The 62,824-nt window shown below is 35.0% G+C and overlaps 8 protein-coding genes, 1 long non-coding RNA gene and 1 pseudogene across 10 annotated transcripts; 3 read left to right on the forward strand and 7 right to left on the reverse strand.

Moving 5' to 3' along the window:
- LOC104733865 lies at positions 10,559–12,902 on the reverse strand. The gene is made up of 4 exons (XM_010453400.1): positions 11,867–12,902; positions 11,439–11,789; positions 11,285–11,357; positions 10,559–11,192 (listed from the first exon to the last, which is right to left on the reverse strand). Exons 1-4 carry the CDS (start codon positions 12,900–12,902, stop codon positions 10,559–10,561), a joined length of 2,094 nt encoding a protein of 697 aa, XP_010451702.1.
- LOC104732645 lies at positions 16,067–17,273 on the reverse strand. Its single transcript, XM_010452212.2, has one exon. The coding sequence runs from the start codon at positions 16,960–16,962 to the stop codon at positions 16,279–16,281; it is 684 nt and encodes a 227-aa protein (XP_010450514.1). The 5' UTR covers positions 16,963–17,273; the 3' UTR covers positions 16,067–16,278.
- On the forward strand, positions 24,487–29,014 carry LOC104733866 (annotated as a pseudogene).
- Positions 29,021–31,131, reverse strand: LOC104732646 (putative pentatricopeptide repeat-containing protein At5g37570). The gene has a single exon (XM_010452213.2). The coding sequence runs from the start codon at positions 30,952–30,954 to the stop codon at positions 29,302–29,304; it is 1,653 nt and encodes a 550-aa protein (XP_010450515.1). The 5' UTR covers positions 30,955–31,131; the 3' UTR covers positions 29,021–29,301.
- LOC104732647 (kinesin light chain-like) lies at positions 31,429–36,714 on the reverse strand. Its single transcript, XM_010452214.2, has 18 exons — positions 36,488–36,714; positions 36,200–36,298; positions 35,944–36,095; positions 35,749–35,853; positions 35,309–35,409; positions 34,782–34,860; positions 34,300–34,311; positions 34,141–34,206; positions 33,841–33,909; positions 33,684–33,740; positions 33,390–33,467; positions 32,934–33,031; positions 32,804–32,849; positions 32,591–32,718; positions 32,363–32,474; positions 32,209–32,271; positions 31,959–32,018; positions 31,429–31,766 (listed from the first exon to the last, which is right to left on the reverse strand). The coding sequence occupies exons 1-18, from the start codon at positions 36,600–36,602 to the stop codon at positions 31,572–31,574; spliced, it is 1,635 nt and encodes a 544-aa protein (XP_010450516.1). The 5' UTR covers positions 36,603–36,714; the 3' UTR covers positions 31,429–31,571.
- LOC104732648 (glutamine synthetase cytosolic isozyme 1-1-like) lies at positions 37,476–40,165 on the reverse strand. 2 transcript variants are annotated; one of them, XM_010452216.2, is made up of 10 exons: positions 39,924–40,160; positions 39,473–39,512; positions 39,249–39,352; positions 39,098–39,146; positions 38,818–39,012; positions 38,602–38,730; positions 38,331–38,405; positions 38,147–38,238; positions 37,908–38,067; positions 37,476–37,809 (listed from the first exon to the last, which is right to left on the reverse strand). In XM_010452216.2, exons 1-10 carry the CDS (start codon positions 39,995–39,997, stop codon positions 37,657–37,659), a joined length of 1,071 nt encoding a protein of 356 aa, XP_010450518.1. In that variant the 5' UTR covers positions 39,998–40,160; the 3' UTR covers positions 37,476–37,656. The 2 variants fall into 2 exon arrangements, with proteins under 2 accessions (XP_010450518.1, XP_010450519.1); XM_010452217.2 differs by lacking the exon at positions 37,908–38,067 and having other exon boundaries at positions 37,689–37,761; positions 39,924–40,165.
- LOC104733867 lies at positions 44,025–45,417 on the forward strand. The gene is made up of 3 exons (XM_010453401.1): positions 44,025–44,461; positions 44,941–45,297; positions 45,401–45,417. The coding sequence occupies exons 1-3, from the start codon at positions 44,131–44,133 to the stop codon at positions 45,415–45,417; spliced, it is 705 nt and encodes a 234-aa protein (XP_010451703.1). The 5' UTR covers positions 44,025–44,130.
- Positions 45,887–46,322, forward strand: LOC104732649. Its single transcript, XR_758939.1, has 3 exons — positions 45,887–45,930; positions 46,017–46,070; positions 46,262–46,322. It is a non-coding gene; the product is annotated as an uncharacterized LOC104732649 (long non-coding RNA).
- On the reverse strand, positions 48,284–48,939 carry LOC104733868 (ubiquitin-conjugating enzyme E2 2-like). Its single transcript, XM_010453402.1, has 3 exons — positions 48,858–48,939; positions 48,653–48,780; positions 48,284–48,544 (listed from the first exon to the last, which is right to left on the reverse strand). The coding sequence occupies exons 1-3, from the start codon at positions 48,937–48,939 to the stop codon at positions 48,284–48,286; spliced, it is 471 nt and encodes a 156-aa protein (XP_010451704.1).
- On the reverse strand, positions 49,798–51,855 carry LOC104733869. The gene is made up of 2 exons (XM_010453403.1): positions 50,324–51,855; positions 49,798–50,110 (listed from the first exon to the last, which is right to left on the reverse strand). The coding sequence occupies exons 1-2, from the start codon at positions 51,853–51,855 to the stop codon at positions 49,798–49,800; spliced, it is 1,845 nt and encodes a 614-aa protein (XP_010451705.1).

Below are 62,824 nucleotides of genomic sequence, written 5' to 3' on the forward strand. Positions count from 1 at the left end.
ATTTGTCAATACAACAGGAGGACAATCAACTTTAACCTCTGTGGGTAGATAACTGAATTCCACATCAAACATATTTTGCTATATTTCATAGTCTTCTGAAACCATAACCTTCAACTCTTCAAGAGATGTAGTGGGTTGCAAAGTCAGTAATCTAGCACGTTTTTCTTCATCATCAATAAATCTCCACTCCTTCTTGGCATCCAGTGTCCATACACCACAAGTAACATAGATTTGCATCATAAACAGGTAAGTGAAAGCTTTTGTGGAAGGTGGAAGAGATGGTGACCGATCACGTTAAGGTATAATGTCGATTTTTCTTAATTTGTTTATCTTCTAAATAATTTAGAATACGCATTCTAAAATGTATTAGAACAAATCTAAACAATAATTACGAAATCTTAACCATAAATTAAGAATATTTAAAAAATATTTAAAAATATTCACTTTCCTTATTTAATTTATTTTCTTTCTATTTTTAGGGTATTCTAAGGTTTACAGATTACAAATTCTAAAAATTTCTATGATATATCTTCTACTTGTTTTAGTATATAGGGTAAAACGTAGAAAATGAATTCTGAATTGATGTAGAATGAAGAAAAACGTAGAATACATATTCTTAATTTTGTAGAACATACAAAATTCAGATTCTCAAATTTTTAGAACAAATTTTCCGTCTAAACTTCGTAGAACATTTACAAACTGTAGAATGAACAATCTAAATGTTTCAGAAAGAGAAAAATCGTAGAAAGTCTTTTCTAAACAATTTAGACCATAAATCAACAATTTACAAACTGATTTTTAACACCCAAAACATTTTTTTTTCAAATTTTTTTTTTTCACAGTTGTATACTAACATGGGTTTTCTATTTGTTTATTGGTTCAAACTCCTAAAAATTTCACTATTTCTATTAGTAGGGGTATTTTCGTCACAATTGACAATCTTCAAAAAAAGTGTAGATGGCCAAATTTTTAGAAAAAGATCCTTTATTTATAATTTTCCCTATATTTAACCACAGATTCTATTGTGTTTTGAATCTGAATCATTCTCAAACAAAAAAACAAAAATTTGATTTCCATTTCGTTTTCCAAACCCCATGAGCTTTGATTCTTAACGTAAGAAAAACTTCGATTGATATTTATTTAAATATTATAATTAACATATATATAAACTTAATAAAATTTTTAGTTATTACGAATATGTAAAATTAAAAAAAAAAAATACTATATAATGGGGTTATATAGTAGATGAGTTATAAAGAGGACATATTGGAATCAATAAAATATTACTCCCTATGTTTCACAAAGAGTGTCATTCTAGTCTGATTTTTTTGTTTCAAAATAAGTGTCATTTTAGATTTTCAATGTAAAATTAAGTATAAATTTCCAATTTTAACCAGATATTCATTGAAGAATATCAAGAATAAATTTCAATTTTAAGGGTATAAGAGATATTTTAATATGTTTTCTTAATTTATGTGCAAAGTGCCAAAATGACACTTATTATGAAACAGATGGAGTATTAAATTTGTTTTAATACGGGTTAAATCCTCATTTAATTATTTGTCAACACTACTAATATTAGACTATTTGACATAAAATCAAGTTGATTTAACTACGATTGTGTTAAATAATTAAATCATTAGGAAAAATGAGACTTAATCACAACATATAAATTACTTATTATGTATTTAGATCCCTTATTTTTTGTTATAATAATTAAAAATAAAAAAGAATCTCAAACACTAAACAAAAAAAAATTAAATATAACAAACAAATGGTCATGAGGTGTATTGCGGGTTAAAATATAGTTTCCAAAACTAACATTACTTCAGATTTGTTTCCTAAATATTTTAAATTTTATTCCAACTACAAAGATAGTAGCAATCAATATAGAAATAAAAACTATCATATATTTAACCACAAATTCTATTGTGTTTTGAATCTGAATCATTCTCAAACAAAAAAAAAACAAAAATTTGATTTCCATTTCGTTTTCCAAACCCCATGAGCTTTGATTCTTAACATAAGAAAAACTTTGATTGATATTTATTTAAATATTATAATTAACATATATATATATATATAAACTTAATAAAATTTTTAATTATTACAAATATGTAAAATTTTTTTAAAAAAATACTATATAATGGGGTTATATAGTAGATGAGTTATAAAGAAGACATATTGGAATCAATAAAATATTACTCCCTATGTCTCACAAAGAGTGTCATTCTAGCCTGATTTTTTTGTTTCAAAATAAGTGTCATTTTAGATTTTCAATGTAAAATTAAGTATAAATTTCCAATTTTAACCAGATATTCATTGAAGAATATCAAGAATAAATTTCAATTTTAAGGGTATAAGAGATATTTTAATATGTTTTCTTAATTTATGTGCAAAGTGCCAAAATGACACTTATTATGTAACATATGAGTATTAAATTTGTTTTAATACGGGTTAAATCTTCATTTAATTATTTGTCAACACTACTAATATTAGAATATTTGACATAAAATCAAGTTGATTTAACTACGATTGTGTTAAATAATTAAATCATTAGGAAAAATGAGACTTAATCACAACATATAAATTACTTATTATGTATTTAAATCCCTTATTTTTTGTTATAATAATTAAAAATAAAAAAGAATCTCAAACACTAAACAAAAAAATTAAATATAACAAACAAATGGTCATGAGGTGTATTGCGGGTTAAAAAATAATATAAACATTTAGCCGTAAAATAACTGGAAAATTTAGTTATTCTTCAATTTACAAAACATCTAATACTTAACAAATAAACACAACATAAAATATAAATTATCATAAAACTTATATGTCTGCGGTACACCGCGGATTAAAATCTAGTATATATATAAATTTATTTAATCTGAATTTTGTTTTGTAGTGAAATCATGTGCGGACCTGAGAAGAGTCGGATGAAAATTTGCCTTAGCCCCAAAATTTAGGTTGATACAATAAAATTCTCCCAAATTGATACAAAATTATATACCATCTAAAAGTGTAATAGTTTATAGCCCTACATATCGTTTAATTTGATCGGTTTTGAGTGAATGTGTTTTGTTATCTCCATATAAAGCATAAACATATAAAGTATTAAGGCTATTGTAACCAGTACAATTTATTTTCATTAATGAAAATTCACATTTTACAAAAAAAAAAAAAAAGCATAAACACGAAAGATACGAAAAGTAGATATAGGGATTATATACAATATAATAACCATACATTCAAGTTTACAGATATCTTTTGAGTGGTGGTATATTTTTCTTTTTAATGATCACCTATGCCAATTTGATTATGACAATAAGTCGGTAAAACACATGAAGAACATTAACGAATACTGTTAGGATATTGTAGGATATGATTTGGTAATCAAATCATATCTCTTATCTTAGGAATCAAGGAGAAATCTTAGCACTTAATAGATGATTTGATTGAATATATTTAGGAAGATTTACATATGTCATTTATTGATATATCTTTGTGTATATATAGAGCCTTATAGCCATTCATAATAAACAAGAAAACCTTTTCCAAATTATGTTTTCTTGACATGGTAGCAGAGCGAGTCAATCCTTGTGGATCGATACGTTCGAACGTCAAAGACGACGGTGATGAAGATGACAACGATGAAGACAGTGCCTAGATTCGATGATGAAAAGATGCGACAGTGGAAAGCAAGAAGATGAACATGAAGAAGTTTTTGCCATCTTACGTTCTTCTAGCAGAACGATGAACCCGACGAATCCGACAAACCCAATTAATCCGACGAACCAACGACCACGACGAACCCGATGAATCCGACAAACCCGACGAATCCGACGAACCAACGAACCCGACAAATCCGACAAACCTGACAAACAAAAACGCGACTTGAAGGATTTAAATGAATCCTTGTGTCACACACAATTCTTGTGTTGTGACATCGACAAATCAGATCTTCGCAAGAAAAAAAACCAAGATGACTCAACGGTGGAGTATAACACTGTGATGAATACCGAAACCGAGATGTGAAGATGAGGACATGATTATGTTCAAGTTAGGCATTTGCAAGCGGCATGCTCCAACTTGAGGGAGGGTGTTAGGATATTGTAGGATATGATTTGGTAATCAAATCATATCTCTTACCTTGGGAATCAAGGAGAAATCTTAGCACTTAATAGATGATTTGATTGAATATATTTAGGAAGATTTACATATATCATTTATTGATATATCTTTGTGTATATATAGAGCCTTATAGCCATTCATAATAAACAAGAAAACCTTTTCCAAATTATGTTTTCTTGACAAATACAATTTCTTTCAAGATAAAATCCTATGTGGAAAATTGACCACACTCTCATTTCCACTCACATTCAATTGGCGAAAACCTTGACCAAAGCACTACCAAAGCACTCGATATGTATTCTTTCACGAACTCGACAATACATGCATGCACTAATATGAAGGTGGATGGGTGGGATATTGAGAAATATGGCCAACTCATCATTTTGTTAAGTATGGACTTAACAAGGAAGATTAAAAGAGTGAGAAGAGAGTAGAAGAAGATAAGGAACAGATAAGAGAGAAGACAACAAGATGGAAATAGAAGTTCTTATTAATTCATTTGATACCCCAAAACCTTAGCAACACATTCAGCTTATATAGTTTAACTATTGAACGAGAAATCGTTCTTCTTAAACAACTTAAAACGACAAGTACTTAAATATAAAACCACACGTAGTTCATTATTTATTAGATAAGGGAAATAAGAGACTCTCAATGCCACAAAGTCTTTCCTTAACGTCTCTTTCCTGCTCTTCTCAGCCACTTTCGTTAAACTCCACCCTCGCTCTCCTTCCTACAGTCCTGGTCCTCTTCTTTACACAAGCAAGTCATAAAGTGGCATTGCATCGATCGACACAACAGGTGTATCGGTCGATGCAAGGATCAGTGCTCTTAATGGATCGAAGACTAAACGGGCTGATGGGTTTGAAATAATCGAATTGGTGGTGGGCCGGACTGAGCCCAGTTGCATCGACCCAACAGTTTCATCGACCGATGCAACCCCAGCATCGATCGATGCAACATAACCTAAAATCGCGACTTAAGCTTCACGACTTCGTCTTCTTCGCCACATTCATCTGAAATCGAAACCGAAAGAACACAACTTTGATTGATCGTATCTCACACGTTTCTTGCTCAAATCCGATGATTCCAAGCACCATTCCACTCGATTTTGTCTCCTCTACTCGATTCCCTTCTCAGATTTGCGATTCGAGCCAATGTCGACCAGCCAGAGATCGAAGCAACTTCACCGCTCCAATTCCAGCGTCGCTCCACCGCGCCAGACCGATAATCCACCGCCGGTGGTTCCTCCTCCGGTTCAACTGAGACCAATCCGACCACTTCTAGCTCTTGATGCACCATTTCTAGCTAATTGTCATGACCCATGGCCAAGAAGAAAAGGACAAAGGATTCCACCACAGTATGTTTGGCCAGGACGTCCAGTTGAAGAAGTTAAGAAGCTTGAGTACATCAACAGACCGCTACTTGATGCTTGGGGAGAGTATGAGACTCTATTCTACAATGCTTGGCTGAAGGTTGAGATTCTGCCAACTCGGTTCGTTGATCTTGTTACTATACCGAGGCTTGGGATTCATGATGAGGTACTGAGACTTCTGGAGAAGATTGGACTTGGGACCATGTGCACTCGCCACTATGACTTATTTCCGGAGCAGGTCCAGCAATTCATGGCTTCAGTCCGCCTTCTGTACCAGAACGAGCAGGTCCCGAAAGCTAGTGAAGGAAGGCTGTCTTTCTTCATTAGAGGAGTTCGGTATGAGATTTCTTTACCTGATCTTTGTGACATTTACGGTTTTAGGAGAGAGCCAGAGGGAGTTTCACTTCCAGGAGAGTTTGTAGATGTCTCGCATCTCTGGTCTTACTTTGGTACTGGTGATTATGATTCCCGACGTTCTACTATGACTGATGTGAGGCATCCAGTGATCAGGTACATTTTTAGAGCCATAGCCAACACTATTTTGTGTATGATGGAACCTGGGAAGATGAGAGTGATTGAGTTGCACATGATGGCATCTGGGATTTATGATTTGATTGCCGAGGATGATAGATGGGTTGATCCTGAGAGGGTTAACTATGGTGCAGTGTTTGCCGACCATTTGATCTCTCTGAAGGTCAAGGCTTTTGGGCGTGGGAAGAAAGAGCATGTTTGGAGTCTACTTACTCCTATCTTTCAGAGATTGTGTATTGCTACAGATTCTGTCTCCATTTGTACTGAGAGGAGGGTTATTGATGAGGAGCATATGAGGAACTCTACTTGGATGAAGAGGGAGATGCTATGGCATTTTTGTGATTCTACTGGTACTCATCTGATCAGATTGCCGCGACCAGACCTCACCACTATTGGAGAGGATGCAGAGCAGTTGCGTTTTCTTCCTCCTGCCTCTGATTTTGTTATACCATCACCTTCTCGTCATCAGAGCACTGCTGCTGCTGATGAGCCACCTGCTGATGGTTTTGCTAATGATCACCCTGCTGGGGGTTTTGAGATTGGTTCTTCATCTGGCACTGCAGCATTTGAGTTTCCTGCTTTTCCTGAGCCACCACAACCTTCTCGTACTATGAGTCAGGGAGACTACCAGGAGTACCAGACATCCACCATGCGTACCTTCTGGAACGCGATTTCTCGATTTGCTTGCTTCCGTCCCACTAGGCGCAGATCCCATTCTCCTCCCCTTGCTGGAGCTAGTGGTAGCGATGCTGACGCTGCTGGTGGTGATGCTGGTTCTGAGGGTTGATCCTACTTCTGTTTACAGTTTCTTTTATCCTTTTTCTCTTTCACTTTGAGTCATTTTGTTTTTCCTTGAGTCAGTTTGTCATTTGTTTCAGATTGAACTTGTATTGCATTATGAACCATTATCTATCATGTTGCATTTAATGTTGTGTTTGAGTGATTCTTAACAGTGCTGACATCCATGAGAGAAACACAACTAACATGCAACTAACAGGATACGTCAGACTCTCGCACGATTTGCCTCTGCATCGATCGATGCAACCTTTGCATCGGTCGACACAGAGGCTATCAATTGGTAACACGAATCTGGTTCATTTGTTTACTACTTTTTCAATTTGATTTTGCTTTCTTAGTCAATTTTAGGCTTGATAAAACTGGGGACAATGTTGTTTAAGTCTGGGGGAGGCTAGTTACTAACTAATTACTTTTTCTTTCTTAGTTTCAGTTGTGTCAGTCAAAACCATATTTTTGAGTCAAATTTTTCAAATTTTTCTTTTTGGAATTAGGATCTCTAACTAATAGTTTATGTTCTTTGGCTAACACTCTTATGAATCTTGATTAAGCTTGATCTCAGAACTGAAGTTTGGAAAAGCTATGAGCTGTATCAACAATCCTGAAAGCCTTTATTCAAAAGATATCTAGTTAAACTAACGTTGTCTCAACTTTTATCAGAATTTTAACCGGAATTAATCTCTTACTTTGGAGTTGGAAATCAGTGGACTAGACTTCTTCTTCGGGCCATACAAGACAGTGCAAGTTTTCAAAGTATATCTCCCCTCTCTCTTCCCTTCAGTACTTAAAAAAAAAAGAATGATCAAAAAAAAAAAAGAGGAGAATAAAATAAAAGATGAAATGATTTTGATCAGTTTAGAGGGGGTAGGTAAATTACCTGTGACCCCATTATTCTACTCTTGAGTCAAATGATCACACAAAGCTTGGAAGCGAGGGGTAGGTAAATTACCGATAACCCCGGTATTCGCTTACACCTTTGATATAAAAAAAAAAAGAAAAGAAAAAAATTGGAAGTGAGAAAAAGGAGAGGAAAGGAGATGTATGAAGAATGTCTTGGCCTGAAGAGAGTCCATATTCCACTGATTGATACACCAAGCTAATAACTCACCTGTACTTGCTTTAATTTATTTAATGAGATGACAATGGTGAGACTAGAGATTCCAGAGGATTGTGGGATTTGAGTAAGGAATGTTGATGCTTTTCAATTGACAAAGTATATGAAGTAAGTTTTGAAGATCAAGGCGATGAAGAGTGCGAACAACAGTTACCTGCAGTTGAGTGAATTCCATGTTTTCAAACCTCTTTCACAGGCCTAAGTTTCTGTTTTGCTTGAGGGCAAGCAAAAGCTAAATCTGGGGGAGTTGATATATCATGATTTTTGTGGTTTTTAACCATGGTATAAGTGTGTTTTTGAGTCTTTTGATTTGTTTTCTAGGTTGTTTTTGAATCTTTATAGGTTTAGGTACTCATTGGAACGGATGGAACACAAAGGAGCTAAAAAGGACGATTTGGAGCATAATCAAAGCATGAAGGCTGATCAACGAAGCTGGGAGACGAGATCAAGACTATGTATCGACCGATGCAATCTCAGCATCGATCGATGCAACTGACACAAAGCCAAACGGAAGTTGTCTCCACAAGCTTTAGAAGATTTACAAAATTTGCCCAAGTTTTCCTTATTTGCAATTAAGGCCCAAGATGTGTTTTAGAGTATTTATAGGATTTTTATGGTCATTGTTTAGACCTAAGTTTTATTCTGCAACCTATTTGAGAGAAGAGATATTGAGAGCTTTGGAGAGACAGATCTGATTTCATCTGTAGAGAGAAGATTTTTGAACTCCTTTCTTATTTCTTAATATCAATTGCTTATTATTCAGAAAGATGTTTTGTGCTTTATTGAACATATCTGAGTAGTTTGTTTGTTAGGTTCAGGGTTTTTCATAGGGTTTTTATGGTTTATTAGATCTATTATTTTTAGGGTTCATTATCTTCTGTGATCTTCATGTTAGGTTGTTTTTCATATTGATTCTTGATTGATCACCTAGAATTAATAACTTAGGAAAATAAATTGATAAGAGAATATAATTGATTTTCCTGATAAAACTTTTTGATGAGCAAAATTACTTTCTGCAAAGAGATTTGATTTGGTGATTTTGTGAGCAATCTAAACTTGTTTTTAAAGCTGATTTATTACCTAGAATTTTGCAAAGAGATTTGGATTTTCTGGTTTTAAATTTAGATAATATTTGCAGTGAGAACTGATTTATTTTACAAAAAAGTTTAGAGTTCTAGATCTGATTTTTAATTGCTTGAACCATAGTAATTTATTGATTTAATATTCTTTAATTTCCTGAAAAATTCCCTAGACCTAGCTCTTTGATTCTTTGAATTTACAATACTTTTAATTATGTTTTTGCATTGTCTTTAATTTAATATTTTGATTTAGCATAATTAAAAGAATAATAAGTCTATTGTGTGAACTAGAGTCTCTGTGGATTCGACCCCTAGAGTATTACAACTGCAAGGCTGTTAGTACCATTAGGGTATTACAATTTGAGCATATCAAAACTCCTCCACATCCTTCCGTTGTCCTTTCCACCAGACTTCATTAGATAATCGCTTGTAGGTCTTAAGGACCCCTTCGTGCCCACCAATTGCACTTGAGTGGAACTGAGCTAGCAAGCTTGGAATGAAGAGAGATCCCACCGGTATGACAATCCTTCCCGATTTGTACAAATTCTCGTGTAGCAAACTGTAGCCATCACCAGTTGTCACTCCACGCCTATCTGAGAGCAAATGCCTTGAAGCTCTGAATCCGCCTGCACCTGACGACGTAGTTCTGCGCGTTCCAATGTAGCAGGAGCCAGTAACAATATGTGCAGTAACTGTTCTTGTGCAGGACGACGAGACAATGCGTCTGCTACACTGTTCTCCTTGCCTGGCTTGTACTCAATCTCATAATCCAGACTGACAAACTTTGCTGCCCAGCCCTGCTGTATAGCAGACACCACCTTCTGATTGAGCAAGTGTTTAAGGCTGCGCTGGTCTGTCCTGATGATAACCTTTTTCCCTGTCAGGTAATGTTTCCACTTGTCAACTGCGAAGACAATGGCCAAAAGTTCTCGCTCATACACCGACTTAATTCTTTCCTTGTTAGAGAACCCTTGACTGATGAAGGCTATGGGACGTTTGCCTTGTGATAGGACAGCTCCAATACCCGTGCCCGAAGCATCTGTCTCAATGATAAAAGGCTGATCAAAATCAGGCAAGGCAAGAGTGGGAAGTTTGGTGACAGCATTCTTCAAGGATGTAAAGGCCTCTGAAGCATCAGGATTCCATTCAAATTTACCCTTCTTCAATAATTCAGTCAAAGGCTTGGCTATCTTGCCATAGCCATCAACAAACCTGCGACATCAACAAACCTGCGACATCAACAAACCTGCGATAGTAACCCGTGAGGCCCAGGAACCCGCGAAGCTCTGTAATATTCATAGGTTGTGGCCACTGCAGCATAGCCTCCACTTTGGCAGGATCAGCCGAAACCCCTTTGGCTGAGATGATATGGCCTAGATAGGCAATTGATATGCTCCCAAAACAACATTTCTTCTCATTAGTGTAGAATTGATGTTGAACCAAAAGTCGCAATACCATCTCTAAATGTTGTGCGTGAGCTGCAACCGATGGACTATATACCAATATGTCGTCAAAGAACACCAAAATGAATTATTGCAAGAAGGGACGATAAACCTCATTCATGACTGATTGGAATGTGGCTAGTGCATTGGTGAGGCCGAATGGCATCACTAAAAATTCATAGTGTCCTTCGTGTGTGCGGAACGCTGTATTTTCAACATCAGCAGCCTTCATTCGTATCTCGTGATACCCTGACTTAAGATCAAGTTTAGAGAAAATCTCTGCTCCTCGTAGCTCGTCCAACAACTCCTCTATGATGGGAATAGGATAGCAATCTGGGATCGTTGCCTTATTCTGTGCGCGGTAGTCAACGCAGAAACTCCAGCCACCATCCTTCTTCTTAACTAAGAGTACAGGGCTTGAGTAAGGACTGATGCTTTGGCGAATTATCTCAGCTTCCAACATTTCCCTTATCAATTTCTCCATCTCATTTTTCTGAGTAAAAGAGTAGCGGTATGGTCTAGCCTTAATGGGTGCGGTGCCTTGCTGTAAGGTAATAGCATGTTCACGCTCTATGGATGGTGGTAAGCCTTGAGGAAGTTGAAAAACCTTCTTGTACCTGTGCAGCAACTTTTGGATCACGGGTTCCATAGGTTGGTCCTTGGTGCCGTTAGGACCCGAAAACAACTCAGACAATTCAAGCATGTAAGCCATGTCTCCTTGTCTGATGATTCTCACCAAAGAGTTAAGAGAAATCTCCTGACATAGCAATGCCGGGTCTCCCAACAAGGTAATCCACTGTTCACCAACCAAAACCTCAATGTATGCAGTCCCCAGTTAACCCGTGTTTCGCCCAGGGTTTCTAGCCATGAGTAGCCAAGCATTACATCTGTACTACCCAACCCAAACAAGAAGAAGTCCTCTGAGATTTTCACTCCCTAAATAGACAATGGCACACTCATACACTTACTTTGGCCAGTAATGACTTGTCCATCACCAACAGCTACTACAAATCCCCTCGTAGGTGTGATGGTCAAGGAACATCTGTTCGCTGTCTCTTCGGAGATGAAGTTGCTAGTAGCCCCAAAATTGATAAGGACGATCACCTCTTGATCGCCTATTCTGCCTAGCATCCGCATAGACTTCTCTGTGGTTAATCCCACCATCGATCGCAAGGATAAGTGCATCAGAGTCTGAGCTTCACCCTTGAGATCCGGTTCCTCATCACTGGCATACTCTTCTTCATCCTCAGGAGTTGGACTGCTACCGCTGGTCTCCCCTAGCTCCAAGCATTTGAGCTTTTGATTCTTACAACGATGGTCTGGGAAGTATCAATCACCATAAGTGTAACAAGCGTTGGACCCCCTTTTGCTGGTTCTACCTTCCTGGTATTGCGACCTCCTTCAAAAGACTTCCTCGCAGGAGTGAACTCCCCACCAGTACCAGGATTCGTGTTTGACTGACGGTGTAACGTCGGTGCAGAATTAGTACGAACCACACCTCTAGAGTTGTGGTTAGCCTGAGCAAAAGTGCAATCCGCTTCCTGTTCTTCAATGAGTCGAGCCATGTCAACGATCTCATCAATACCCACTGGTATAGTTCGCATAACCTGGTGTCGAATGTTCCTATGCATTCCCTTGAGAAAGATGCCCTCCAATAAATCATCCGTCACGTGTGGTACCTCCACAATCAACTCTTCGAATCGCTCTCTGTACTCTTCAGTGGATCCTATCTGCCTGATGCTCAGCAACTGCCACACCATAGATCCACCATGACTTGGTATGAATCGTTTCCTAAACTTATGTTTAAAGTCCGGCCAATCTCGAAATGATCCCCTCACCTGTATCCCGCGCAACCAAGTAACCAGTGCGCCTACTGCCATACACTCCATCGCCTCGTTCACCTTCATGTGTTCGATGATTTGACGTTGCAGGAAAAACTTTTCCATGCGAAAAATCCAGTCGTCTGGGGTTTGACCCTCAAAAACCGGTGGATCTAACCGCCTTCCTGGAGAACCAAGAGATCTGCCAGGCAAATCAAGCAGAGCTAAGTGTTGGTACTTGCTGGAACTCTGAGTAGTTGCCATCAACTGCATTGGAACCGCTAAAGGGGGAAGCGGTAAGAGTCCTTCACCCTTGTTTTTAACCGGCGTAGAAGGAGTAACGTATACCGTAGGCGGTACCGTCTGTGACGGTGCGGTGGATCCTGTGACTTCCGTTGAAACCCCTGAACCTGCATCGGTGGATGGTCTCATCCCTTTCATATCAAGGCAGATCTGGTCCAGTGCTTCGAAGATCCGTTGCATCGCATCATCATGAGACGTCGACTTCTCTTGAAGACCCTGAACGGCGGTATCGAGCTTCGAGGAAAGCGCTGAAACCTTCGCTTCAACCTCCGAAACTAACTGAGCAACTTGAGTAGAAGACGGAGCCATAGCTCTCAATGAAAAGCACCAATTTGTTAAGTATGGACTTAACAAGGAAGATTAAAAGAGTGAGAAGAGAATAGAAGGAGATAATGAACATATAAGAGAGAAGACAACAAGACAGAAATAGAAATTCTTCTTAATTCATTTGATACCCCAAAACCCTAGCAACACATTCAGCTTATATAGTTTAACTACTGAACGACACACCATTCTTCTTAAACAACTTAAAACGACAAGTACTTAAATATAAAACCACACGTAGTTCATTATTTATTAGATAAGGGAAATAAGAGACTTTCAATGCCACAAAGTCTTTCCTTAACGTCTCTTTCCTGCTCTTCTCAGCCACTTTCGTTAAACTCCACCCTCGCTGTCCTTCCTGCAGTCCTGATCCTCTTCTTAACACAAGCAAGTGGTACTGCTAGCTTATCACATTTACACATGCAAATTCAATGAGCTCAAATAACTCAAATCAGTTAAGTCCATTATGAATTGAGTTTTAATAACTTTTTATTTGAAAACGTTTATATATATGTACTAGTGAAAGAAAAAAAAATACTTGCAAGATAGTATGTATATATATGCTATGTTAGTATGTTACCATGCAGGCCCAGCTCTATACATGTGCTGGGGGTGTAAATGCACATGGTCCATTTAATTTTTAGACTTTTTCCTTTAATTTTAGGGTCCAAATTTTTTTTTTTTAGTATGAGGAATAGGGTCCAAATATTTTTTAAAATCAGGGTCCAAAAAATAATTGAGCAGGCCCTGTTATCATGAGGCTCGACGCTTCATGGTCTATTTTATTATATATATATATATATATATATACTAGAATTTGTACCCGCGCACGCGCGGGATTTCAATTTTAAATATTTCTTATCAATAGAAATTGTTAAGCTCAAATATAATCTTTCCAACTTTTGAGTATAAATTTATATAAATACTAAACTTACTTTACTCAGTGATATACAACATATATATTTTTGACAATTTGTTAGAAATACCTTTTTTGGCATATCCATTTTCAAAAATGTCCATTATTTTATACATTTTCATTTTTGCCCTTTTTTACACAATTACACCATGTTAAATTAATTTTTAGAATTTTTTTTTAGGTTTGGGTTCTCAATTTACATTTAGGGTATAGTTTTTAAGGGATAGAGTTTAGTATTTGGGGTTTAGGATTTATAATTTTGTCATTTTATATATTGAAAAGGGGTATTTTTGAAAATAGACATCATGAAATGGTATTTTTGAAAAGTGACATAGAAAAAGGGGTATTTTTGAAAATCCCCCTTTTTGAAGATAATATTTCTTTGCTATATCTATTTGCGATTTTACGTGGGATTTCAGTTAAAATTTATATCAGTAAGAATCATTAAATATGAATATAATTTGAAGATTAAAAGATAAATATATATAAGTGCCGTACTTATTTTACTAATCTATATATAACATATATTGTCTACTTTCGCAATAATATTGTCGACAATCTTGTGACCTTTTATCTTTAAAAGAATTCATTCCATATTCATATCTCATGAAAACATAATTTTAAAAGTTCTAACATCAATGTCGATCGTTGACCTAATTATAGAGACCATTTCAACATATCGATATCCTACATTAAATGCGAATATACAAAGTTTCAGGAACAATTTTAATGTTATGTCGCTACAATGAGGTTGTCCAAATGCATCATCTGCCATAATAGAATTTCTGACTAAGTCAAGAATGCTTAAATGATGAAATGTTTAAACCCTACAATGAATATCTATTCACTAATCCAAGTTACATATTTTTCTAAAATCTCATATGTTATTTGCAGATGTTAATTTTGTGATGCAACCCCAGCTTCGTCTTCTAAAAAAAACATAGTGTACTTTAAATATGTTATTTTTGCCAATGTTTTGGGTTAAAAGCATTTGATAATATATATATATATATGTTATATTTGTTATATATGTTTTATATCATGTTATAAAATTGTATACAATTACATAACTTGTTTTTTTACTCCACCATGCATTAAATTCTTACGTACATTCTAAAACTCATTAACCCATTCTAAATTTTGGAATATAATCATTTTTGGTTATAATTTTAATAATAACATTATTACTAAAACAAATTTATAGTTTTATTTTTAATATTTTAAAATTTTCATTTATTTTACTTAATTCATTTTTAGATAATTATTAATTTTATTATTTACTAAAATATTATATTATTATTTAAACTATTTTAAATTTAATTAATTTTAGTTAATTCATCTTTATTTATTTTTTACTATTATTAATTATAAATAATAAATATGCAATGAATGAATATTAAAAATAATATTTTTTATACAAAAAAAAAAATGATTAGGTGGAAGCTGATGTGGAGGAAGGAGAAGTGAGCAAAGTTAACTTTATATATATAGATTTTTTTGTCAATCAACCGATTCAGAGGGAACAGGCTATCCTTTGTTCCAAAAATATACGACACTCTGTAAACATTATAAATTTGTTTCAATTCCAAAAAGTGTTGGCTCGTCACTCTCCGCTTAAAATTGCATTTAAACTTAGTTTTTGGTCTAGACTTTTTGATAAGAAGATAAAAGATGAACAATTTACTTCTTATCAAAAAGTATTTCACATCTTCACTTTCTTTCCCTTGTTAGAGTTGTTATTGTCGGAGACTAATGGTTTGTGGAAATCTATTCTAATATATTTTTACAAGACGAGGTTGGATATGTGTTTAACGGATATATGCACTTGAGTTGTTTGTTGAGGCAAATAAATTTACTTTCAACATTTTATAACCTCTAAATCTTTAAAAAAAAAAAAAAAGAGCCAACCAATTAACCTCTAAATCATTATTTTCTGAAATTTCTTATGTCAATTATTTTCCTCATAATTGAGCCAACCAATTAAGGAGTAAACATAATGTATGGTTAGAAATAGAAATTTGGGCCTAAAACCAACTAAAGGCCCACTGGGTTTCCTAATCTTTATTTTGGTTACTTTGTGTATGTAGGATTGGAGGTCAATCCATTCTATATTCCTTATTTTGTATTCTCTTCTTTGAACAAAGACTTCTCTTCTATGTCTCATATATATATTTTTCTTTTAATCGATTATTTTGTAGAAATTAAGCAGAGGATGAGATTCCAACGAAAAAGAAAAAAAAGAAAAGAAATTAAATTGAACAATATTTCAAAAGATTATAAGTATTGCATAACTACAATTCCACATTTCGTTAGAATGAGCAATAAATTTTTAAAAAGATACACAAACTTGTTAAAATCCTTAAATGTTATAGAAAAAGAAGTCCCTTTAGCATTAATAATGTCCAAACACATAGTTTAGCTCCTCAATAACTAGAGACTATGGAGTTAGCTACCGATGGTTCGCGTATTGACACTCGTCCTCCGTACAACCTTTTCTGTTCTTGGGACAGCCCGATAAGCACTAAGATCCACATCATTACTTCTGCCACAAACCGTCCTCGGAGCCATCAGATTCATTCCTTTCCACAAATTTCGAATGCTCACTTTATTTACCAACCCATTCTCCTTCTTACTATCATATTCAAACTTCTTCTCCAATATAACATGATCATGCCGGAGTCCATTACCCCGATTGGCAGGTAAAGAACCCTCATCGATCCTTTTAGAGATACTCTTAATCTCATAAGGGTCAAGAAGACTAGAGAACTTGGTTTCTTGATCTCCACGCGATAAATGATTAGTGTGTGGTTTAGAAACCCTTTTCTCGGAGAGGATCTTGTTCTTGTTGGCCTCGAGCTTGTACCGTGAAGGTCGAGGTGTTCTTTTGGCTTTTGTAGTGAGATCAAACTCTCTCATCATCGGTTTGCCTTCGTGTCTTTGGTACCAAGCCCACGCAGCAGCTTTCACCGTCGCCAGCTCATCATCTCCTCCTCCTCCTCCTCCACCTCCCCCTCCGGTGAAGAGTGTATGTGACCATCTCTTCTTTCTTCTGTTGCTAATGGTTCTGATGATGTTTTTCTTCTCGGACATAATTGGTGTTGAAATGTAGTAGTTGGCGAACGGAAGCATAGCTCATTGGTTATATTTTCTTTTTGGGTTTGTGGAATTTGGATGGGACACGTTAATAGGGGTTGAAGGGAACGGCTAAGAAAAAAACAACATGAATTATTCATATATAAATAATAAATACGCGTATGTGAAAATGATTGATAAAAATGAGAAAAGAGTAGTATAGTATAGTAGTTGTTGCTTTTGGGTCCATTAGTGGATACACAATTATTCCGTAGGTAAAGTGTTTGTAATTTTCTAGTTGGACTCACATTCTCCATTTCCTATATTCCTTTTTGTATTGGCATTTATTTTTGTTTCCCAAAGAAATTATTAATATATATGTACGTACCTACTACCTTGTTGTGTTGAAGAGGAATTAAAATCGAAAATTTTGATTCGAACAAGACAAAGATTGATATCACAATCAAAACACGTTTAGTAGTCATCCGACATACTCCCTCGAGAATCTTGAGAAAATTTGGAAAGCTGCATTGGAAGAAAAGCATTGTTGTATGAAACATGCGAGGCTTTGGAACAAGAAAGAGAATCTGAAAAATCCGATTCCAAAACTGAATCAAAACCAAACCGAACATCAGTTACTAGCCTTTTTCAACCGATCAATTTTTTAAAAAACTTTTCTATTTTAAAATTTTGAAAATTCTGAATGCTTTTGTTTCTCTTTAGTTGTTTGTTATATTCTGAAAAGAAACTACGGAAGTGATTGGTAAGGAATTTAAATTTAGATTTTTACTACACAAAATTGTTGTAAAAAATTAACTTTATTAATGGTTTTTGACTGAAAGCTTGGATAAAACCAAAATATGAAATAGAAACTTTATTGAATATTTTTGCTTAAAGATTACAATGACATGAGAGAGGTTTATATAGGATGATACAACAGATGGAACCTAGGACACACGTCATTACACACGTTCTCGCTGGGGAACAAGGAGTATCAGATCTGTTATAAATAAGGATTTGTTGAGCTTTAAATCTTGTGCGTTGATGAGATGGTAGCACACAGTTTGAGTGAGAAGACTCTTTGTTACCGTTGCAGAGCAGAGGTGTGGTGATACTTGTGAGCTTTGTAGTGTGGTTGTGGTCCAAATTGCTTGAAGCTTTGAGAAATCCAAATGCAGAAAGAAGACTCTTTGTTTGAACTGTGGTGTCTTGGTTAATACACCCCCTCAAACTTGGAGTAAGAGGTAAGACAACTCCAAGTTTGTAGCATAGATCATAGAACAGCTCCTGAGCAAGACTCTTTGTGAAGACGTCAGTCAGTTGATAGTCATCAAGAACATGTTTGACTACCAACTCACCTAAAACCACTCTTTCTCTGACAAAATGAAAATCCACATTATATCAAAAGACTTGGAGCGATTGTGCATTGCAGAATTTGCAGTCAGATAAACTGTAAAAAGATTATCACAATATAACTCTGGCGTTGCAGCTTGAGACACACTAGTTTCTCGAAGAAGTAAAGAAATTCACTTTAGTTCATAAGCAGCAATAGATAGAGTTATGTATTCTGTTTCCCTAGAGGATCTTGATACAATAGGATGGCATTTAACATACCAACTTTTGATGTTTGAACCAAGAAAAATACAGAAACTGCAACCAGACCTCCTCGTTTCTTTGCAATTAGCTCAGTCGGCAATAACTATCACTATATGCTCGAAGTGTAGAATCAGTATTGGAGTAAATGTTGAGCCCCATATTAATTGTACTTTTTAGATAGCATAGGACTCTCTTAAGTTGATAAAAATCAGTCATGGAATGTGAATGCATCTTCTGACATACAAGATTCACAGCAAATCTAATGTATGGTCTTGTCAATGTGAGATACTACAGTTTGACGGCCAAACTTCAAAAATAAGTTGGATCAGAAAAGGAAATTTGTTTTCCATGGACCTTGTCTAGTTGTAGAAGTAGAGGAGTTGGCATAGGTGCACAATCTACCATTCCTGCTGCGACCAATAGATCAACTGCATACTTTTCCTGATTAAGAAACAACCCCTCTGAATGAGAATGAGCATGTATCCCAAGAAGTATTGAAGACCACCCAAATCCTTCATCCAAAACTCCTTGTTGTGATTGTCAAACAACTTTTGAACAAGCTCGGTATTGTTACATGTCAGAAGCATATCATCAACATATAGTAAAAGAACCATCTTATCATCACCTTTATGATATGTGAACAAGGAAGCATCAACATAGTTGCAAGTGAAACCATAGTCAATGAGAAAAGTGCTGAACTTATCAAACCAAGCTCTAGGAGCCTGTTTTAAACCATAGATTTCCATGTTGAGTTTGCAAATGTAGTCTGACTTGTCTTTATCTTCAAAGTCTGGAGGTTGATGCATGTAAACTGTTTCTTTCAAGTCTCCATGTAGAAAGACATTTTTAACATCAAGTTGCTTTTATAGCCTATTTTTGAACTGTTGTGTGTTTAACATAGAGCGTACTGTAGTTGTGCGTATTACTGGACTATAAGTCTCCATGTAGTCAACACCTTCTTCTTGTTCATAGCCCTTTGCTACCAACCACGCTTTTAGTCTATCAAGAGATCCATCAGCTTTCAATTTTGTCTTCAACACCCATTTGCAGTCAAGAGGATCTAGACATTCTTCTGGTGGAGCCAAATCCCACGTATGAGTCTCATGAAAGGATCCTACCTCATCTCCAATGGCATTAGTCAAACCCGGATCTTTGAGAGCTGTTTTCACAATTTTTGGTTTTGGATAACTGTTCTTGATTGTAAATAAAGCATATTTAGGATTTGGCATGACAACACCCGCTTTTGCTTTTGTAACCATAGGATGAACTGGATTCGTGTTTGAACTGCTTGGTTCAAGGTCTACAGACGTAGAAACAACAGTTGCTGGTTCAGCAGTTGCAGGCTCTTCGACCATGAATTCGTTGAAACTGTCGGAATGAGATGAAGAAAACTTGGTGAAACAATGTGAGTACTTGTATGTGATGGAGAAGAAAAGTTGTTGCCTATAGGAATCGAATCTAAGTCCGTCGTACACTCAGTACTTATTTCTCCAACACATTACAAGGCTCATGATTCTCCAAACAAACATTAACTGTAGGTCGACAATCAAATACTTCTGGAGCTTTCGGAGCAAAGCTTACCTGCCAGGCTCAAAGCAGAGGTGTATCAACATAAGATAACTTCTGTTTATAAACATCTGCAAAAGGAAACTTAGACTCAACAAACAAGACATGTCTGTCGATGAAGACCTTCCCTGTAGGTGGATGGTAACACCGATAACCTTTATATTTTTATTTTAGCCAATGAAAGCACATAGAAGAGGCTTAGGATCAAACTTATTACGTGAATAGGGTCTTAGATAAGGATAGCATGCACAACCGAAAACACGAAGATAAGTGTACAGTGGAGGTTTGCCCATAAGCATCTTATTATGACTCTTGTGATCAAACAAGACAGAAGAAGGAAGAAGATTCCCAAGAAAATTTGATGTAAAGAATGTTGCCTTGAAACAACATTGACAGTCCAAGTTATGTAATGTGCTTGTGCTTCCTCTCTACAATTTTGTTTGCTACGGAGTTGTAACATCCGCGAACCAAGTTTTGTGGTTTTGGTGTGGGTGTCGATCGACACCCTTGGTGTATTGATCGACACCATGATTTTCGGTTTGGTCGGGTTTGTTTTAATTGCTGTTTGGTTTGGGTTGGTTCAATTGGAATCCCTAAATCGCATTTATAAGTGTTAAGCGACGAATTAAGGGTTTTTGGGAGTTTCATTTGTCGCCGTTGAGTGAGAAAAAGGGAGAAAAGGAGAGAAAACGTTTCTGTGAGTTTCTGGGCTTCTTCTTGGTGTTTTGGAGAGATCTGTGTCTGTAGAAGGGATAGTTGTAGCTGGGAACGAAGGAGAAGCTCCTGGAGGTGTTGATTCCATCGATTTCTCAACCCAATCTTTCTGTTTTGAGGTGAGTGCTTGACCATGGTTGATCTAAGCATGAGATCTCTTTTGTTTGGGTATTTCTTTGTTGTTTGTGGTGTTTGCTTGCTTGGGTTCGTTGTTTTCGTGTTTACCAGAGATTCCCGAGGTATTTGGGTGAGTTTGAGACGGTTTTGAGGTGGATTGAAACAGAAGTTTGACGTTCGGGTTCGCGCAGATCGTGTCTGCAGAAGAGGCATCGATCAACACTCTAGGAGCATCGGTCGACACCAGTTGGTGGAGCATCGGTCGACACTCTAGTGGCATCGGTCGACACCATTTGGTGGAGCATCGGTCGACACTCTCTTGTAGCATCGGTCGACACCAGTCTCAACCGAGACTTGTTTTCCTGGTTTGATGTATTGCTTGTGTTTTGTTTGCTTGCTTAAACATGAGAGTCTCATATGCTTGTGTGTATAACCTAGTAGATGGGAGCATGGCCTCACTAAGTATTTATGATAATACTTATGCATCTCAATTGTTGTTTGTGGTGTGCAGGTAAAAGGCAAAGTGTGATCGTGGAATCATGGCGATGAGGAGGAGGATGATCTAGGGTCTCATTTGTGTGTTATTGGATTTATTGGTTATGTTGTTGGAACCTTGGTTAGTATTATGTTAGGTTGCTGGATTGAATGGTTAGAAATGTTATTGTGTTGGTTTTGTATTATTGTTATGTTCCGCTGTGCATGTTATTGGATGTCGGTTTATCATTGGTTGGTTTTGTGTGTGTGGGTTGGTTTGTTTAATTAAGTAGTATGTGATGCTTAATTATATATTGTATTTAATTATTGAAAAAAAAAAGTTGGGTTGTTTCAGGAGTGTAAGGACAAAAATTCAATTGTTGAATACCACTGTTACTTAAGTGAGCAATGAACTGGTTACTCATGAATTCACCCTCTCCATCACACTGAAACATAGCTATCCTCTGTTGAGATTGGTTTTCAACCATCTTTTAAAATTGCAAAGACACAGAATAGAAGTCTGACTTGAGATGCAAAGGATAGAAGTAGAACCAAGTAAATCTCCAATAATTATCAATGAAGATTACATAGTATCGAAATTCTTGTGTATAATGACTGGAGACAGTCCCCATAAGTTGCAGTGGATACATTCTAGTGGACTACTTGAAACAAAAACAGAGGAAGCAAAAGGGAAGTTTGCAAAACTTTCCCATTTGACAAGCATCACATAACGAAGAACTCAACTTATTTATAACGATGGCCTTATTCCTTGAAAGCTACTGGAGAATATCTTGATGAGGATGACCTAGCCTCATGTGCCACAACTCATCACTTGTAGCTTGTTGCCTTGAATAGTAACACACCATGAACTGCAGATTATCCAACAGATACAAATCATTATGTATGCGTCCTTTGGTGAAGAGCTGTTTTGTCCATTTGTCCTTAACAATTACACCATCAGAATCAAACTCAATAGAACAAGGATAATCAGAGGTGAGTTTAGAAACAGATAACATCGACTTTGTAATACTAGGACAGACTAAAACATCATATAAAGGTAAGTTACCATGAAGACTTGGCAAACTGAGGATCCAATGTGAGTGATCGGCAAGAAAGCTCCATTAATGACAACAACAGGGTCCTCTCCATCGTATATTTGAACTGTGTGAAACTGAGTAGTGGAGTTTGTAATATGCGATGTTGCAGCAGAGTCAGAAAATCATTCCTGGCCAGGATGAGTGTTTGGACTAGAGACATGCATTTAAGTAAAGGTCTGGTTTAAGTCTTCACTCTGGTACGCATGATCAAAACGTTTGTACTATTTGACATCAGAGTGCCCATACTTGTTACAGATCTCACAGGTAGGACAAGTGTCTGAATTTGAATTAGAGCTAGTGGAGATTTGTTGACGGAAACCTCTACCTCTGGTTGAGTAATTGCCACGACCTCGAGAATCACTTGACCGACCATGCCCACAACCACGGTTTGAGAAATTTGTATCAGTGGCGAAAGCCAGATGAGGAGAAACCGACGATGCAACATACTTCTGAATCTTATCATCAAAATTTGTCAGCTTGAGCACAACATCATCATAAGGCAAAGGAAAAGTATCCATTTGACTCTCGATAATAGTGACAATAGACTCATATTCTTGACCTAGCCCATGTAAAACACCAAAGAGTGCAGCTAATCACAGATTTGCTTAACCATGGTAAGATACTCAACCAAAATTTTCCCTTCCTTTTCTAGAGTGTATAAACCACGTTGAAGATCACTTTTCCTAGAAGCAAAGATGTGATTATACTTCTTAGCCAGAGAAAACCATACCTCAATAGAAGTGTGAAGACCGTACACATATCTAAGAGCTTCTTCAGTGAAAGAACCAATCAGCCAACCCATAATCATTTGATCATTGTGAACCCAAGAGAGAAAATCTGGATCCGAACCTTCTTTTTGAACATCACCATTTCTGACAGTTCTTGTAGCAGGAGGACACAAAACACTGCCAATAACATGACTGAGTAGCCTCTGATTGTTGGGCCAAGTTTCAAACTGGATCTTCTACAATAGATAGTTTGTGGAGAAATTTTTTAAGTAACACAATGAGAAAAAAAAAGAGCAGAACAATCAGAGTTATCAGCCATTGGCAACTGTGCTATGATACCATGAAAGTTTAGATAAAACCAAAATACGAAGAGAAACTTTATTGAATATTTCTACTTAAAGATTACAGTGACATGAGAGAGGTCTATATAGGATGATAATAAAGATGAAACCTATGTCACACATCATTACACACACCTTATCGCTGGAGAGCAAAGAGTATATATTTTGTTATAGACAGGGATTTGTTGAGGTATAAGTCTCATACGTTGATGAGCTGGTAGCGTACGGTTTGACTGAGAAGACACTTTATTACCGTTGCAAAGTAGAGGCGTGGTGACACTTGTGGGCTTTGTAGTGTGACTGCGGCCCAAATTGCTTGATGCCTTGAGAGATCCGAAAGCAGAAGGAAGACCCTCTGTTTGAACTGTTGGGTCTTGGTTAATAGTAACTTGATATTTGTAATGTCTTATTTTGTTGGATATAGAAATAAATGACGACATAAACAAAAAAAAAAGAAAAAAAAAGAAGTTAGATACTTCAACTTTTAAGATTTTGAAAAATAGAAGGTCATAAAAGTCAGATCTGATTAAAAAAATGTCAAAAGTATACATTTATGAATAATAAATAAAGTCGTCACATTTTAACTTTGAGAACCAATCAAACTTTGGATGATTTTTTTTTTTAAAGACTATTGCACTAGTCAATGAGACTTTATTATTTTGACAACTTGTTTAATATGCTTAAAGCCCTTTCTAGTCCCATATATATAGAGTCAAACTTTCCTGAGAAAATTTGGGGACTATACAATCATGAGAAAACATGATTTAACCTTGATTTAAAAAAAGTCAGATAGATTATACGATGAACGAAGATATCTTAAACCTTAATGGTGATGGAGGTTCTAAGGTTCTCCGATCCACCTTTACGACAACAAAATTTGAGGATAATACAATTTACAGATTGTATTTTAAAGGTTTTGTGAGTGATAAAATAGTGATGAATAAAGAAATGAGTGTAAAAGTTGGAATTGGGATCGCAATATGTGACGAGGCAGATAACTTGTTGTATGGAATAAATAAATCATTTTTTGGCGATATGATTAATCGCGAAGAAGTGGAGATTATTGCACTGATTATTGGATTAAATGAAGCAATTCGTTTGGGTTAGCAATATTGTAATTTGTTACAATAATTATGAAATTTACCAAATTGTAAGTTTTTCTTTACTCTATTAATTAATTATTTAGTTAGTTTCTTTACCCTATAACACACATAAATTTTTAATACGGGTAACCGTTTTCTCTCCGTTCTCTCTCCAAAAGCACCTCTTCAGAAACCGTCGTTTTCTTCACCTTACCGGCCGGCGCTGGCTTCTCTGGCGTCGGTCGGTTCTTTTCATTACCTTTTCTTCTTTGCATAGTTTCAATTTCCAATAATACTTGCCAATGATTTCCAAAACTGTTTGGTTGATTTGCATGATCCGATTAATTTTCCTTCTCTTCCTTTGTGAGAGTTTCATTCCGACCATATTCCGGCCAGATCATCAGAGTAGTGGCGGCACCTTTCCCCTGAATTTCGTTGCAGGCGGTTTCCTTTGGTTCACGATTGAAATCGTTCCTCGCCACCTTCGTCGAACAGTTAACTCCGACGCAACTTTCATCAAATCGAGGAACGACTTTCAATCCCAGATATGGGATCCAGGCGGATCAAATTTTGGGACAGAAGATAGCGAGATGAATTTCGGATTCAAATGCATCACTAGCAGTCGACTGCTTTTCTTCCCGACGAGTAAGACCTTGTTTCTCCCATTATTGAAGAAGTTAACACAATTTAGTGATGGTGATATCATCTCCCTCCTCTGGTCGGAAACTTCCACTTCATCGTCTACTTATTGGAGTACTGGAGTAATTGGTTTCAAAATTAAGATAATTACTCTTTATGATGATAATGGGGGTGAATGCTTTTACGGGCCGGAAACCATCCCTTTGTCGAGAAAAGTCCAACGTTTTATTTATCAGGTTTATCTCTGTTACATCGTTGGCGTGAATGCGACATACGACTCGAAGACTTTTTACCAATGTTTTTTTATGATGAAAATATTTTCAAATTTATTCTGGTGGCATCAGAGAGATACATGGATAAGGGGACTACACATATTTTCAAAGGAATTCAAAAGAATCTTGTTGATTATGAACCGACAGTGTTCTGATTGGCGAATGCGGCATGCTCTATTAATCTTCAGAAGACAGATATCATATTCATTTCAAGCAATAATCCATTTTTTTCTTTTAACTAAAGTTATGCCAAGAGCATTTTGGAGTCTCAGCTATATGCTGTTAGCCAATACAAATTATGTGAAAGAGGGACATAACAGTTTTCATCTGTTCGCCTATAAGTCTAAAAATAGCATGGTTACCTTCCACTCTTTCATCGAAATTGTTATAATTTCCTATATTTACGTAAAAGATTGTTTTGAATTGATGATGTATCTTGTAAACACTTTCTGAAATCAATATATTTTGAATTGCCGAAAAAAAAAGTTAGTTTTATTACAAAAATCCACTCTTTCATCGAAATTGTTATAATTTCCTATATTTACGTAAAAGATTGTTTTGAATTGATGATGTATCTTGTAAACACTTTCTGAAATCAATATATTTTGAATTGCCGAAAAAAAAAGTTAGTTTTATTACAAAAATCCACTCTTTCATCGAAATTGTTATAATTTCCTATATTTACGTAAAAGATTGTTTTGAATTGATGATGTATCTTGTAAACACTTTCTGAAATCAATATATTTTGAATTGCCGAAAAAAAAAAGTTAGTTTTATTACAAAAAGAAAAAAAAAGTGGTGCTACTTTGACTTAGATAAAGAAAATGTTTTATCATGCAAATGAATTTTATCGTACTTGAAATCTCATTAGATGTTTATGAAAATACTAGATTAGGAACCGTCCGATGTACGGGTTTAAAATTTTGTAAATAAAATAAAATTTAATAAAATATATTAAAATATACTCTACAATATTTATAAATTTTCTTTTTGCTATAGTACACTGATTTATATCCATATACAAATCTTTTATGTATGTTACCATTAAAAGTGTATTTTTTATACCTAGGTATATTGTATGCTACAAATATATTATTTACCACCACCTAGAAAATGTCTATATGAATAAATTAAGCTAATTATTATACATCTCTTTACTTTAATTTTGCATAGTTTTTTTAATCACTAAAATTGTTGGTTCAAAAAATATTTCGAATAAAAAATAAATAAATTACATCATAATAGTATATGACCAACCATGTAGAGAACCTCGGTTCTGCCCTCCTCCCTTATGGAAAGAATCTTGCGTCCAAACTCCTCAACCATAGAGAGAACCTTGGCTCCGTCTTTCTCCCTTGGGGAGATAACTTCATTGGACATAGTTAAGAAAAACTAGAAAATTATAAGCACGGTAATATATAAATCTCAAATAATTCAAAGATGAAAATATAAAGTAAATAAGACAATCTAAAACTATTACAAGAAATTTTAAAATACAGTACTAGAAAAAGAAGATGCATATATTAATCTTTCATTTTTTGGGTCAACATATTAATTTTACATATTCTAACCTGAAAAAGGAGAAAGTAGAAGTATATTTTAGTTAAAAAAAAATAAGAAAATTTGTCTTCCAATAAAAAAGTTTCACCAATAGAACAAAGTTGAAAACAATATTTTTCAATAAATTATTTAAATATGAGACGATCTATGTCTATATAGAAGTGAGTACTTACAAAATTTAGAATTAATAATTAACTGTATATTTTTCTTAATCCCTTTTTCTATTTTTTTTGTTGAATTAATAACTTAAAATTAAAAATAAGTAAATAATATTATAATTTTGAATTTATTAAATATATATAGATATATATATTTATTTATAATCTCCTTATAATTTTTTTTTTAAAACTTGGTTTTTTTTTATAAATTCTGTAATTTTTGATAATTATGTTTTTACATTATTAATATTTCTAAAACAAAATATTTTATTTATGTTGTAACCGAAATTCCTCCTATTAAATATTAACTTTTACACATGTCAAAATCTGAAATTGTAACTTGACACATGTCAAAATATTGTTAATGGCTAACTTTTAAAACCCAACTTTATATAATAAGATACCAATTTTTCTTCACTATTTCTTTTTGTTGTCATTATTTTTATTGTTAGTAATTGCATTTGGAAATTGGAATAGCTCTCTCGCTTTAGATGTTTAATTAACTAATAGATGGGTTGTCTCTGAATTTTTTACTGCAGATAAATGGTAGAGTCAGAGAGATGCCTAACCAGAAGATTGTCCATCTTGTGGACCAAGTCCAACGCCTTAGAGAAAAAATGACTTGTACTGAACTTGTTTTGGCTACCCCAAATGGTTTTAAGTTTGCCTTTAGTCTTGCAATGGATGCAATGGTTACTCAAAGCAGTAGTAGCAGCGTTGATGTGAAGGCAGCACCACAAAAAGAAGTTTGTACCATTTGTTTTGAAGAAACCGATGCTGAGGGCATGTTCTTTAATGACAAATGCCTTCACCACCATTGCTTTTCGTGCGTGAAACAGTATGTGGAAGTGAGGCTGTTTAGTGGAACATTTCCCATATGCCTTGAGTATGGATGCAAGTCTGAGCTCACTCTCGATAGTTGTAGCAAGGTTTTGACACCAATGCTGGTTGAGATGTGGAAACAGAAGATGGAAGAGGGCTTAATCCCTGGTGCAGAGAAAATCTATTGCCCATATCCAACCTGCTCAGTGTTGATGTCCAAAACACAGCTTTCCAGTGAAACCGGCCAGTCGTCCAATGCCCGGTTATGTATCAAATGCTATGGACTCTTCTGCATTGAATGCAGAGTACCATGGCATTCTGACTTGTCCTGTGATGAGTACAAGAACCTTAACCGTGAACTTAATGACATGAAGCTTGTGTCTTTGGCAATCGAAAATATGTGGCGTCAATGTGACAACTGTGGGCACTTGATTGGACGTGATGAGGGTTGCAGCCGCATGACTTGCATGTAATTATTGAACCTGATTAAGTTACTTTTTATATATATGAATCTATTTCACTACCCTTTGTGCGTACATTGTGTAGATGTGGACATGTGTTTTGTTACAAATGTGGGATCGAATGGAGCCAACAAGAATGTCCTTCAGGTTGCTTGCTTTTTGAAGAGGATGATGATGATGATAATGATGATAATTCTGATTCTGATTTAGATGATGATGATTTTGATTCTGATTTTGATGATGATGGATGATTCTGATGGTGGCGACAATAACCATGATGATGGCACAACATTTAGCTCTGAAGTGGGTCTAGATTGGTACAAGTACAGACTTTTGTGGATCAACAAATCCAAATTATGATGTCCAGAAAAGATTGAAATATGTCAAATGAGCAGCAAGATAAGAGCAAATGAACTAAGCAACCCTTTGATGGTTTTTTGTTTTTATTTTTGTAATGTCTTTTAAATTTTTATAGAATTTGAAGGTAATTTACATATAATTTGATCTTTATAAAGCCAGTTTATAACATAGTAATCATTGTATATCATAACCACAAAAGATATTTACATCCTACCACATGAACACAATATTCAGTTTTACTCCTTCCATTTTCATTTGAAATGGGCGGTTAAGCCAGAGAAATAACACAATGGTAAAACTGCTATCCAAGCAATGATGTTTCACGCTGGTTCTGTTTTGGTGTTTTTGCCTGAGCGTCTTGTTAGGTTAAAGCAAAGTCTTCCATCGACAGGGTTAGATGACGGAGTGCTTATCGACGTATCCAACTTCGGCCACATATCTTGTTAATCCCACTCTCCTTCATTTTGTCCCTAAGATGAGCGACATCTGCCCACCGGTCTAAAGCTGCATATATATTTGACAGAAGCACGTAATTACCGCCACTTTTTGGTTCAAGCTGAAAGAGTTGTCTTGCAACTACCTCTGCTATCTTAGTATTCCCATGTAGACTACAACCACCCAGAAGCGAACCCCAAGCACTAGCATGAGGTTCAAAGGGCATGGACTTGATAAGCTCATAAGCCTCTTTAAGCTTTCCTGTCCGGCTAAGAAGATTCACAATGCAGGAATAATGATCAGGAGAGGCCACAATAGAATAATCCTTTTGCATCAACTCAAAATACCTTAATCCCTCCTCAACAAGCCTGGCTTGGCCACAAACTTTCAATATTACAGTAAAGGCAACATTATCAGGAACAATACCTTCATCAACCATTTTCTCAAACAGTCGAACAGCTTCATATCCACACCCGTGAATAGCCATTCCTTCCATCATTGAACAGTACGAAACAAGATCCCGCTGAGGCATCTCTTCAAACAACTTGGCTGCTCTGTCCATGTGACCACACTTGGCATTCATGTCTATCAAAGCAGGTATAACGTAATGACTAGAAAACTTTTTCATGCTCTGGTGGAGATATGTATCAACCTGTTCACACAATTCAAAGCAACCCATCTGAGAACAAGCTGACATCAAACCCACCATTATAAACTCATCAGGTTTGACATTCTTAGCACACATTTGGTCAAACACCTTAAAGGCCTCACTCGGCTGACCGTTCTGTGCATAACCCGATATCAAAGCTGACCATGCCCTAACATCAACATCACTCGCTTTCTCAAACAAAGCCCGAGCAGAAACCATATCACCACCTTTAGCATATCCATCAATCATACAAGTATACGAAATAATGTCTCTCTTAGGCATTTCATCAAACAGTTTCCTAGCATTAACCAAATCTCCGGATTTAACCAAACCATCAACCAAAGCATTCCAAGATCCAAGATTACGCTCAGGCATAAGATCAAACATCCTCTTGGCTCCCTCTAACTCCCCAGATTTCATATAAGCTACAATGAAAGCTGTCCAAGAAACCGCATTCCTCTCAGGCATTTCGACAAACACCTTACGTGCACTACACAAATCCTTACATTTACCATAAAAATCAACAAAACTTGTAGCCACAACAACATCTTTATCAAACCCAATCCTCAGAACCAACCCATGAACCGTTGAACCAACACGAACCTGCCCATTGTAAGAACAAACCTTCATAACCAATGGAAACGTATACTTATCAGGTCGAGCAAAACCTGTTCTCATCATACGCATAAGAAGCGAAACAGTCTCGAAGAAGAGAAACTTATCCGAGTAGCCTTCAACGAAGTGGTTCCAGAGATAAGAACAAGGATGAGAAACACGGTTAAAAACAGAGGAAGAGTAAGAGAGAGATGAAGAAGACGATGAGATCAAGATCGAGATGAGATTCTGGTCTTGTTCAAGACCTTTACGGATGATTCGGGCATGAATTTGATTAAGATGAATCTCAGATTTGCAGAGCTTCAAGAGGGTTCCGAGTGAAGGCAAAGAAGAAGAGAGAGATGATGATGATCTCTTGATCATTCGTCTCGTATGTATCACGCGTGTGTATAAATGTATCTTCTTGTCATAACAAAAATAATATTTATGGGTTCTTCTGAAGTTACCGCAGATTCAGACAAGAATCGCTCATTGCAGAACTAGTTCAGTTGAAAGATAATGTAAAGATGAATTCTTGAGGAAGAGGGTTTAGGCCTTTAGGGTTTAACCAATCAGCCGCTTGAGGTTTTATGGAAACAAAAATTAATTATAAATTCGATTTTAAATCCATTTCTCGGTTTGAAATTATTGGTTTACGAGGTTTAAGAAATGTAGAAAACAAAATACAGTACTACCACCATTTGGATTGGTTTAATTTCGATTTTTTATGTATATGAAAACAAAAAATTCGAATTTATATTTGTTCTCAATAAAACAACGTATTATATATTTTAGAAACTAAAATCCAAATATTTTGGAGGATATTTCGTAGTTTTTAACTTTTATAGAAAAATAGAATAAAAAAATTTGTAGTTTGTTTTTTTTTCTTTTTCCAAAAGGAACTCATGATTAATATATGCGACAATTGGATCTCTGTATGATCCTTTATTCGTTTGGAGATTCTAAGAATGAATAAAGAAAACACTTTCCTTAACAAGCTTTTAGACTTTCTTCTGCGAAGCAAGATCGATTTCGATACGCCTAACTTCTCCCTTCAGCTCTGGTAAAGAAATAGGACTATCCTTTGAGTTGAGCGTCGTCTCTTTGTTGCCTAATAAAGCTGAGAGATGCTTAAGACACGAAAGGTATTCAGATTTTACTTCAGGAGAGTCTTGCAGCTGAGTTCCTCTACCAAACTACACAAAGCAAGAATCAGTGTTCCAACGTTTTCTTTGCACGATGTATCAAAATCCTTTTTGGTCAGGGACTGATCTTTGGGACAGAGAAAGGAAAAGAAGTAGATACTAGATGCTAATGAGAGCTTCGATATATAAGTAGTCTTTAGCTTTTTAGTTAGTTAAGCAAGGAGAAGCAATCTATTTCTTTACCTCTTTGTAAGCTGAAACACATTGGAGAAGGGTTTCTTCGGCTGCATGCGGATTTGTTTCCTGCAATGTCATGAAACAACAGGTTTACACAGGCTTGTTCTATAGTCTAAGGAATCAATACGAAGTCAATTCAGTGTTCATCATCAAGTCAAGTACACAGAACCTAATGAGAAATCAGCAGAAAAACTTGTGTTTGAATCTATAATAATTTACATTTGACTGCATTGAACTCTCGCATTGCAGTACTAACCTTCGCCTCCTGGATCTCATTTTTGCTCGTCTCTAAAGCTGCAAGACTCTCAAAAGATTGCAGCTGCAAAGAAATAGAAAACGTCCCAAACGCGTTGTTTTTAAGAAAATCAAACATAATTATATGGACAAGTGTTGCTTCAAGCCAGACCCACCAATATAACTAAAGCTGCATGTTCATAATTCCTAAGAGTCGCGCTTGCTTTTTCGTGTTTCTGCGCTTTGCTCTTTTGATTTTTCAGCTTAAGCAGAACGTCTTTTGCTATCCTGGTTTACACCACACACAATTTTTTAGTTACATTCTCGTACATGAGATTGAAAAATTAAATATCAGTTTAAGCCAAGGAAAGAGAGCTAGTACATAAATATATATAGATACCAACCTAGTTGAGTTTTCAAGATAATTCTTCGCTTTTTCTAGTTTGGATAGAGCTTCACTGTTATTAGTTCTTCCCAACTGACTAGCCTGAAGCATAAATGTCTTCGCGATATGCAGCAAGTTCCCACCAATCTATCATCAGCGACAGAGAGGAGAGAAGCTGAATACTCACTCCATTTCCAATATAAATATAATTTTTCTAAAAAGAGGAGTGAACCTGGATATGTCCTTCTGGAAGTAATTTCTTTTGGGCGTTGAGACACCTGACAGGAAAATCGTCATAGAGCTTTAGTTTGAGGATCCTCGTATTTTAATCTGACAACCCAATCAAGATTTTGTGTGCTCACTTTTCAAAAAGTTCTAGAGCTTCTCCCAGCTGCCCAGATAATCGTAAAGTGAGCGCTAATGCTTCAGCTGCAGTTATAGCCTCCATTGAGTTCAATCCCTGTCAAAGATTTTAGCAATTAAGTAAGAACTATAAACTAGAATCTTAAAAGTACAGGTAAAAATGGTGCAAGTTCCATCCCTGTGATTAATAGATTGCCACTAGCTCCATCTATGTAAGTGATTTCCTCAACTTACGATTTATGTATAATCAAGTAGTTCAAAAGAAAAAACTAAGCTTTTTTAAGTAAAATAATCTTTCCCGTTCTACCATGCAAATATCAGGAAGTTAGAACAGTTCCTTCAGTTCTACAATAGAAAGTTGGAATTTACTAGGAAGGATGCATCAAAACAGACTGTAACATATTAAATTATTGAACGATACAGCTTAAGGAAAGTTAAGTAAGAAAACACCACACCTTTGATAATTCCATCATGTGCAAAAATTTCCTTTGAAGGTTTTCAGCCTCAACCAGACGATTGGATCGTATATATATCTGAAACAACAGATGAGAATGTAAAATAACAGAAATTTCAAAATCACTTAATGGAACGACACAGATGTTGAGAATTGTGAGTTATATAAGCCAACAAATTTCTACGGTTTTCATCCGGAGTGGTTCTGGTTTACTTCATGCTCTTCTCAAAATCAATGCATTGTAAAAGTAGAAGGATACATCCAAATAACAAGGAAACTTTAAGGCAAAAAAAACCTGAGAAAGATATCTCAGTCTCCTGATATATGTCATGGACTCTCCTTGACCACCTTCCTAACATTATAAAAACCAAAAATACAATAAGGAAGCATCCAATTGACAAAATAAAACGTCAATGGCACATATATCAGTTATCATTAAGATATCGACATGCCTCAAGTATTTTAAGAGAATCCAGAATAAGTGCTTCCGCATCTGTATCTTTTCCTTGCAGGTGTAATACCTGTCGAATATCAAATCATATGTTAGAAGGAAGTTTAAAATGATAGGTCCAAATCAGACTTCATGACAGCAGGGATCACATGTCTGAATAGGCAAGAGGCAATTTTAAAGTTCAGGGTGACAATATGTGGCTAATATGCAAGAATCTCAAGAAAAGAAGTGTACAGTTCATTACAAGTTTAAAGAGCTCATGAAGATTAATAAAAGCAAGAAAAGTGAAGCATGAGAGTACCGTTCCAAGATGATACATTGTCTCTGCAAAGTCAGTATGATTATGTCCCAGGACTCGGCCTTTCATCTAGACGGGAATCACAACAAAGGATAAGAGGAAAAATACATACTAACACAAGTGTGAATTGAAAATAAAGAAGATTAATAACCATAACCATACCTTTAAAGCACGCTGCACAGGGAACCATCAGCAAAAAAAGTTAAAGAATAAATTGTTAGCATCACAGAATGTATTTATCATTTGAATGTGGTGGCAGTATATGATCTTAATATATCAAGTATAATATTAATATAGGCAAACAACAGGAAATAACAAGCAGACAAGTAGATATACTATGGATGTCGTAATCATGGTCAATTTAGGATCAGTTTCTCAGAAAAAGAGGTAAAACACGATGTTAAAAAATTTAATTTGGACCAACTATCTGATTAAAGCATCTAGACTTCAATATGTAACATAGCGAGCAACATTCATGACTCCCGTCCATCTTCATTGTCTCATGTAAGAAAGAACAGAAAACACACCTCACAATATCCAATACCAACACTGAAGTCACCCAGATAGCCAAGAAAAGTACTCGTCCTGACCAATCCATATTTGATGCCTATAGCCTAGTTTTGCAAAAAATTAATTGTGATTACCTCATAGCACGCACGAGCTTCCTCAAGTTTTCGCTGGACAAGATAGAGTTGTCCAAGGTTGTGGAGAGTAGCACCAACACTGCATTGTTAACAATATGGTTGTATGAAAGAAGGGTACAAAAACAGTAAGGGAGTCAAACCTGTCACCAAAATGTATGTATAACATGTAACACAGTTCCTGATGTTTCTAGGTGTTGCATGACATTCAATCTAGCCAGTGGGGGTCATAAAGATCACTAAGAAGGCCAAACGTAAAGAGCCTTAAAGAATTACGAATCTATAAATTGTCTTATCAGGAAGAGGCCTTCAGGGGAAAGTAAGCACTCTAACAGAGTAACAGGGGTATATAACTAAATATAGTAAAATGTACCAGAAAAATCAGCCAGCTCAACCAAAATATATATGTTTCAGAACAAATAGTATTAGTCAGGTAGCATCAAAACTCAAAAGTAAAGACTTTACAATATGTGTGGTGAAGTTCAAACCAATGGAACTTAATTAATGAAGAAAAGATGTTGATGTCTCACCGCACATCTTCAGGACCATAAAAATCCTCCAAGATACTAACAGCTTCCAGGTATAAGGGCTCTGCTTTGTCAAATTCTTTCTTGACTCTATATAACTCTGCCTTACATAGAGGAAGGAAAAGATAGAGCAATTAGTTTTAAAATACAAGAAATAACAAGTGTTAGCAGAGAACCATAAGAACGAAAATTTTCAAAAGAGATAACTCTCCCAAATATGAATTCAACTTTTCAGAAAGAGACTGATCATGAAACCGTTGTGCTAAGATGTATATATATATATATTGCTCAGCCAGAAACAGTATTTTTAGAGAACCATACTCGGGATACTGATACAGTGTTCATGCATATCATATGAAATGAACAAGCGCAACAAGCACTATGATCTAAGGAACTAAACATAGAAACTTATAAGAGCTAAATAAAGCCTCACAGAGACTAACCAGATTGTTACATGCAGATGCAACATGTGGATCTCTCTCTCCAAAACCTTCTTTAGCTTCTTGTATTGCCGAACCGAAAAGCCTCTCTGCTGGCTCCAGTTTCCCCTACAAAATAGAGAAAAATTATCTAACAAGACAAAAAAAAACCTTGTTTAAAGAAAAATGTAGATTCAGCTTCATTCTTCAAATATCAACCTGAAAGAAATGCTCTCTTCCACTATCAGTAAAGACCCTCCACTTAGATGTGTGTATATTAGACACAACCGAACCATCCTCAATTTTTTCTAGCCCACTATTGACACTCTCATCCTCTGCCAATACGGAGTTCCCACCGAACCCAAGGATTGCTGGAAAAAGGAAGGACGCAAAAATCAAAATCAAATACAATACAATAGTGAGATATTAGAATCATAACGTCACAGAAGTATCAATATTAAGCATACAAACACACCAGCTTGTCCTGAGAAGATAATCCAAAGCCGAGGATCCAAGAGATGTAAATTCGTCTTATGGCCTCCGTAATCATTCTGATACGAAATCCTTGGTTTCCCTGAAATTAACACACTCAATTCTTAAGACTCCTCTTAGATCCAGTTTGAAAATTCCTATTGTCGAAAAAAAGCCATCATATCTAAAGCAGTTCAACTTCACGAGCTAAAGAGTAGGAAAGTTTCAGGATTTGTCATAATTTGATATGATAAACGAAGGAACAGATTCGAGAAATGATCCAAAAAGTTACCGGAGAGTGAAGAATTTGCAAAACTGGTGCAGATCGGACTCCGCGAGGAAGAGAAAGAAAGTGAAGTGCGATGAGTTCCTCTGCGAAGAGTCGAAAAAATTCGAAGCAGAGACATTTTTGTTCAGACGCGAAAAAATCCTTAAACCCTCTTGGAGTTTTGTGAAGTTGCGCATCAGGTGTTCGACGAAATTACATGTAACAAAATTTGCATTGTTGGTCTAGGATAGTGAGTCGCTTTGGTTTGGCTCTTCAATGATATAAATTAACATGAACCGGAATAGCTAAAATGAATTAACTTTTTTTTAGTTTCAATTTGAGCTTTTTAGTTTTAATACTGTAATCAAGATTCTAAAAGTCTATTGTATTTTTTTATTCAAACTACCAAAGGAAAATGAAATTCTTATATTTTAAAACATAATCAATTTAATTTTCGTATTTGATTAAAAATCCAAATCCAAATTAGAACTTAAACCAGGCAAACCGGATTATTCTTCATTCTTTATGCAAACCCAAAATCCAAAAAAAAAACATAACGAATGAATGATGATGATAAAACAGCACTTTCATTACGTAGATTTACATGTAACAAAATTTGCATTGTTGGTCTTTGGGATACAAAAGTGGGTCGCTTTGGTTTGGTTCTTCAATGGTTCAAATTAACATGAACCGGAATAGCTAAAATGAATAACTTTTTTACATGGTTCAAATTATTTACGTTTTTAGTTTTAATTTATTTGATCTACTATATAAAGTTGAGATTTTGAAGTCTATTAATACTGTAATTCAATCAAGATTCTAAAATTTTCGATAAAAGTTTACTTTTATTAATACAAAAGGAAAATGAAAATTTTGTATTTAAAAAGATAATTAATTTAATTTTCGTATTTGATTCCAAATCCAAATTACAACTCAAACCATGCAAACCGGATTATTCTTCATTCTTTATGCAAACCCAAAATCCAAAAAAAAAAAACATAAAACGAATGAATGATGATGAAACAGCACTTTCATTACGTAGATAATTTTTATTCGTAATAAAACGGAGAAGGTTTCAATGGGTGGGAAACAATACAAAAGCAGAAATAAGCAGAGAGCAAATCATTGACTTTGAATCTTGCAAGAAAACACAATTAAGTGAAACAATTCAAGATTTTCTTGATCTGATCAAATCAAGGATTCCAGAGGATTGTGGTCTCTGCAATCATGGAAGTGACAATGTAAGGGTCCATGTTCGAAGCTGGCCTCCTGTCTTCAAAGTACCCTTTCCCTTCTTTCTCAGTGTCACGTCCTACACGGATCGATGCTCCACGGTTTGCAACACCCTATAATACAACATTATTCCAACACAAAAAGAATTAATAACAAAAGCGAGTTTTTAATATACGAATAACCACAAAAATATGTGTTGTGGTTTGTTTACCCATAGGAAAGTGTTGATGTCAGCTGTCTCATGGTGTCCAGTGAGACGACGCTCATTGCCTTCACCGTAAGCAGCAATGTGTTCTTTGTGTCTCAGTCCCAATTTATCGATCGCCTTCTTGATAATCTCGTAACCGCCTTCTTCCCTCATTGTCTTGGTACTGAAACATTTAGTTAATATGAATCAGCAAAAAGATCATATGACAAAAACATTACAATCGATTGTTGTCAATGTAGTACCTGTAATTGCAGTGAGCACCAGCACCGTTCCAGTCACCAGGAATTGGTTTCGGGTCAAAAGATACAACCACACCAGCAATCTCTGTGATCCTCTGTTTTCAAAACAAGGTGAGTGTTATTAATCGAAATCTACATAACAAGTAACAACCATTGAAGTTTGAAATTTTATTTTGGTTAGACTTACCTCCAAAATGTAACGAGCCACCCAAATTTCATCAGCAGCTGAGATACCAACAGCTGGACCGACTTGGAACTCCCACTGTTCTCAACTCAAAAGATTTGGTAATTAATACTTTATGCAAAACATATTATCTTTAAGATCAAGATTGAATACCGTAGAGAAAAAAAGAAGATCAAAGCATAATAAAAGAGATTTATATTTAAGGTCATAAGTGAATATCAAAGAGACAAAAATAATGAATCTTTATGCAAGTTTTTATGGTTGTGAAAACTACCTGACCAGGCATGACTTCTCCATTAATACCACTAATGTTGATTCCAGCATATAGGCAGGCCTTGTAGTGAGAATCAACAACATCTCTTCCAAAAGATTTGTCTGCTCCAATACCACAATAGTATGGTCCCTGCAATACATTTTTAGACAAAAAATTTAGAAAAACCGAACAACGTAAAAGAAACGAAACCGATTGTATATCCATCATCTTGTTTACCTGAGGGCCGGGGAAACCGCCAATAGGCCAACCAACAGGCCACTTGACATCTTTCTGAAGTAAAGTGTACTCTTGCTCAATACCGTACCACGGCACTTCAGCTACAACATCAGGGTGGCTAAAGACCTTAGCCGCAGCGTGTCTTTTGTTTGTCGGGATTGGTTCACCCGCGGGAGTGTAAGCATCGCACATGACCTGATAAAGAAACCATTAAGTTATTATGATGGATCTAATCAAGTATGATGCAACAAGAAAGGTCAAAACATGTGAAGAAACTCACAAGAATGTTGTTGCCTCTACGGAAAGGGTCTTTGAAAATGGCTTGAGGGCTAAAACAGACGTATAAAACACACGAAAGGTTAATAAACAAGAATCGATCAAAAGAGAAGAAAGAAAATAGTGTAAGATTTCAAGAAAGAAAGATTATTAACTATAAGATGACTTCACTGTCTTCACCAGGAGCTTGACCTGTGCTTGAACCATCATAGTTCCACTTTGGCAGATCTGAAGGGTCCTTCACTGATCCAGATAGAGTCTACATATAAACCAGAATTACAATAAATCAAGAACTTCTGAATTTACTAAAAATAGGAAAAGACAAAAAGTTGAATCTTTTTTATTTTCCCCCAAAATTATTTAGAGAATGAGAATTCACCCTGGCTTTGCTTCTCATATCCATTCCAGAACCTCCAACCCTGATTTGGTAATAAGACAACACCAAAGAGATAACAAAATAATTCAGTCTCATACATTTTAAGAACAGAGCCAAACAAAAAACAGGGTAAACATCATCAGGGGATAAAAATTAGCAAACATATAGTTTCAGTATTGGCAGATTCAGGAGCCTAATAGATTTATTAGCAAACTAAACAGAGATCGCAAGAATAAATAAAACGAAACTGACTCTAAAGGACTAAGAACAACAAAAGGACCAAAACCAAAACTAATCCATACAATCCCAAACAAATAAAACAGAGTCAACACTTGTAAAAAAACAACACGAGCCTATTTGATTTAGGCTCCATAAGAGTACGTATACATAAACAAAAAAAAAAACGATTTTTACTGAAAGAAACAAATGAAAAAAGAAGGAGAAGAAGACGAACCATATGTATTCGGCAATGATTTTGTCAGTGGTGTCTGAGAGGTTAAGGTTAACGAGATCTGAAAGGTTACTCATGGCTACAAACACCAAGGTTTGGTTGATTGTAACAGTTCTAAATGAAAATAAAATGGAACCAAATCTGTCTCGTGTTTTGGTATTGGTAGATATGAAGAGTACTTATAAAAGGAGGAGGGTGCAGGGAACGAGGAGGAGGGTGACGTGAAGACTTAGGTGACTTTTTGGCTCTCCATAAAGAAAAAACCAAAATTACAGAACTGAAATATCAGGAATAAAATATCAAAGATTCTCTTGCGGCCCAATGGAATCTCATATATTTTAGGAATTTATTCATTTATAGATATATAAGATCCTTATTACAACACCAAGTTGTATGAGATACTGAAAAAAAAAAAGAGAAAGAAATATAGTTATTTGAGGTAAAACATCCTTTTATATTGACTATCAAAAAAAAAAAACATCCATTCTATATTGACTACCAAAAAAAAACATCCTTCTATATTAACTAGGACTCAAACTCGACGGAAAATATTTTAGAAATAAGTAAATAAAATATAAATTTTAAAATTATACATTATAAAATTATTTGAATATAATATAATAGTTTGAATATATAAACATTAAACATAAACTATTACTAAAAACACAACCATCAAAATGAAAACTTAAAACAAAAAAAAATTATGTATAGTAGACGCAACTTTGCAAAAAATATTGTTTAAAATATTATAAATACATAAGATATTTTATGAAGAATTATAATAAAGAGCTACAATTAAAAAAATTATTATGACAAAGTGATCCTAACTGAAAATATTAAACTAATGTTGTAATGAGTAAATGTAATTTTCTATTAAATAATTATAATTAAAAATATATTTAATAATGAGTAAAACTGTATAAAAAAAATTAAAATTAAAGTACACAACTTTTGAAAAAAATAAGATAAATTTTAAATATTAAAATAGCTTTTAACGAAAGTTACAATAAATAGATGCAAATGTAAATTCTATATTAAGTTTTATTAAATTTCTATATTGATATAATCATTTCTAAAATTTTAGTTAGATTATAGAATAACTTTGAATATTATATAATAATATCCAAATTATTAAAATTCAACATAAAACGAAAAATTTGTTTCATAACAATGATTTGTTTGTTATCGATGAAGAGACAAATATATAGAAAGTTCAAAAGACATGACTATTTTAATAGACACACTTATTAGAATAAAAAATTGTGATGAAAAAAATATAAATAAAATATAGTGAAAAACACAACTCTACAATAAACAGATACAACTATTTGAGTTTTAAAAAAATAATAATAAAATTTTTTTACAAAAAATATTACGAAATGTCGCAACTGTTGTTCGCATTTATTCAAACTGTTATTATTATTTTTAAATATTAAACTATTTTCTTAACGAAAAGTTACGATAAATAGACGCAACTGTAAATTCTATATTAAGTTGTATTAAATTTCTCTACTACTATAATCATTTCTAAAATTTTAGTTAGATTATTGGAATAATGTTGAATATTAGATATTAATATTCAATTATTTAGATAAAAAATTTGTTTCAACGAACTTGTTAGTTACTAATGAAGAGACAAATATAAAGAAAGTTCAAAAGACATGAATATTTAAATAGACACACCTATTAGAATGAAAAGTTGTGATAAAATAATATAAATAAAATATAGTGAAAAGACACAATTCTACAATGAATAGATACAACCGTTTGAATTTTTTTTTTTCAAACATTTCTTTTACGAAAAAGTACTAAGAAAAATAGCAACTTTTGTGTCTGCACTTGATTATATTTATACCTAATAACCCATATAAACTGTTTTTAAATAGAAGATATCTTTATTACCATATTGAAAAGTCAAATTCAAAAACTCACTATATAATCCATCTAAATCTTGGAAAAAAACTCCAAGAACAGTTTTCATTAAATTTTTATATTTAAAGTTAACTAAAAGTTGTAAATTAGATTCATCATTCTAAAAATCTTTTGTTAAATCAAGAATTGGAGGAATTTCTTAATTTTTTAAAAAATGAATGCTAGAGAATAATTTAGAAAGCTGTAAAGACCGTTGAGATTGAAATCTTAAAAAAAAAAGAATACAGTTCAAATACAACTGTATAATGAACAGTATAATGAACATTCTAATAAACACAACTGTATAATGAACAGTTGCAACTTTACAAAAAAAAACTGTTACAATGAACAATCGCAACTTTTTGTAAAACACACAATTTAAAACTTTTATAGATTTTTTTGGAAAATTATCCAAAAGGTTTGATTGGAAAAACCCGACTTTTGGGTCATTTATTCGGATTGCTATTATATATAAATTGAGAAGTATAAATATAAAATAAATCTTATAAAATATAAATATATTACATTGTCATGTCATTGCTTTTAAAGCAAATGTTTAATATTTTAGTAAAGATAAATATACAATTTAAATATTAGACTAACAAAAATTTTGAAATAATTATTAGTTTTCAAAAAATATATTTTATCTCACTAATTAGTTATGGACGAAAATTATTAACTAATTTTAAAAAATTGTAAACCAATCAGAATTTAAAAACTAAGATTTTATATCTAAGTATACAATATGATTATTTTTAATAACTATATTTAGAAAATTTTGTTAAGATTTAAAATTATGATTCTCCTATCATCTTTCTTTTATTTCATTTACAATATGATTCGAATTATCATATAATACATATGATTAATAAATATGTAAAAAATTTCTGCATATGTTGTGATTTAGATTTTTTTTAAATGAACATATATTTCTCCATTTATGAAGAAAAATGTGCGTTTTTAATGTTCCACAACGGCGGGTTGGTAAAACTAAATTTATGTGGTTGATAAATTAATATTAATAAATTTTATTTGCTCATAATTGCAATATTATAATTACTACTTTAAATATTTTACAAAATAATGATGTAAATTCAAATAAAAAATAATATCAAACTGTAATATACATCAAACAAATTAAAATAATTAGTGGTCTAAAAGATATATGTAGATTTACTAAAAAATGCAATATTAAGTAAATACTCTCTCAAGCAAAATAAATTTTTAAAATAAATAAAACAATAATTTTTCTTATTATATTATAATTTTATGAAAAAATGTTGACTCTGTGCTATATAACACGGGATATCTCCTAATATTATTATTAATAACAAAAACACTGTCCTGTATATCAATATTTTTTGTATATGTTAGAAGAAAAAGACAAACTCATGACAAAGAACTACAAAAATATCAAACAGAAAATAGTATTTTAACGTGAAGTATTTTATTCGATTTATATATTATAATATAAATTCAATAGTTTTGAAATTAATATGACCGAAATCATAATTTTATAGGGGGAAAAGCAAAAATGCCCCTTTTTCTCTTCCACTTTTTAAAAATGCCCTTGGGAAGGGTCCATTTTTAAGGGTACTTTTTTTGGTAAAAAAGACTTTTTTACCCTTAATGAAGGAAACCTAATTTTCTCTCCACTTCACCGTGCTTCTCTCCTTCCTCAACTGACGATTCTCTCTCCTTCGTTCATCGGCGATTCTGCGCGGCGATTCTCGATCCTTCTTCGCGGCGATTCTCGATCCTTCTTTGTGGCGGTTCTGCGCTTTTGTCTCTCGTACATGTAATTCCCGACATTGATTATGGTTCTATCGCACGCAGGTTCATTCTTTCTTTGTTTCTTTCTGGGTTTATCAATTTGGACTATCGCTTATTTAAATTTAGGGCTTTTAGATTTCTTTGATATCGATTTGGAATATGTAAACTCTTTTAAATTTGGATTTATGTTCTTTTAAAACAGTTTTTAAAAGCCCCTTCAGTTTCTTTGATATCGATCCAGATTCAGATCTGACGCATTCAGATAGATAATTGTGTTTGATATGGATTTGAAATTAGTAAAGTCTTGTAAATTTGGATTTTTGTTATCTCTTGTAAAACACTTTTTAGAAAGTCCCTGTTAAACCATTTGATATCAATTTTTAGATCGGTCGTAGTTGAATTATGTCGATAAAGTGTGTTGATAAGATGACTTCAGATCGATAACGTGTGATGTTGATTTTTAAAAACCCTTTTAAAACTCTTGTAAATCCGTTGAAAAGTCTAATTAAGTGTGTTTCTTTAACAGATGGCATCAAGTGATTTTGAACCCCTTGCACTACCAGAACCAACATATGGTATGGGTTTAGAACCAATTGTTGGAGCAAACATATGTCAACATTCGGACTTAAGCCTAGTTGCCAAAGTTAAACATACATTAGGAAAAGCATCTTTCACGAAGCTTCAATCTTCCTTCCTTGGGCACATCATCAATCTTTCTGCCAGAGACATTGGATTTTCTGGGAAAATATTCCACTACTTGATGCTGAGAAGGCTGAAGACAAGAGGGAGAAACTTATGGTTTACAGTCGACATGCAACCTCTTCGGTTCTCCTTGAGAGAGTTCTTCCTTACAACAGGTAATTATAAAGTGTTTGCAATGGTTTTAAAACCCTTTTAAAACCCTTTTAAAAACCTTTTAAAACTCTTTTAAACTCTTTTAAAACCCTTTTAAAACTCTATTGTAAAGGGTTTTTCCCGTTTTAAATGTTTTAAAACCCTTTTAAAACCCTCTTAAAACTCTTTTGAAACTCTTTTAAAACTCTTAAATGGTTTTAAAAGGGTTTTAAAAGGGTTTTAAAAGGTTTTTAAAAGGGTTTTAAAAGGGTTTTAAAATGGTTTTAAAAGGGTTTTAAAAGGGTTTTTAACCTTTTTAAAACCTTTTAAAACTATTGTAAAAGGGTTTTTCCTGTTTTAGAAGTTTTTAAACCCTTTTAAAACTCTTTTAAAACCTTTTAAGAGTTTTAAAAGAGTTTTAAAAGGGATTTAAAAGGGTTTTAGAACAGTTTATATTAGGCAAAGTTTGAACAAACTAACATCATTGTTTTATTAAACATAGGGATTCAATGCGAACCTATTCATAGAGAACCAAGGAATAACGGAAAAGATCCAATTAGTGAACCATATTCTTGGGCGGTGAGAGGAGATTACACTTTAACTCAACTTCAATATCGACTATTTAATGAACCAGAAGAGGGTGAAGAACCTTTGGATGACAAGGAAAAGGAATGCCTCGCTGCAGTGGTATTAACAGAAGGTATTTTGATGACACCAAATTCAACAGAGAAGATACCTCTGTCTAGGCTGAAGCATGCATCAGATTTCGAGATGTATACAGCCCAACCATGGGGCAAGGAAGCGTATAACATTCTCGCCACATGCATTCAGAAATTGGATAAAGATTCTTGGTCAAAAGGTCAGTATAGTGTCAAGGGATTTCCCATGGCATTATATATATGGGCCTTGAGTGCTGTTCCAATTTTTGGTGATACATTTGCGAGAAGATGTAATTTTTCCAGAACATTCTATCCACTGATTCTCAACTGGCAATCAAGTCGTTATGCAAGGTTTGATGATATTGTTGAAGCTATTAAGACAGCAACTTGTGTAAGTTTTGAATTCTATTAAAAGTGTAGTTTTGATTATTCATTGGTTATCTATATTTGATGAGTTTTGTTTTGATGGATTTTGATTATTTTTGTAGGTTGAAGTCAAAACAATAATTGGAGATCCACAAGAATATAAGCATTTGGTTGATAAAGATGACAATGATTTTGAAGAAGTTATTGGCTTGGTTATGAAAGGCTATAGGTTGAAGAAAGAAGAATGGTCTTCTAGATTAGTTGATATTTACTATGCTTTGGGAGAGTTGGGTGACAAAATGGGGGAAAAATTGCCAGTCTTTGAGAAACAAGAGAAAATGGAGAAAAATTTGTCAGATTCAGAAAAACTTGACATAATCCTCTTTATGTTAGATGACTTCAACAAAAGACTAGAAGCCACTGAAGAAGCTGTCAAAACCACATCAGGGGAAGATAAGGATAAAGGAGTAAGATTACAAGATCGCACCTTTTCGCATATATTGGACACTAAACTCTTTAAACTGAGGTCCTTTTTTTTCTTTTCCCTTTGTAGTCTCACGAAGATGAAGATGGACAGAATAGAAATGAAGAGGTTATAAATGAAGAGGTCAATATCTATTTTAAAAGTTTTAAAAGTCCCACATCAAAGTTTTCTGTTTAAAAAGTGTTTTTAACGGATTTACAACATAACACTGATTAAAGGGCAACCATAATGACTTAAACCTTTTAAAACCCTTTTAAAACAGAATGTAAAACCTTAAAAATGATGTTGTTATATGTTTTTTTGTTTTGTTGCAGGCTGGCAAACAAAATGTTGATGGAGATATTGCTAGAGAAGATTTCGTAGAAAGCCAGTCTGTAGATTCTGTCCGTCCGCCAAACACACAAGATGGGAGCTACGCTGCAGATGATGAAAACACTCAAAAAACTGGTGGTGATGATGGTAATTACTTTGAAGAAACACCAAAGGTACATATATCTAGTATTTCTATAAGTTCTCAAATACCCTTTTAAAAGTCTGTTGTAAACCACAATTGTTATCATCTTTGAAGGATAAATCTCCTTCTCCATGCCCTTCTACACCAAAATTTGATCTTCTCTCTGAAGAAGATGAGGATAGTGGAAAAGATATAAGCATGGGTAAAGAGAAGGGAGCAAGCAGTAAGAAGAGAGTTTTGAGAGAGAGAAAACAGGTAAATTATTAATTTTTTATATAGTTGTTATGAGTATTTTAAAAGATTTCATCAAGTAAACCAAGCAATGATGAACTGCAGAGAAAGTCTAAGCAAAGCAATGATGGTGATGATGATGTTATGAACAGAAAAGAGGTTAGTAACTAGTTGTATAATGTTTTACATTTTATTAAATGTTTACAAAAAATTGTGATTTTCTTGAGGCACTATAGAGGAAGAAGCGTAAACCAAGTGACAATCTAGATGCTGATATTCAAGCTAGAGAAGGGGTATGTATCTGTGACAACCCGTCCCGCGGACCCCACTAGCCCACCGCTAGCTGCCCCAACGGACCTTCCGTGGACCCTGCTAGCCCACCGCTAGCCGTCCAACGGACTCCAAGCTGGCCCTGCAGGGCATCGATCCTAACCCATCACTGTGGATATCCCAATCCACCAGTAGGTTATTGGTGCGCCAGGCGTTCCTCGAACCCTGGTCCTCACCCTTTAACAACCTTCCCACAGGACAAGTTGCACCAATTCAGATCAATTGGTGACAGCTTGTCCTGTGGGAAGGTTGTTAAAAGGTGGGGACCAGGGTTCGAGGAACGCCTGGTACACCAATAACCTACTGTGGATTTGGATGAATAGTTCCATTTGCCCAGTGAGGGGTTAGGATCGATGCCCTGCAAGGCCAGCTTCGGGCCTATGGGGGCAAGCTAGCGGTGGGCTAGTGGGGTCAACGGGACGGGTTGTCACATAAAAATCGATTTTTAAAACCTTTTAAAAGGTTAAATCTTCTAAAAAGGGTTAATATTCTTTTAAGTTTTAAGGGTTTAAAAGGTTTTAGAGAGCTTTAAAAGTTGAAAAACCTTTTGAGAGGGTTTTAAAATCTTTTAAAACGAGCTTTAAACCTTGTAAAACCTTTTAAAAGAATTTTAGAAGTTTTTGAAAACTTTTTTAACATCTTTTAAAACCTTTTAAAAAACCCTTTGAAACCATTGAAACTCTTTTAAAAACCATTTAAAAATTATTGCTGGTATATAAACGTGATCACATCAAGAAGAATATTGAATAGAATAGTATTTCAATGTTTAGTTTGCAAGTATATTTAAAACAATTGTCCTTTTAATGTAAAGTTATTTCTTTTCGCTTGTAAAACCTTTTAAATGGTGTTAATCCTATAAATGGTGTTAAACTGTTTATAGGTTTTAAAAGGTTTTAAAAATCTTTTAAAATCTTTTAAAAGGTTAAATTTTCTAAAACGGGTTAATATTATTTTATGCTTTAAAAGGTTTTAAAAGGTTTTAAGAGAGCTTTAAAAGTGTTAAAAACCTTTTAAAACCTTTTTAGATGGTTTTAAAACCTTTTAAACGGGCATATAAATCTTTTAAACCGTTTAAACTTTTAAGATTATATCTTGTTTTTAGAAATTTTAAAAGGTTTTACAAATGGTTTATAATGATATATATCAATTTGGTTTGCTTTTTTAAAAGCTTTACAAGTTTTTTCTAATATTAAAACAGTAAACTCTGGATAAAATATTTTTTTAAATAGAGTTTACAAGAGCAGAGACTGAAATATTTTATTAAAAAGAACAAAAACAAGATAAATTATTCAAGAGTTCTTAAAAATAGATATGAACTATCTCAGTTTCCTCTCCCAGCATATTGATTAGTCATCTCTCTAGCCATGGCTTCAAACCTTCTCCTATCAGATTTGTAGAGGTTGGCAAGATATTCAATGGTCTGTCCCTCATCATTGACCTCTGGTTCAATCAACTTCTCCACTAATTCCTTGAAAAGCTTAACAATAGACATGGGAGTCCAACAGTCGGTCCTCAAAACTTTTAGGTGAATGCCTCTCCTATCTGCTACATTTGGGTGGCAAATTCTTGTGATGAAAACAACCTGCATTATCAAGAAATTTTATTTAAAAAACTATTGAGTTGCTGCAAAAAAGGAGTCCTAATAATCATGCTTGCTAAAATAAAAAAGAGTATAATCAAAAATAGATACCTTGGGGGGACTTCTTGGGTAATCAAGTGGAAAATTAAGCCTAAGTTTAAACACTCCCCCTTCATAGGGAGTATTCACCGGTCCGATTAGAGTAGCCTCCCAACGGAAAATGTCATCATCAACAGTTACTAAAAAAAAGGCAAACACTCAATCTCTTTTATCCTTAACAGTAAAACAAATCTACTCTGAAGATGTATGTGTTTACCTGCTGTGATGTTTGGCGAAAGATCCCTGTTCAGACATCTCAGATCAGTCCTTATAAGGCTTGAAGGAGAACGACGGGCCATTTCTGACGGATTGAAGGAAGAATGTAAATAGATTTTTCGAATCTGGGAGATGATTTAGGAGACAAAGGTTTGATTTTTCGAATCTGAGAGATGATTGAGGAGTTATCGTGAGACAAAAAGTATATATAATAGGCGAAGCGTCGCTTTGGTTTACAAAAAGTACCCCTTCAACGCTTAATTAAAACCGAACCAAAGACACGCTTCAAAATCTTATCCATTAAAATCTTACCCCTTCAAAACTTACCCCTTCGCTGTTTCCAAGTGACTCTTCGCATATTACCCCTTCAATCGTTTTCCACAAAAAAAACTTAACCGATTCGAAATCAAAATTCGAAATCGTCTCTATCTCTTCAAATCATCTAAAATCGTTGGAGGGTTTTGCTTGGTGTTTGATTACGAAGCAGTGAAGGAGACTGAAGATGGTGAAATCAGAAGAAATTTAGGGTTTTTGCAGTGAGAGAGAAGAGAGAGAGAGATGAAGAAGAGGAAGGGGAAGGGGAAGGGGAAGGGGAAGAGAGAGAGAGTGTGGCGACTTGCTTTTTACAAGAGTTTATATATATGGTTTTTAATCGTTGTAGGGTTTTACAAGAGTATATATGGTTTTCAACATGTTTTAAAAGGTTTTTAACATGTTTTAAAAAGGTTTTACAAGTTGTTTTAAAAGGTATATATATGGTTTTTAATCGGTGTAGGGTTTTACAAGAGTATATATGGTTTTTAACATGTTTTAAAAGAGTTTACAAGTTGTTTGTAAATTATTTTAAAACAGTACGACTTGCTATTTTAAAAGGCATTACAAGTTGTTTATAATGATTTAAAACTATAAAATCTGAAAAAACAATTCTGAGAAAATGGAGTTTACAACACCACTNGTGAATCAACATCGATTAGACCAGTTGAGTGTGAAGAACCAGATGGATACCCAACAGAGGTTGTCATGTTACGAGGAACACCCTCGACATATGGATTTGGTATTTGTTGATCCTGNTATTGTTTTGAATTTGTCTTAGCCTTTCCATACTCCCATGAACTAGCTATTCTCTTTTTCTTTTGCCTGCCACTAGGTATACGAGTAGAAGGTGGTCGAATAGAAGTACTAACACTCTCTGGAATCTCCCAATACTCCATATCACCTACTGGGTGAATGCTCTCTGAATATGCTAAACGCCATCTGTAAAATAAAAAAGAGGAAGATAAGACTAATATAACTTTGATAAACCTTTGAAAAACCTTGTAAAACCTTGTAAAACCTTTTTTAAACTGTTTATAAACCTTATAAATAACTTATAAAACCTTTTAAAACCTTTTAAAATATTGTAAAAACCTGTCGGATCCGTTACTTTAGCAACCTTTTAAAGACCTTATTAAAGAAGAGAGTTATAACCTTTCAGTGGAATGATAATCATCAACAAACATGTTTTCATTGAGATTGACATGTTTTGCAGCAGCAATTCCATGTGCACAAGGGAATTTGTCAATATCAAACATACAGCATGTGCATTTCCTTGTGTCCAAATTCACCATATATGTCTTTAAAGCTGCTTTAACCTCGAAGATATTTTCATTTACTTGACTAACTTCAAGCCAGCGGGTAGTATTATTATAAGATTCATTCATCTTATTCCCAACTTTTGTAGTAACAGCATATGGATGTCGACAGCTCTCCTCACGTCGTTCATTAAACCACCTAGTCAAAATAGACCTGATTGTATCAAACAGGCAGACAATTAGATACTCACGAGTCTCTTTTAACCTGGATTTAAAGGACTCGGCACAATTAGATGTCATAATGTTGTACCGGTTAGAAGGAGAATATGCACGTGACCATTTCCTAATATCAGCTTGCCAAAGATATTCTCCAAGAACCGGATCACCATTGGAAATTTGACTGAACAAATAATCAAAATCATACTGAGTGTAAGCTCTTGAAGCATCATGAACAACTGGAAGAAGAGAAGCAGAAGCTCTAAATCGTGTTTCCAGGTTCTTTTGCAAGTGGAAAGTGCAGATCCCATGATGAGCATGTACATAATTTACTGAAAGCGCAGTTGCAATTGAAGAAGCCCGATCAGACACGGAAACTAGATCCTTTTCATCAGGAATAATAGTCTTCAACCACCGCAAAAACAAATCCCATGATGCATTATTCTCAGAATCAACAACGGCGAAAGCAATAGGATACAACTGAAAATTACCATCCTGAGCTGATGCAGCAAGCAAAGTCCCTTTATATTTTGATTTCAAATGGGCGCCATCAATAGAAATAACTTTTCTCATCAACTTAAAACCTCTAATTGATGCACCAAAAGCCAGAAAACCATATCTAAACTTATTATCAGAATCAGCTTTGATGTAAGTGATAGTACCTGGATTCTTCTTTTCTATCATGTGAAACCAACTCGGTAAAACCTCATAACTATCAGCAGGTATACCCCTAGCAAGTTCTGATGCATGTTCTTGAGCTCTCCATGCTTTTGAGTACGAGACACCAACTCCATGGTCATTCCTAAAAATTTCCATGAGCTGTTTGGGTCTGAGAGGAAGCTTTCCTCCTGCAAAATGGTTACTAACCAAACCAGCCAAAGTCCTTGCAGATGCTTGGCGATGATTAACATTCCTTAAAGCAGAGTCACAGCTGTGCTGACTAATATACTTTCGAACAACAAAGCTATCTGATGCTTTAGCCTTAGTTGCACGTAGCCTCCAACTACATTTTTCATCAATACATTTAAGAACATACCTCTTGTTGTCTGACTTAAAAGTATGAAACTCAAAACTATGCTTGACTGCATACATCCGCATCTGACTTCTCATTTCTGTTTTGTCTTTGAATAACTTTCCACAAAACAGTGAATCAACATCGATTAGACCAGTTGAGTGTGAAGAACCAGATGGATACCCAACAGAGGTTGTCATGTTACGAGGAACACCCTCGACATATGGATTTGGTATTGGTTGATCCTGAAAGTACAAATCAATGGTTATTTAAAAGGTTTTACAAGTTATTTAAAAGGTTTTACAAGTTATTTAAAAGGTTTTACAAGTTATTTAAAAGGTTTTACAAGTTATTTCAAAGGATTTAATAAGGTTTACAACCGTTTTCAAAAGGTTTTTTAAAGTGATTAAATGTAAGTTACCTGAGTATGAGTAGAAGTAAAATCATCAGAATTGCCAGAATATTGACTTGAAGAAGCAACAGGAGAACAATAAAAACGAGGAACACCCTCGACATATGGATTTGGTATTGGTTGACCCTGAAAGTACAAATCAATGGTTTTTTTAAAGGTTTTACAAGTTATTTAAAAGGTTTTACAAGTTATTTCAAAGGATTTAATAAGGTTTACAACCGTTTTCAAAAGGTTTTTTAAAGTGTTTAAATGTAAGTTACCTGAGTATGAGTAGAAGTAAAATCATCAGAATTGCCAGTATATTGACTTGAAGAAGCAACAGGAGAACAATAAAAACGAGGAACACCCTCGACATATGGATTTGGTATTGGTTGACCCTGAAAGTACAAATCAATGGTTTTTTAAAAGGGTTTACAAGTTATTTAAAAGGTTTTACAAGTTATTTCAAAGGATTTAATAAGGTTTACAACCGTTTTCAAAAGGGTTTTTAAAGTGTTTAAATGTAAGTTACCTGAGTATGAGTAGCAGTAAAATCATCAGAAGTGCCAGTATATTGACTTGAAGAAGCAGCAGGAGGATCACTCTCGACATATGGATTTGGTATTGGTTGACCCTGAAAGTACAAATCAATGGTTTTTTAAAAGGTTTTACAAGTTATTTAAAAGGTTTTACAAGTTATTTCAAAGGATTTAATAAGGTTTACAACCGTTTTCAAAAGGGTTTTTAAAGTGTTTAAATGTAAGTTACCTGAGTATGAGTAGCAGTAAAATCATCAGAAGTGCCAGTATATTGACTTGAAGAAGCAGCAGGAGGATCACTCTCGACATATGGATTTGGTATTGGTTGACCCTGAAAGTACAAATCAATGGTTTTTTAAAAGGTTTTACAAGTTATTTAAAAGGTTTTACAAGTTATTTCAAAGGATTTAATAAGGTTTACAACCGTTTTCAAAAGGTTTTTTAAAGTGTTTAAATGTAAGTTACCTGAGTATGAGTAGCAGTAAAATCATCAGAAGTGCCAGTATATTGACTTGAAGAAGCAGCAGGAGGATCACTCTCGACATATGGATTTGGTATTGGTTGACCCTGAAAGTACAAATCAATGGTTTTTTAAAAGGTTTTACAAGTTATTTAAAAGGTTTTACAAGTTATTTCAAAGGATTTAATAAGGTTTACAACCGTTTTCAAAAGGTTTTTTAAAGTGTTTAAATGTAAGTTACCTGAGTATGAGTAGCAGTAAAATCATCAGAAGTGCCAGTATATTGACTTGAAGAAGCAGCAGGAGGATCACTCTCGACATATGGATTTGGTATTGGTTGACCCTGAAAGTACAAATCAATGGTTTTTTAAAAGGTTTTACAAGTTATTTAAAAGGTTTTACAAGTTATTTCAAAGGATTTAATAAGGTTTACAACCGTTTTCAAAAGGTTTTTTAAAGTGTTTAAATGTAAGTTACCTGAGTATGAGTAGCAGTAAAATCATCAGAAGTGCCAGTATATTGACTTGAAGAAGCAGCAGGAGGATCACTCTCGACATATGGATTTGGTATTGGTTGACCCTGAAAGTACAAATCAATGGTTTTTTAAAAGGTTTTACAAGTGATTTCAGAGGATTTAATAAGGTTTACAGTTTTTAATAAGGTTTACAACTGTTTTCAAAGGTTTTTAAAACGGGTTGAAAAGGCAGTAAATTACCTGAGTATGAGTATAAACATCAATAGCATTCCCAACTAACAGATTTGAGCTTGTTTGATCCTGAAAGGATTTGTAAAGTATTTAAAACGTTTTACAAGTGTTTTCAAAGAATTTTATAAGGTTTTGTAAGCAATAAATAATTTAAAATTCTAAAGTAGAAAGTTACCTGAGTAACAGCAGTAACACTCTCAATAAAAGGAGTAGAGCTAGGTTGACCCTGATAAAGAAACATTCCTCAAATCAGTTACTTTTCTAAAACAATATTAGAAAGAACAAGAGAATGAGTTTACTAAAAATACCTGCTCTACAATCTCACAAAAATCCTCAACAGTAACACATAGATGAAGAACTCCTCCACTTTGTGCATATTTGAGTTTAAAAGCTTCAAGCTGCCTATCATTTCTAATAAAGATAGGAATACTACCTATAGTAGAAGACTTAGCAGGCAATGAATAACTAAGCTTTAAACATTGTGCCTGAATATCAATGTCAAAATCTTCTAATAGAATTTTTACCAACTCACTAAATCTAGTATTCTCATCAATGTTAATCAAAGAAGCTCCCCTTTCATTATCCATCTCAAATTCCCAATGAATGTTGTTGTTCAACTTCCACAAACCACATACTGAATACAATTCAATCATTTGTACACCCAAACAAATCCTGAGAAAACAAACCAATAAAACTACATTAAAAGAAGAGAGATCCGAACAACTATATCAAAGAATAACAGTAGATGTCCAAAGATCTAATAAAGGACATTATTATCACGAACAGATCTAAAAGAGCAAGTGTTAAGACCTAAAAAAATTCTGACATCAAATTTGAAATCGAAACAACAATCTAATAGCTAACACAAAATTGAAATTGAAATCAAAACAAAAATACAGAAACAAGCTTACACGATGGGAGAAAAAGACTTTATTATCACGAACAGATCTAAAAGAGCAAGTGATTAAGACCTAAAAAAATTCAATTTATAACGGCGGAGGAGAGATTTGCTTTATAAGACCTAAAAATTCAATTGCTCAATACGATGGGAGAAACACTTACACGAAGGGGGTAGAAGAGACGACGAACTAAAAGAGAGAACTAAGACGACGGGAGAAACAGTGATAACGGCGGACGAGAGATCCGACCGGAGAAGGAGAGATGTCTCCGGAGAAGAAGAGACGAAGACGAAGACGATGGGAGAAACAATGATAACAGCGGAGGAGAGATCCGACCGGAGAAGGAGAGATGTCTCCGGAGAAGAAGAGACGAAGACGAAGACGAAGACGAAGAAGGTCGACGGCGAAGGTATAATAAGATTGTCGGTATAATTATAAAACAAAGCAAAAATGTCTTTAAAAAATAGTGGAAGGGTATAATTAAAAATGATCATCAAAGGGGGTATTATTAAAAAGGGGTATCAAAGAAAGGGCATTAGTAACAAATTCTCAATTTTATATCACATTGAAATAATATGATTGTTGGAGGTGATTTGACATTGAATGTGACACATGGTTATGTCAACTGGTTTAAGATATTTTATTATATAAAATTTATTTTCTATGATCAAAGTTAATATGTCGCCATACATATCATATTTATTGATTGGAGATTTTGTCTATATTTCCTTGCACATATACAAGAAGAAGAAAAAGATTTCTCTATTTAGTTCTAAAATTTAAAGGGAAACCAATCTTATTATACAGTTATACTAGATTTTAACCCGCGGTACACCGCAGATATATAATTTATATTTATATCGTATCTGTTAAATATTGGATGTTTTGTAAATGGAGAAGTAACTAAATTTTCCGATTGTTGTGTGGATAGATGTTTATATTATTTTTTAACCCGTAATACACTTCATGACCATTTGTTTGTTATATTTAGTTTGTTTTGTTTAGTGTTTGAGATTCTATTTTGAATTTTAGTTATTATAACAAAAAATAAGGGATCTAAATACATTATAAGTAATTTATATGCTGTGATTAAGTCACATTTTTTTAATGATTTAATTATTTTACACAATCTTAGTTAAATTAACTTGAGTTTATGTCAAATATTCTAATATTAATAGTGTTGATAAATAATTAAATAAGGATTTAATCCGTGTTAACACAAATTTAATGATATTTTATTAATTCCAGCATATCCTCTATATAACTCACCTACTATATAACCATATTATATAGTATTTTTAATTTTTTAATTTTACATATTCGTAATAATTAAAAATTTTATTAAGTTTATATATGTTAATTATAATATTTAAATAAATGTCAATCGAAATTTTTCTTACGTTAAGAATCAAAACTCACAGGTTTTGGAATACAAAATGAGAATTAAATTGTTGTTTTCTTTGTTTGCAAAGGATTCAGATATAGATCTTCAAAACACAACAAAATATGTGAGTAAATATATGATAGTTTCTATTTCCATATTGATTGATGTTATTTATTTAGTTGGAATGAAATGTAAAATATTTAGGAAACAAAATCTGTATTAATGTTAGTTTTGTAAATTTTTTAGGGGTTAATGTTGTAAATAAAATTTTAAATAAACAAAACTAAAAGGGCATAACACAAAATGTACTTCAAAAATGTTAATATAGATTAGTCCTAATTATATAAAGCTTGGTTATTCTTCAAGATGCAAAAAAAAAAAAAAAACAAAAAAAAAAAGCCTGAAAGAGTTCATTCTCTAAGGAAACACAAGAAGAAAAGCAATTAAAAACAAGGCACCCATCAAACTTTGCTAGCTATAACCATCATCAAACTAGTTTCATAACATTCGATTATCAAACACAATATAGTTTACTTCATTATTTTAATATTCATATAATGTATATATATATATATATATACTTAATGGAATAAGAGCATGATTATTTTGAAACAGGACGCTGCATCTGTGATCAGATATGTGATGCATGACAAGGAAGAGCAGCTGACGTGTCATGACGGTTGCGAGCTGGATTTGGAGATAAAACGGAATCGGTAGAGAAGATATTTAGAGAATATTCTTATCGACGATTAAGGAAGGAGAGATCTTGGCAAACAAGTTATTGTCGTAAGTGAAGATACGAAGATCTTCTAGTTAGGATTTGAGAGGCCAAGTATAAAAAGGGTTGAGAGATTAGTCTAGGTTTGGTTAACACTTTGAGACTTTTGGTGAGAGATTGTAAACTTCAAAGCTATCGAAAAAGGCTTAGAAGGTGAGTGTTGAGTGATTCTCTTAGATCTAATACTTAGGATATTTTAGATAGAAAAGAGGAGAGTGCTTAGATTTATTCTTGTAATCAATAACTTGTTTATTAAACATAAATATAAAAGCCTTGGCTTGGCTCAGTTCCAAGCAGAAGTGTGTGTGTGTAACCTCTATACCTTTACAATTGGTATCAGAGCAGACACCTGATAAAAGTCTGTTCATCTTTTCGACAGGTGAGATCTTGCGGCAAAAGGTATGGAGAAACCACAAGGGTATGTTGCGCTACCAAAAGTACTGAAACTGGATCAAGAGCACTATGAACATTGGAAGGTGTCAGTCAAGCAGGCGATTCATAGCATTGACATGGAAGCTTGGTTTGCTGTTGAAGATGGGTGGACAGAACCACTGGTGAAAGATGACAAAGGTGAACTGATGGCCAAACCTCGAAAGCAATGGTCTGTAGATGAGAAGGTTGAGGCTAAGCACAATTCGCAGGCCCTATCCGTGATCTTCAACTCAGTGCCTATGGATCAGTTCAACAGTGTCCAAGGATGTGTGTCGGCTAAAGAGGCTTGGGATATTCTCCAATTAACCTTTGAAGGAACTAGCAATGTGAAGCAGACACGTCTAGACAATTTGACATCTTATTTTGAAAATCTGTCAATGGAAGAAGGTGAAACTATAGCTGGCTATAGCAGTCGGCTAAGCGGTGTAGCACAAGAAGCGGTAGTCTTGGGAAAGCGATATAAGGATAAGAAGCTGGTGAAGAAGTTTCTCAGGAGTTTGCCGGATAAGTTTCAACCGCATAGATCAGCGATTGATGTATCATTGAACTCTGATGCATTGAAATTCAGTAAAGTCGTTGGGATGATGCAATCGTTTGAGATGCAATTGAAGAAGAAAAAACAGCGTGCTGAGCGATCATTTGCTTTGAAGGCGGTTGAAGTGCAGAAAGATGCTGACGCACAAGGTGCTGCAGATGAAGAAAAAGTTGGACTACTGGTAAGGAAGTTCTTCCGAAAGATGGAGCGAAGTCAGCGCAGAGTGTGACAACCCGTCCCGTTGATCCCACTAGCCCACCGCTAGCTTGCCCCCATAGGCCCGAAGTTGGCCCTGCAGGGCATCGATCCTAACCCCTCACTGGGCAAATGGAACTAATCATCCAAATCCACAGTAGGTTATTGGTGCGCCAGGTGTTCCTCGAACCCTGGTCCCCACCCTTTAACAACCTTCCCACAGGACAAGCTGTCACCAATTGACCTGCATTCGGGTTTGCGGATGTTACACAGAGGATCTTCATCGTCAGTCAAGTCTGAATCAAAGAAGGATTTCAAACGGGGTGACAAGCAAGAACGACAGTGTCTGGAGTGTGAAGGATGTGGACATATGAGGATGGATTGTCCTAATAATAAACACAGAGGGTCCCTTCAGTGTTACGGGTGCAAGGAATATGGACACACCAAGGCTGAGTGTCCTGCCAAAGAGAGTAAACCGAAATCGTTTGTCATCTGGAGCAATAGTGAATCAGGCGATGAGGAACAAGATGGTGAAATACTCAACAACTATGTTGCCTTACTGGGAGTGATTGAGGAAGATGAGGGTGATGAGAAGACTGTGAAAGTTCAGCAAACTGTCGTGTCAGATTCAAAAGATGATGAAGGGGATCTGTCAGCTGAAGAACAGGTTGCTTTACTTATCTCAAGTCTGGTACAGAAGAAGCAAGAAAATGATGAGTTGGTAGCTGAAAAAGAAACCTTGACTGTAAAACTGACTATGGTGTCTACAGAACTTGAGGAAGAAAAGACCAAGTCTCAGGGACTTGAGAAGCAATTAGAAGAACAACTGAAGAACATCAAAATGCTGAGGAAAGGGACAAAGGATCTTGACAAAATTCTGAGTAATGGGAGAGCAGGTAATGTGATGTTGGGTCTTGGCTATCAAGGTAACGATTTCTCAGTAACCAATAAATTTGTCAACAGTGTGAGCTCATAGGACAAAGCTGCAGCAATCCCAGACTAGTCTATCAAGACGCAAGCACCTGCATATGCACCGGATAATCCTCAGCGAATCAGGAGTGTTTTTCCTCAGAGAAGAGTTCAGCCAGCATTCCGAACACAATACGGAGTCACTCTGGAGACTCGCCCGCCTGCTACATATGGTTTCGCTGGAAACCCTTATTCGTCACATCATGCATATGGACCAGTCTTTAATGTTCATCGCAGTCGGAAGAATGGATGTTGGTATTGTGGAAACCTTAATCATTTTAAGGCACAATGTTATGGATACAACAATCACATGTCAAGGGTCATACACCAAGAACAGCATCACAAAGGGATGAGAACACCTCAGCCGATGTATGTCAAGAAATGTGATTTGTACTGTAATGTTGCTCTTGCTGCAGATAAGTTTGAATCTGATCAGTAGAAGTGGTATTTTGATAGTGGCTATTCCAGAAACATGACTGGGGCTCACACCAATCTGACAGATTTTGAGGATGTTACAACTGGACCAGATACCTTTGGAGATGGGGCAAAAGGAGAAATAAAGGGGAAAGGTGTTACCGGTAGACATGCGCAACCCAGTCTCAGAGATGTGTTTCTCGTTGATAGGCTCAACGCAAATCTTATCAGTGTTAGTCAGCTGTGTGATGAAGGCCTTGATGTCACATTCACTAAGCGGGACTGCAAATTCATCGATCAGCAAGGGTCTGGGAAGCTCGAAGGCAAGCAATCTGGCAACAACTGCTATATGTGGAAATCAACAAACCATTGTTATCATGTGACAACAGGGACATACACTGAGTTGTGGTACCAGAAGCTGGGTCATTTGAACATTCGCACAATGCAAAAACTAGCGCACCAAGAAATTGTACGAGGAATACCAAAGCTCAAGACTGATCAGCACTTTGTGTGCGGACCATGCAACAAAGGAAAACAGGTGAAGGTGTCACACAAGGTTGTGTCTGATGTTCAAACTAGTCGTGTTCTTGACTTGGTACACATGGATCTCATGGGTCCAATTTGTGTTCACAGTATGACTGGGAAACGTTTTATTTTTGTCATGGTTGATGATTTTTCCCGTATCACATGGGTCCGTTTCCTTCGAGAGAAGTCTGATACATTTGAGTGCTTTCGGATTCTTGCACTACAAATCAAGGGCGGGAAGTGGGTTATCAAAGCAATTCGTAGTGATCATGGTGGTGAGTTCCAAAATGAGTTGTTTGATCAGTTCTGCATAACGCAGGGTATTGTCCATCAGTTCTCCGCACCTAGAACACCAGAGCAGAATGGTGTTGTTGAACGCAAGAACCAAACTCTGCAGGAGATGGCTCAAGCTATGCTTTATGGAAATTAGATTTCTCAACACTTTTGGGATGAGGCGGTTAACACTGCGTTTTACATTATCAATCTTGTGTACGTTCGGCCAGGTACCTCTAAGACACCCTATGAATTGTGGAAGGGCCGAACTCCCTCAGTCAGCTACTTCCATGTCTTTGGTTATGTTTGCTACATATTAATTGACAAGAACCAGCTGGAAAATTTTGATTCCAAGAGTGATGAAGGTTTGTTCATGGGTTACTCGGGAAACAACACTGCATTTCGTGTGTACAACAAACGCCTGTGAACTGTTCAGGAAACTGTGAATGTTGTCTTCGATGACATCTCTTTTCAGCGAGTGTCTTTCATTCCTATTCCACACACCAACAATCTGGTCACTGCTGCTCCTTCAGCTTCCACTGTTGTGCCGGATTCTCTTAACACTACAGAGGCCCCTGTTGTTTCCTCAGAAGAACGTGCTCTTTCAGATATTTCTCAAGTGCATCGGAATCACTCCTCTAAGGATGTTATTGGTGAGATTCAGGGAGAAGAGTTACCAGGGGAAAGCAGATCATTTTTCTCCATTTAGCTGGAAAGAAACAGAAATCGGTTGTTCAGCAAGTGCCTCAGGACTCTGAAGTTGTTCAGTTCGCTTGCTTTGTGTCCTCGATTGAGCCCAAGAATCACAAATAAGCTTTGGTAGATGAGTTCTGGATATCTGCTATGCAGGAAGAACTTGAACAGTTTACTCATAGTAATGTGTGGGAACTTACAAGGAGACCTGATGATGTCAATGTAGTAGGCACCAAGTGGATTTTTAAAAACAAAAACGATGGAAATGGGTGTATTGTGAGAAACAAAGCTCGCCTTGTTGCTCAAGGTTACTCAAAAGTAGAAGGAGTTGACTTTGATGAGACCTTTGCACCTGTTGCAAGGTTGGAATCGATTCGCTTTCTGCTTGGAATGGCATGTGCTTTGAATTTCACCCTGCATCAGATGGATGTGAAGAGTGCTTTTCTCAACGGAATTCTTCAAGAAGAAGTATATGTTGAGCAACCCAAAGGCTTTGAGGATCCTCAGTATCCACAACATGTGTACAAACTGAAGAAAGCTTTGTACGGACTCAAACAAGAACCTAGAGCTTGGTATGAAAGGCTGACAAAATTCCTTATGGATCAAGGAAATGTCTGTGGAAATGTGGACAAGACTCTGTTTATTCTAAGCCTCGACAAACACCTGATGTTTGTGCAAATATATGTGGATGACATAGTCTTTGGATCAACCTGCCAGCGACTTGTCGATCAGTTTTTGAGGAATATGACCGATGAGTTCGAGATGAGCATGTGTGGTAAATTAACTTACTTTTTGGGTTTGCAGGTACAACAATCATCTAACAGGATTTTTGTGTCTCGAAGTACGTATGCTAGGAGTCTGCTGACAAGGTTTGGTCTCACAACCATTAAGGAAGCTAAAATACCCATGGGGGTAAACGACAAGCTTTCCAAGGATGAAGCAGAAGAGGATGTGGATGAGAAGCTATATCGAGGAATGATAGGCAGCCTCCCATACTTAACAGCGAGCCGGCCGGACATCTTTCTAGCCGTTGGTGTGTGTGCGAGATATCAGGCAAGACCTAAGAAATGACATCTTTTGGTCATAAAGAAGATCATCAAATACATCAAAGGCACAGTCGAACTTGGCATCTACTATACCAAGGACACAACCACCAGCTTGACAAAGTATTGTGATACAGACTGGGCAGGATCTGTAGATGATCGCAGGAGCATAAGTGGTGGATTCTTCTTCATGGGAAATAACCTAATATCATGGCATAGTAAGAAAAAGAATAGTGTATCCCTATCCACTGCTGATGCGGAGTACATTGCCCTAGGAAGCTGTTGCACTCAACTGATGTGGATGAAACAGATGCTGCTGACTACGGTATTGCTTCTGACTCTATCTTGATTCATTGTGATAATCAGAGTGCAATTAACATTTCCAAGAATCCTGTTCAACATTCACGAATCAAACACATAGATATTAGAGATCACTTCATTCGCGAATTGGTTGAGGCGAAACTGATTGAGATTGATCATGTGCACACTGAATTTCAGTTAGCTGATTTATTTACTAAACCACTAGATTTTAACAGATTCAGTAATCTGCGAAAGTCCATTGGGATCTGTGAAATCTAATCCTTTTTTTTAGTTGTGCTGATTGATTGATAGGAACACACATAATATCAGATCATGGAAATCCTAGGATACATAAAAGATTAGCATGTTGTTCTGTTCTTAAAGACTGTGTGGAAAATAGCTGCCTGTAATGCCGATCAATGTCTCCTGTAAAACGTTGTCATGTAATTAGGAGGTCAAAGAGCTGAGGAGAGACAAATCCTGGTGATTTTATCAGAAGTTTAAATAAATATTTAGTGATTGAGAAGTCAAGTGATATCACTGAGTCACAAAGACCTCTGAAGTTCAGTGAGGTATTGTGACAAAGCTCTGTGGTACATCATAGATGTGTTAAAGCAAAAAAAAAAAAAAAAA

The sequence above is a fragment of the Camelina sativa genome, chromosome 12 (genome assembly GCF_000633955.1).
Source record: "Camelina sativa cultivar DH55 chromosome 12, Cs, whole genome shotgun sequence".
Classification (NCBI taxonomy): domain Eukaryota; kingdom Viridiplantae; phylum Streptophyta; class Magnoliopsida; order Brassicales; family Brassicaceae; genus Camelina; species Camelina sativa.

Coding starts and splice junctions, on each gene's coding strand:
- LOC104733865 (XM_010453400.1), bottom strand. CDS start 12,902: ATGGCTCCGTCTTCTACTCAAGTTGCTCAGTTAGTTTCGGAGGTTGAA. Junction 11,790..11,866: donor GAGGAAGTCTTTTGAAGGAG/GTCGCAATACCA, acceptor GATACTTCCCAG/ACCATCGTTGTAAGAATCAA. Junction 11,193..11,284: donor TGGGGACTGCATACATTGAG/GTTTTGGTTGGT, acceptor GAGAATCATCAG/ACAAGGAGACATGGCTTACA.
- LOC104732647 (XM_010452214.2), bottom strand. CDS start 36,602: ATGTCTCTGCTTCGAATTTTTTCGACTCTTCGCAGAGGAACTCATCGC. Junction 33,910..34,140: donor CAATGTATCATCTTGGAACG/GTACTCTCATGC, acceptor GATATTCGACAG/GTATTACACCTGCAAGGAAA. Junction 32,272..32,362: donor ATGCAGCTTTAGTTATATTG/GTGGGTCTGGCT, acceptor ATTTCTTTGCAG/CTGCAATCTTTTGAGAGTCT.
- LOC104733868 (XM_010453402.1), bottom strand. CDS start 48,939: ATGGCCCGTCGTTCTCCTTCAAGCCTTATAAGGACTGATCTGAGATGT. Junction 48,781..48,857: donor TTCGCCAAACATCACAGCAG/GTAAACACATAC, acceptor CCTTTTTTTTAG/TAACTGTTGATGATGACATT. Junction 48,545..48,652: donor ACCCAAGAAGTCCCCCCAAG/GTATCTATTTTT, acceptor TTGATAATGCAG/GTTGTTTTCATCACAAGAAT.
- LOC104733867 (XM_010453401.1), top strand. CDS start 44,131: ATGGCATCAAGTGATTTTGAACCCCTTGCACTACCAGAACCAACATAT. Junction 44,462..44,940: donor AGAGTTCTTCCTTACAACAG/GTAATTATAAAG, acceptor TATTAAACATAG/GGATTCAATGCGAACCTATT.
- LOC104732648 (XM_010452216.2), bottom strand. CDS start 39,997: ATGAGTAACCTTTCAGATCTCGTTAACCTTAACCTCTCAGACACCACT. Junction 39,353..39,472: donor ATATGAGAAGCAAAGCCAGG/GTGAATTCTCAT, acceptor GTTTATATGTAG/ACTCTATCTGGATCAGTGAA. Junction 38,731..38,817: donor GCGGTTTCCCCGGCCCTCAG/GTAAACAAGATG, acceptor AATGTATTGCAG/GGACCATACTATTGTGGTAT.
- LOC104732645 (XM_010452212.2), bottom strand. CDS start 16,962: ATGCTTCCGTTCGCCAACTACTACATTTCAACACCAATTATGTCCGAG.
- LOC104732646 (XM_010452213.2), bottom strand. CDS start 30,954: ATGATCAAGAGATCATCATCATCTCTCTCTTCTTCTTTGCCTTCACTC.